General features: G+C 47.0%; 1 long non-coding RNA gene across 1 annotated transcript; it reads right to left on the minus strand.

Moving 5' to 3' along the window:
- Window positions 1-22,556: 22,556 nt before the first annotated feature.
- Window positions 22,557-25,678, minus strand: LOC147985449 (uncharacterized). The gene is made up of 2 exons (XR_015616711.1): window positions 25,310-25,678; window positions 22,557-22,871 (listed from the first exon to the last, which is right to left on the minus strand). It is a non-coding gene; the product is annotated as an uncharacterized LOC147985449 (long non-coding RNA).
- Between the last annotated feature and the right edge of the window lie 46,411 nt (window positions 25,679-72,089).

Raw genomic sequence — 72,089 nt, forward strand, 5'->3', positions numbered from 1 at the left:
AGATCATCTCCCTTAAAAACAATATTATGAATTTTAAGCAACTTTATCATGAACATGTTGCACAAGCTTGGGAGAGGATGAAATTAATGTTACGTAATTGCCCTACTCATGGTTTGAATTTGTGGATGATTATACAAAAATTTTATGCTGGATTGAATTTTTCTTCTAGAAATCTTTTAGATTCGGCCGCGGGAGGCACTTTTATGGAAATCACTTTAGGAGAAGCTACTAAACTCCTAGATAATATTATGGTTAATTATTCTCAATGGCATACTGAAAGATCTACTAATAAAAAGGTGCATGCGGTACAAGAAATTAATGTTTTGAGTGGAAAGATGGATGAACTTATGAAATTATTTGCTAGCAAAAGTGTTTCTTCTGATCCTAATGATATGTCCTTGTCTACTTTGATTGAGAATAATAATGAATCTATGGATGTGAATTTTGTTGGTAGGAACAATTTTGGTAACAACGCGTATAGAGGAAATTTCAATCCTAGGCCTTATCCTAGTAATCCCTCTAATAATTATGGTAATTCCTACAACAATTCTTATGGAAATTATAATAAGATGCCCTCTGATTTTGAATCTAATATTAAAGAATTTATTACTTTGCAAAAGAATTTCAATGCTTTGATTGAAGAAAAATTGCTTAAGATTGATGAATTGGCTAGGAACGTTGATATAATTTCTCTTGATGTTGATTCTTTGAAACTTAGATCTATTCCACCTAACCATGATATCAATGAGTCTCTCAAAGGCATGATAATTTCCATTAATGAGTGCAAAGAAAGAACCGCTAGGATGCGTGCTAAGAAAGATGCCTTTATGAGAGCGTGTTCTTCTAGTTCCTATGAAAATAAAGATGAAGATCTAAAAGTTATTGATGTGTCCCCTAATATTTGTTTTGCAATATGAATCTTAATTATGATGGGACTGAATATGATCCACCTTTACCTAGACGGCGTTCCAAAAATTCGGAGTTTTTAGATCTTGATGCTAAAATTGATGAAAGTGGGATTGAAGAAATTAAAACCCTAAATGTTGCTAAACCCACTATTTTGGATTCCAAGGAATTTAATTATGAAAATTTCTCTTTGATTGATTGTATTTCCTTGTTGCAATCCGTGCTAAATTCTCCTGACGCTTATAGTCAAAATAAAGCATTCACTAAACATATCGTTGATGCCTTGATGCAATCTTATGAAGAAAAACTTGAATTGGAAGTCTCTATCCCTAGAAAACATTATGATGAGTGGGAACCAACTATTAAAATTAAGATTAAAGAACATGAGTTCTTTGCTTTAAGTGATTTGGGTGCTAGTGTTTCCACGATTCCAAAGACTTTGTGCGATTTGTTAGGTTTCCGTGATTTTGATGATTGCTCTCTAAACTTGCACCTTGCGGATTCCAGTATTAAGAAACCTATGGGAAGAATTAATGATGTTCTTATTGTTCCAAATAGGAATTATGTATCTATAGATTTTATTGTTCTTGACATAGATTGCAATCCTTCATGTCCTATTATTCTTGGTAGACCTTTCCTTAGAACGATTGGTGAAGTTATTGATATGAAGGAAGGAAATATTAGATTCCAATTTCCGTTAAGGAAAGGCATGGAACACTTTCCTAGAAAGAAAATTAAATTACCTTATGAATCTATTATGAGAGCCACTTATGGATTTCCTACCAAAGATGGCAATACCTAGATCTATCCTTGCTTCTTATGCCTAGCAGGGGCGTTAAACGATAGCGCTTGTTGGGAGGCAACCCAATTTTATTTTTATTCCTTGCTTTTTGCTCCTGTTTAGTAATAAATAATTTATCTAGCCTCTGTTTAGGTTGTTTTTTGTGTTTAATTAGTGTTTGTGTCAAGTAGAACCGTTGGGAAGACTTGGGGAAAGTCTTGTTAATCTTGCTGTAAAAAACAGAAACTTTAGCGCTCACGAGAACTGCTGCCATTTTTATTTGGAAAGTGATATTTAGTTAATTATTTTTGCATATGATTAATAGATAAATTCCTCACGTCCAGAAATTTATTTTAGAATTTTTGGGGTTCCAGATGTTGCGCTAGCTACAGATTACTACAGACTGTTCTGTTTTTGACAGATTCTGTTTTTCATGTGTTGTTTGCTTTTTTTGATGAATCTATGGCTAGTAAAATAGTTTATAAACCATAGAGAAGTTGGAATACAGTAGTTTTAACACCAATATAAATAAAAAAATGAGTTCATTACAGTACCTTGAAGTGGTCTTTTGTTTTCTTTCGCTAACGGAACTCACAAGATTTTCTACTTTAAGTTTTGTGTTGTGAAGTTTTCAAGTTTTGGGTAAAGATTTGATGGATTATGGAACAAGGAGTGGCAAGAGCCTAAGCTTGGGGGTGCCCATGGCACCCCCAAGATAATCTAAGGAGACCTAAAAGCCAAAGCTTGGGGATGCCCATGGCACCCCCAAGATAATCTAAGGACACCTAAAAACCAAAGCTTGGGGATGCCCCGGAAGACATCCCCTCTTTTCGTCTACTTCTATCGGTAACTTTACTTGGAGCTATATTTTTATTCACCACATGATATGTGTTTTGCTTGGAGTGTCTTGTATGATTTGAGTCTTTACTTTTTAGTTTACCACAATCATCCTTGCTGTACACACCTTTTGAGAGAGCCATACATGATTTGGAATTTGTTAGAATACTCTATGTGCTTCGCTTATATCATTTGAGTTATATAGTTTTGCTCTAGTACTTCACTTATATCTTTTAGAGCATGGTGGTGGATTTGTTTTATAGAAACTATTGATCTCTCATGCTTCACTTAGATTATTTTGAGAGTCTTAAATAGCATGGTAATTTGCTTAAATAATCCTAATATGCTTGGTATTCAAGAATAGTAAAAACTTTCTTATGAGTGTGTTGAATGCTATGAGAAGTTTGATGCTTGATAATTGTTTTGAGATATGAAGATGGTGATATTAAAGTTATGCTAGTTGAGTAGTTGTGAATTTGATAAATACTTGTGTTAAGGTTTGTGATTCCCGTAGCATTCATGTATGGTGAACCGTTATGTGATGAAGTCGGAGCATGATTTATTTTTTGATTGTATTCCTTATGAGTGGCGGTCGGGGACGAGCGATGGTCTTTTTCTACCAATCTATCCCCCTAGGAGCATCCGCGGAATACTTTGCTTTGATAACTTGTAGATTTTCGCAATAAGTATATGAGTTCTTTATGACTAATGTTGAGTCCATGGATTATACACACTTTCCTCCCTTCCACCATTGCTAGCCTCTCTAATACCGCGCACCTTTTGCCGGTATCATACACCCACCATATACCTTCCTCAAAACAGCCCCCATACCTACCTATTATGGCATTTCCATAGCCATTCCGAGATATATTGCCATGCAACTTTCCACCGTTCTATTTATTATGACACACTCCATCATTGTCATATTGCTTAGCATAATCATGTAGTTGACATCGTATTTGTGGCAAAGCCACCATTCATAATTCTTTCATACATGTCACTCTTGATTCATTGCATATCCCAATACATCGCCGGAGGCATTCATATAGAGTCATAATTTGTTCTAAGTATCGAGTTGTAATTATTGAGTTGTAAGAAAATAAAAGTGTGATGATCATCATTATTAGAGCATTGTCCCAGTGAGGAAAGGATGATGGAGACTATGATTCCCCCACAAGTCGGGATGAGACTCTGGACAAAAAATAAAAAAAGGAAAGAAAAGAAGCCATAAAAAAAGAAAAAAGAAAAGAAAAGGCCCAAATAAAAAAATGAAAGAAAAAGAGAGAAGGGACAATGCTACTATCCTTTTACCACACTTGTGCTTCAAAGTAGTACCATGATATTCATGATAGAGAGTCTCCTATGTTATCACTTTCATATACTAGTGGGAAATTTTCATTATAGAACTTGGCTTGTATATTCCAATGATGGGCTTCCTCAAAATGCCCTAGGTCTTCATGAGCAAGCAAGTTGGATGCACACCCACTTAGTTTCTTTTGTTGAGCTTTCATATACTTATAGCTCTAGTGCATCCGTTGCATGGCAATCCCTACTCACTCACATTGATATCTATTGATGGTCATCTCCATAGCCCGTTGATACGCCTAGTTGATGTGAGACTATCTTCTCCCTTTTTGTCTTCTCCATAACCACCATTCTATTCCACTTATAGTGCTATATCCATGGTTCACGCTCATGTATTGCATGAAGATTGAAAAAGTTTGAGAATGTCAAAAGTATGAAACAATTGCTTGGCTTGTCATCGGGGTTGTGCATGATTTAAATACTTTGTGTGATGAAGATAGAGCATAGCCAGACTATATGATTTTGTAGGTATAACTTTATTTGGCCATGTTATTTTGAGAAGACATGATTGCTTTGTTAGAATGCTTGAAGTATTATTATTTTTATGTCAATATTAAACTTTTAACTTGAATCTTTTGGATCTGAATATTCATACCACAATTAAGAAGAATTACAATAAAATTATGCCAAGTAGCACTCCGCATCAAAAAATCTGTTTTTATCATTTACCTACTCGAGGACGAGCAGGAATTAAGCTTGGGGATGCTTGATACGTCTCCAACATATCTATAATTTTTGATTGCTCCATGCTATATTATCTACTGTTTTGGACATTATTGGGCTTTATTATCCACTTTTATATTATTTTTGGGACTAACCTATTAACTGGACTAACCTATTATTGGCCTGTTCCGGAGCTCCGCCGGAGGGGGCATCGATCACGGAGGTCTTCTACATCATCACCATAGCCCCTCCGATGAAGTGTGAGTAGTTTACCTCAGACCTACGGGTCCATAGTTATTAGCTAGATGGCTTCTTCTCTCTTTTTGGATCTCAATACAATGTTCTCCCCCTCTCTTGTGGAGATCTATTCGATGTAATCTTCTTTTTGCGGTGTGTTTGTTGAGACCGATGAATTGTGGGTTTATGATCAAGTCTATCTATGAACAATATTTGAATCTTCTCTGAATTCTTTTATGTATGATTGGTTATCTTTGCAAGTCTCTTCGAATTATCAGTTTGGTTTGGCCTACTAGATTGATCTTTCTTGCAATGGGAGAAGTGCTTAGCTTTGGGTTCAATCTTGCGGTGTCCTTTCCCAGTGACAGTAGGGGCAGCAAGGCACGTATTGTATTGTTGCCATTGAGGATAACAAGATGGGGTTTTCATCATATTGCATGAGTTTATCCCTCTACATCATGTCATCTTTCTTAAGGCGTTACTCTGTTTTCATTAACTTAATACTCTAGATGCTTGCTGGATAGCGGTCGATGAGTGGAGTAATAGTAGTAGATGCAGGCAGGAGTCGGTCTACTTGTCTCGGACGTGATGCCTATATACATGATTGTACCTAGATATTCTCATAACTATGCTCAATTCTGTCAATTGCTCAACAGTAATTTGTTCACCCACCGTAGAATACCTATGCTCTTGAGAGAAGCCACTAGTGAAACCTATGGCCCCCGGGTCTATCTTCATCATATTAATCTTCCAATACTTACTAATTTCCTTTGCTTTTATTTTACTTTGCATCTTTATCATAAAAATACCAAAAATATTATCTTATCATATCTATCAGATCTCACTCTCGTAAGTGGCCGTGTAGGGATTGAGAACCCCTTATCACGTTGGTTGCGAGGATTTATTTGTTTTGTGCAGGTGCGAGGGACTCATGCGTAGCCTCCTACTGGATTGATACCTTGGTTCTCAAAAACTGAGGGAAATACTTACGCTACTTTGCTGCATCATCCCTTCCTCTTCGGGGAAAACCAACGCAGTGCTCAAGATGTAGCACTGGTGAAGATGTTGATGGATATTGACCCCCTCCCAATGGGAGGATCATTGGTGATGATGATGGTGATGATTTCCCCCTCCCGGTGGGAAGTTTCCCCGGCAGAACAGCTCCGCCAGAGCCCTAGATTGGTTCCTCCAAGGTTCCACCTCGTGGCAGCGGAGTCTCGTCCCGAAAGCTTGCTTATGATTTTTTCGTCGATGAAAGACTCCATATAGCAGAAGATGGGCATCAGAGGGCCACCAGGGGGCCCACGAGGCAGGGGGCGCATCCAGGGGGGTAGGGCGCGCCCCCACCCTCGTGGCCAGGGTGTGGCCCCCCTCTTGAACTTCTTGCACTCAGTAATTTTTATATATTATGGAAATAGCTTCCATGAAGTTTCAGGACTTTTGGAGCTGTGCAGAATAGGTCTGTAATAATTGCTCCTTTTCCAGCCCAGAATCCCAGCTGCCGGCATTCTCCCTCTTCATGTAAACCTTGTAAAATAAGAGAGAATAGGCATAAGTATTGTGACATAATGTGTAATAATAGCCCATAATGCAATAAATATTGATATAAAAGCATGATTCAAAATGGACGTATCACACTCGAACAGGGTCTCGACGGAGCCAGTCGAACAGGCCGTAGAGAGATTCGTCGGGCTCAATTACCGCGACTTGAGGGGTGGCTGACTGGCGTGCCACTACGTGCTTCACCCACGCTGAAGCCGCGACCGATCGGATCGCTTGCAACAGCGAGCTACGGGGAGCGAAAGCATTGTGCACTACAAAAAAGACACATCCGTGACATTTTGGGCCGAACGAAATTTTTTCTGTCATACTTATGACACTTCTATGACAATAATTGTGAAAAAACACATTATCATCATAGATGTGGCGGGGTCCTACTTCTATGACAAAAAATCATGACAGAAAATGGGATTTTCGTCCTGGGCGGGCCAGAGACGCAGCTGCATGACATTCTTTGGGCCGTCCATGACGGAAAAAACCATGGTAGAAGCGAGGGCAAGGAAAATATCGGGGTGTTCGCGGTTACGGTGGGTGGTCGGGGTCGACCGATGCGTGTTTCTCTCGTACACGCACGCGCGTGGGTGCGAGGCGTTGGGCTCTAACTGAACCCAAGCGAGGCATTGGGATCTAACTGAACCCGAGCGATTGCACTGCAGGCTACGTGTTACTGAACCTGAGCGATCGATCGATTGCTGTTAACTGTACCCGAGCGATCGATCGATGGCTACTACTGCTAACTGAAGCCGATCGATGCTGCCTCTGGATGAACAGTGAGCGTCGCTGGGGGGGGAGGGTTTGGATGAACAGTTCCTAGTGGGGGTGGATGAACAGGACCCTGTGGTGTTGCCTCTGGATGAACAGTGAGTGTTGCTGGGGGGATTTGGATGAACAGTTCCTAGTGGGGGTGGATGAACAGGACCCTGTGGTGTTGCCTCTGGATGAACAAGAGCCAGATTGATCGAGCTGGTTGGGGCTGGATGAACAAGACCCCGTGGAGGGATGGATGAACAGGACCGCCCTGTGGAGGGAAGGATGAACAATAGACGGTGGAGGGCTGGATGAACAGTACCCCGTGGAGGGGTGGTTGAACAGGAGCCCGTGGAGAGGGCCAGTTGAACAGTAGTCGGTGGAGTAGCGCGCGGTGGAGGCTGAATGAATAGGAGCCCGTGGATGAACAATCGCAGGTGGAGGCTGGAGGAGATCGACGGTGGATGAACAGTAGCTCGTGGAGGCTGGAGGGGGTCGACGGTGGAGATGAACAGTATCCTGTGGAGCCCGTTTTGCGGTACGCCACACCCCTCCCGATGAACAGGACCCCCATTTCGACCGTAGCGCTCCAACACAAGTCCATTTCCTCCGTTTTACTGTACGCCACACCCCTCCCGATCAACAGGACCCGCGCTTCGACCGTAGGAGGTCCATTTCCTCTGTTTTGCGGTACACCAGACCCCTCTCGATGAATAGGATCCCGTTTCGAACGTGGCCGGTCATACACAAGGCCGTTTCCTCCGTTCTGCGGTACGCCAGGCCTCGTTTCCATCGGCTGTTCCATCCAAGCCCTCCCAATGAACACGACGACGCATTCTATTCCGACCCAGCCGGTTGGCTCCCCATGAACACGACGACGACGCTGTTTCTCCATTCCGACCAGCCATGTACACGAGCCCTGGCCGTACGTATGCGCGAGTAGGCGTTCGAGACCCTGCACGTATGTACGTACATGGCCGTATTTTCTTTCTTGCACACTAGCCACTGTACGTACGTGTACATGCTACGTGCGCGCCTCTACTACGACACATGCGCGCCTCTACATCGACCAGTATGTACGCACATGTTCACGACCAGAATGACAATGCTACGTACGCTTCGACCAGGTGGGTCTCGACTGTCAGGCACTTACTTGCGTGCGAAGATGTAGCTGGAGGGTCCCAACAGTCAGGGGGCAAATCATTTTTTTTTGCTCGGACGCACTTGCGTGCGAAGATGTAGCTGGTGGGTCCCAACAGTCAGGGGAAACATTTTTTTGCAAAATACGGTGGCCCGTCCGGTGGGTCCCTGCTGTCAGGTGGAGGAATAATTATTTTGCGCGTAATAAGGAGGCACTTCCTTGCCGCGACCGTGGACCCAGCTGTCAGCCTCTCCACGTACAGTCCACGCCCGATGGAAGCCGTTCCTTGACCATGTTGACCACACCGCGCCGAGAGCATCAGGGCGGTGGATGATGGCGAGGCCTAGGAAGGGGCGATGCGGAGCCGGGGAAGACGCGATAGTGGATGCCCACGCGTAGAGGAGTATGATGGTTCACTGGTTCGCTGCGGTGTGAGGCTGCCGTCGCTGCAGAATAACAGGGGGTGTGGGTGAGTAGAGGGATGGCCTGGCCAGCGGTGGGAGTAGTAGGGGGCGGTGAGGCCTCCGCCGCATCGCAGCCGGCCACGGGAGGCAGGAGCACGAGGCACGACCGACGCTGGTTTGGGCGGCTGGAGCAATAAGACCAGAGGTTGAAGAAGCACTACGGCCGTTGGATGGACATCGTACGGTCACTGGAGCTAGAATCGTGCATATTGACTAAGTTGACAAAGCCCTCCGTCCCCGTCAACTTAGTAGGCCCACAAGTCAGCATGCAACTATATTGGGTCCCAGCTAGCAGGGGGAGTATTCATTTTTTGTGCGTAATAAGGAGGCACTTCCGTGCGTGCGAAGATATAGCTGGTGGGTCCAAGCTGTCAGCGGCGGTAACATTTTTTTCATGAAATACATAGGCCCTTTTGGTGGGTCCTAGATGTCAGGTGGAGGAATCATTATTTTGTGCATAATAAGGAGGCATTTCCTTGCGTGCGGCCGTAGACCCAGCTGTCAGCCTCTCCACGTACAGTCCACTTCAGATGCATGTCGGTCGTTGACCACGTTGACTAGGCCGCGCCGAGAGCACCAGGGCGGTGGACGACGGTGAGGCCTAGGAAGGGAACGACATGGAGGCAGGGAAGACTCGGCAGTTGTTTCCCACGCGGAGGGGAGTACGACTGTACGAGGGTTTACCGGTTCGTCTGCCATCGTCGGAGAATAACAGCAGGTGTGGGTGAGTAGAGGGATGGCTAGGCCAGTGATGGGAGTACGGTGGGGCGGTGAGGCCTGCGCGGCAGCACAGCCGGCCACGGGGAGGAGGGAGCAGCCAGTCCCGCCGGCGCTTGTTTGAGCGGCTGGAGCAGGAAGAGTAGAGATTGAAGAAGCACGACGGACGTTGGATGGACATCCAACAGTCACTGCTTGTGCGTCAACCTTTTTTTAGGAAAGCCTCAAATCTATGGAAAACATCATACAACCCATCTGCCATTATTTCTAATAATTTACAACCCATTTGCTAATTCTTAAGGTTTTTTTGGAGCCCACATTCTTTTTATTAGCATTATAGCCCATATTGTGGCCACCGTTAAAAAATTATACAATTTTTTGCATATTTTGGTGCGATCCGAACTGTTTTTCATCCCGAAATTTCGAGTCACATTCAAAATGATTTTAAAAGTAAATGTATATCAATATAAAATCCAACAAATTGTCTACGCATAAAAATCAATGCAATTTAAAATCTCGAAATAAAAAAAGATATTTGAAACTAATTGCCGGTTTGATGTGTTTTAAAAATGTACAACCCATTTCTCATTACTGATAGGCCATTTTCCCGGCCAGCCGAATGAAGCTCTCCTCGTCTTGAAAGATTTGCAGCCCAATAGGCGTGACAAAGCGACTTACTTGGCAAATCACAAAAAAACTGGGTTGTGGCCGTGGACCCAGCTGTCAGCCTCTCCACGTACACTACTCTTCTGATGGAAGTCGGTCGTTGACCACATTGACCACGCCGCGCCGAGAGCACCAAGGCGGTGGACGACGGCGAGGCCTAGGAAGGGGACGGCGCTAAGCCGGGGAAGACGCGACAGTGGATGCCCACGCGGAGAGGAGTACGAAGGTTCACTAGTTCGGTTGTGGTGTGAGGCTGCCGTCGCCGCAGAATAACAGGGGGTGTGGGTGAGTGGAGGGATGGCCTGGCCAGCGGTGGGAGTAGTATGGGGGCTGTGAGGCCTCCGCGGCAGCACAGCCAGCCACGGGAGGCAGGAGTAGGCGGCACGACCGGCGCTGCTTTGGGCGGCTGGAGCAAGAAGACCAAAGGTTGAAGAAGCACTAAGGCCGTTGGATGGACATCGTACGGTCACTGGAGCTACAATCGTTCATATTGACTAAGTTGACAAAGCCCTCCCTCCCCCTCAACTTAGTAGGCCCACAAGTTAGCCTCCCACTTTGGTGGGTCCTAGCTGGCAGGGGGGTATTCATTTTTTTGTGCGCAATAAGGAGGCACTTCCTTGCTTGCGAAGATATAGTTGGTGGGTCCGACCTGTCAGCGGAGGGAACGTTTTTTTCGCGAAATACAGAGGCCCTTCCAGCGGGCCCCAGATGTCAGGTGGAGGAATCATTATTTTGCGCGTAATAAGGAGGCATTTCCTTGTGTGCGACCGTGGACCCAGCTGTCAGCCTCTCCATGTACAGTCCACTTTTGATGGATGTCGTTCGTTGACCATGTTGACCACGTCGCATCGAGAGCGCCAGGGCGGTGGACGACGGCGAGGCCTACGAAGGGAACGACACGGAGCCGGGGAAGACACGACAGTGGCTACCCACGCGGTGGAGAGTACGAGGGTTGACTGGTTTGGTTGTCGTTGCCGAAAAATAATAAGAGGTGTGGGTGAGTAGAGGGATAGACAGGCCAGGGATGTGAGTATATGATGGGGCCGTGAGGCCTGCCCGGCAGCACAGCCGGCCACGAGAGGCGGGAGCAGATGGTTCCGACGGCGCTGGTTTGGGCGGCTGGGGCAGGAAGATCACAGACTGAAGAAGCACGATTGCCGTTAGATTAACATCTAACGGTCTGACGCTGGTAGAGTCGATTGTTGACTAAGATTCTTTTTTGATAAACCTTGTATACGCATGAACTTAGTAGGCCCACAAGTCAGCCTCCAAATCCGTGGCAGACAACATAGAGCCCATTTGCTATTTTTTTTAATAATTTGCAGCCCATTTTCTAATTCTTAAGTAATTTATTACAACCCATTTTCTGCCCAGGACCACGGTCAAAAAGTTCAACTTTATTTTTCATATTTCGGTGGAGTACAAACTTTTGTAATCCCGAAATGATAAACATTTTTAATAATTTATTGATTTTCCAAAAAAATCGTTTTGTTTTTGTAAGTAAATAAGACGTGGGACAATTGAGTTGGTTTAAGGGAAAACCAGTGGTAAAAAAATCAGTGCTGGGAGGGAAGACAACAACAAAAATAAGGATGTAAATATGAAAACATTATGTATTTTCGATATAATGATATGTGTATATGAATTAGTAAAACTACAGGTAGAGATTAGAAAACGGATGTAGGACATGCGTTTCAACAGGAAAATAGAACTAGACTGTGTGTTTGATTCAGTAAAAAAAGTGCCTGCGGATGTTGTAAGAAAAAATATAACTAACGCTGGCGGGCCAGAGGCCAGTAGATACCTGCTGGATCTTTGTGCCCCGTTGTCGTCATGGGCTGGGCCTGTTAAAAACAAAACCAAGCCTGGATAGTCTACAACCCAGTTGAAACTTGCTCGACCTGAAAAAACAATATACGTGCTCAATAAACGAGAGAATTCTGCAAGTACAAACTGATAACTGGGATGCAGCATGGATATTGTTTTTTCATCGTGATAATAAGAGCATGCGCTTGTTTCGAAAAATTTGGAGAACTGGGAATTCGAATGGCAGGTGCTTATGCTACCCATCAAATAAAAATCAGGTGCCTGAAAATTCGTTTCAAAACAAATGATTCAGCTTTATATCCACGTCGACCCTTGGCATGACGGTTGGAAGCAAATGCCAAGTTCATACCAAAAGATCGTTAACAACAATACCAACTTGCAGACGACAAGGTAGTACAAGTACGAATACCAAACTAACTTATAATCTTTTTACTCCTGGCCCTAGTGTTCGTCTGGTAGAAAATCTTGCAGAGGACCAGCTCCCGCTCCTTCTCTTGCTCCAGGTCCCCGAGGTGGTACTGGTGCATCACCCAGTTGGTCCTCTGCTGGTCGAAGTTCTTGTTGGTGTGCAGCACCAGAACCTTTTTGCTGCCCGTCTGTCGGCCGTTGACCATCACCGGCAAGGTATTGCTGGTGTTGTGCCACATCGCAAGCATGCCGCACTCCGACTGTATCTTGCGACGCGTCCACGTGCCCCTTTTGAACGCCCTGGAATTGCACTGGAAGAAATGCTTGCTTAGGCCACTCACTGTGATACCTGCAGTATTATCAAATACAGGTTTTAGTGTACATAGTTGGCATTTTCATAACATCTTTGGCATGTTGCAGTCACTTGTTTCACTTTTTATTAACTGGCAAATTGTAATTGCTTCACCAGGTCTGCGTCTAAAAAGAAAAATAGAGCTAGAAACAAAGGAGTATGTTTGTGCAAGTAGACGACTGATCGGTGTCTTACCTGGAAGTTTCCCAGCATGGGTGTAGCATATAGCGTGCTCGCTGTCGATTGTTGGTATGAACAAATCGATGAGAGGGTGAGATCTCGCACTGTCAGCACTCACTTTGGCCTCAAGGTGCTCGATCAGCTCCTGATCCGTGGGATCGAACTTGACGCTAGCCGGCAGCACCGGCCAATCTTTCTTTGACTTGCATGGTTAATTCCAGTTATATGGTACTCAATGTATGATCAATCGACTGTTTTAAGTGAATGGTGAAACATTTCGACAGATAAGTGGTACTCCAAATCTGAAGTCCAGAATACCCGAACACGCCGCCGGGATTCTTATGTCACCTCACGCGCAGCGTGTTGTCACGTCAATTCAATGTGTGGGCATGATGAATAATTTGACTGACGTATACTAGTACTACTACTGTACTACTTACTAGTCGTATTTAGTGTCACATTTTAACCATATGTTTAACTAACAAGTACACATTTGAAGCCTAAGTGATATATATGTATACACATATATATATATATACTACACAACATCTCCATCATCATTATTAGTACATCATGCGCAGGTGAGTTAGGATGCACTTGATCCCAGAAAGGTATCTATCCTTCAAACCAGAGGAGTGCTTCAAACTAACAACAATACATAATATCCAACAAAAGAGGGTCGTGCTACAGCAGCAGAATACATGGCTCAGTCTACATATCAGTACGAATCAAGTTGTGCATATTTGCTGTTGGCATGAACCACATCGCCGGATGTCGGGTTTGCAAAAGCCATCCATCGCATGGAAGCTTGATGCCTTTCACACACTGAAGATTATCTAGCAACAAGTTGTGTCGATGAATCTCTGGATATGGTGATTCATGAAACCCATGGTATGATGTGTAAACACAGCCCCCTGGCAAATGGAAGTTGCATAGCACGGTAATCATCGCCAGTGATATGATCGATGATTGGTTGGATGATCGAATAATTGAGCCCGAGGAACATGTAGTGGTTGCTGACGCTGTAAACCTGCCTCCAGTTGAATACGCCTGGCCCAACGGAGCTGGGATCTTTCTCGAACACGAAGCAGCCATAGCCATCAATGTCACGAATGCCCTAGGCATTGTACTGCATGTGGTTTGATGAAATGGTTTGGTCAATTTGGTACATGCAAATGAGCATCAAATGACCACCGTCAGCTGAACGAGCGATAAACCACCACCCATCGACCGGTATGATTCCAGGCCCTGGAGTCATGAAGGCCAACGCATTTGCGTCTGCTGCAACAATTCAAATTGGAGACCAGAAGGACAAAAATAAACAATCATGTTCAGAGTATGTGTGGAATTAAGATTATTATAACAGTGACACATATCATAGACAGAGAATTGCAATGTCGTGGTCATAATCATACCCCAAGTTAAAAAAATAAGCCAATGGCTTTCATATTCTAGCAATATATCATGGTTCAAACATCATGTAACAATGAGAGGAAAATAGATATGACAGGGCCTACTCATATTCTACCATAACACTTACTACAGTTATCATATCAACTCTAAGCAAAAACATGCATTGTTATAAAAATCCTGGAAATGAGAGTAACATATAGCAATCATGAGGTTATACTCATAATATCTATTCTAACAATCATTAGATACCGATTGTTCTCATATCAACTCTAACAATAACATGTGTGGTCATAAAAATCTAGGAAATGAGAGGAACATATAGCAATGATGTGGTTATAGACATACTATATATTCTAAATTTGTAACAATGAACATGCAGTCGTATTCTTAAGGTAAAGATGAGATGAGATAGAACAATTACACAACGATAGATTCCACCAATATAGGCAGCCAATCTGTGCGTCGACCGCATAAACGGTGCCATCATGCACTATAGCATCAGACATAAGTGTTGGGTAAAGAGGATCGACGATGAGCCATAACCATGTATGGCGACCGGATTCTAGATAGACTAATCCCATGTTGAACACGGCAATGAGCTTGTAATCCATGTAGTCTTCTGATGGTGTGGGCACTTCGCAGATTACAACCTTCAGCAAACAGAGGTCAGGCCAAAAGCTCGACGTGTCTCGTGCATAGTAGGCAGGAGTGTCCGGCGGGCCGCGAGGCTCGATGGCGGCGGTATCCACAGATGGAAGGGTGATCTCTCGCTGGGTGTAGATATCCATGAGATGCCACGGACTACCAGATTGGTGGATGAGGACGATCCAGTTGGCCTTCATGCCCGCCCAGTAGTGGCCGTGCATGAACGACATGTGGACGGGTACTGGTAGCATGTCGAGGGGCACCATGGCAACCTCCGTAGGATCGTCAAGTCGGTGTCTGGGCCACCTGCGAGGATCGAGCATCAGCAAGTAGGGTGTCTTGAAAAGAGCCGGCCAGTTGTAGACGAGTAGACAGTACAAAGACACCGAGCATGCAGCCAGACGAACGGTGCTGAGTATGTCCCTAGATCACAGATCGGCTCCAAGAGAACATCGGGGAGGGAATTCCAATCGCGGCTCTGCGTGTCAGTCGGTTCTGCCATTGGGGTTTTCGGTGCCTGCTAGCCAGCGGGGAAGTGGATTCGGGCGGGCGGGCGAAGAAGCTTCTCCTCGTGTGGCCGAGCAGTGAGCGGGGAGATATGGTACGCGCGAGTTACCAAGGAAGATAGCGCGGGCGGGCGAGCAGAGAGCAGGGGGAAATGGTATGCGGCCGATGATGGGGAAGAGAGGAGGAAGAAGAAGAGAGGAAGAAGAAGAGTGGAAGACGGGGAAGAAAGTGCATTAAATCTCAATTCTACTACTACTACCAGGATATACCGTCCTTCGGAGTGTAAATAGTTACACCGATGACATATGTGTCTACCACAAGAGGGCCCATATGTCAGTTAATGGAGGACAGAAGCGTGCTCTACTGGCAAACATGATGGAAGTACTGGGTAAGGCTGATTTAGTAACACCAACACGCTGGTTCAGCTTATTAATTAAGTGTCCCATCTGCTGCAGCGTGTATTGTCACTTCACTGCGAAGACTAGTTGAATAGTTCTCTCTGACCGAGATGGGGAATAATGGATCACGAAGACTTCCTTTCTACATTATCCCTATGCCTCTACGCTCACTTCACTCATTTTGCTCCGTATGTAGTCACTTGTTGAAATCTCTAGAAAGACAAATACTCTGTATTTGGGAACAGAGGGAGGATTTTACTTTGTATTTGGGAACAGAGGGAGGATTTTACTCCGTATTTGGGAACAGAGGGAGTATCACCATATGGAGGGAACAGAGGAAGCTTGAAATATGAACATGTCAATGGGAGGGAGTAAGCCCCATGCATGCATGCAACATGCAACACTCACACGTACACATGGGCACACGCAACACTCAGCACCCATGCGGCACACATCACACGACGCAACACACACGCTCACGCTCAAGTGCTCAACCTACTCCCTACGTCCGTGAAAGACTATACATTTAGAGATTTACACATTGACTAGGGCATAATTAACGCCCAAAAGTAGCAGACTTATGTGTGCATGCGACCATTGAGAGAATAAGATTAAATGAAGGTCGTTGCATGCTCTAATTAAGGATAGACATGTAGCCTATACCTAGAGCACAAGTTGGTGCATTAGTCAATCAATATCGATTTAGATTAAAGGCTAAATGCATTGGAAGTGTAGATGTACTACACTCTTTGTTGTTTAGCTAATTTCTTTGCTCTGCCAACTGACAGGTGGGACCCAGAAACCAGGTGACAATTTAACCAGTCAACAAAGTGCCACATCGACTATGTGGCCGGTCAGTAGGGTGCAATACGGTGCTCTACGATGTGCTAGTGATCGTATAATCATCGCAAAACTATATATAGTGACCATAAAGAGCATATTGTTACATACATTGACCGCCAGTGTATTTTTCTCGTTTCAAATTAAGCCTATTAACCGGAAAGGACGCAGTATGGACTAGTACTAGTACTGCTTTGATGTGTCCCGTCAACTCGCCAAATGAGGAGAAGCTTGCTTACTACGCCTCTCCCTCGCCCACGCGCGCGGTGGTTCACAGGACGAGGAGAGGGTTTTGACTACAGCGCCCTCTCCCTCGCCCTCGCCCTCGCGGTGGACGTGCAGCAGTTCAATCGGTGTCAGATTGCCAGAAGCATAATGTGTATTGTAGTATCATCATTGTTGGACCTTCCGAAGAGGCGAAGAGCCAATTGCAAGGTTCACACGAGTACGAACTGTTGAACCTCCCGAAGAGGCAAAGAGCCAAGCGCAAGGTTTTATAGGAGTTGTCGTCCTAGTAGGAGCGTACTACAACTATAGCGAACGATGCTACTGTATGATGCCGCCATGTCACGTATATCCAAAGCTGTGCCACCTTTTTTTCTCAAAGAGCATGTTGGAGCCCGTGCAACAACCACACAAGTTGCACGTACGCATAACACATTTACTAGTAATAAATTCTAAAGGACAAGTGCTTGTATGCCACACAAGTTCATCTCCAATTCATGTGATAAATTTGTGCATGACTAGTCTACATATATTCACAGCGCTACCGTTCACAATTTACCGTACTCCACTTACACGTTATAGATGGGCTACATGTCCTCCTCCAGGTTCCAGTCCCAGGTGTTCTTCATGGATGGCACGATTCATAGCGATGGGCAACGGGAATCATTGTCGCAACTTTCTAGTCCGGTTCCACACGATGGAGACTCATCCAAGCTGAAGCGACATAAATCAGGGATAGCGCGTCCCAGCATGTCGTTCATCCGGCTGTGCACACTGAAGACACAACCATGCTTCATGAACGGCAAGCCTTCCGTGTCGTGCACGGAAGGTGGCATCCGCTTCACAATGGGGTAGCTGTCCCCAATGAAAAGCGAGTACTCTCCAATAGTGTTCCTCGGCGCCCACGTAGCATCACGGGGGTCGAACTCGGCGTCGTTCATCTGGTACACGCGGCATCTCAGATCTGGACACATGGTGACGTACATAGTCAAGGTCCATGCATAATAATGTTGTGCTCAAATATGGCGATCAGTAATACTATGCAGCAAATAGTACTACTCCGGTATAGAGGAAGTAAAATAACCGGCTTATTATATATAGCCACTCTTGGCTACATGGATGAGATAGTAAGACATGGAAAAACAAAAATGGTGGCAGCTAGTGGGTTCAAGTCTTCAAGGGCCTAGCTAGCTATACGCGTCCTCCAAGGTAAAAGTACTCCTACTAGTACGTAAGTAGAGTACTAGTACAACAATGAAAGAGAAGGCGAGAGGGTTAAAAATGGAATACCTGGGTAGATGGTGACAGTCCGATCGTGGTAGATTGTGTGACCATGTTGCACATCAGTGGTACCATGTGTAACGACTGCTAAGATAGTTGATCCCAATATGCCAAAGTCAGCTACAAGGTTCCAGGTTCGACCGAATTGCGGATGCAAATGCACATCCAGGATCGATGATCTTATTTTGATCGCGGGATGACTGGTCCCTGCAAAATAATGGAGTACCGTTAGGGATGCAAATGATGGTTTGTGCATTCCGTTTGTAATCTCCCGTACCATAGGATGGCAACCAGATGAAACAAGTCCCCTAGCTTGTCACCGCGGAGATGCGGCCTAGATGGCGCACGACGTCTTCGAACGTGTAGGGGTACAAATCCGCTGCCGCCAACATGCGCTGGCCTTTGTCGTTACTGCCTCTTGCATTGATGGCAATCCTTATGTCAAACACGGCAATGAGATAGTAATCGTCGTAGCCGCGTCGCTTTGTCGGCGGGTCCGCAACTGCTATCTTCTTCAATCTCATGTAGGCATCATCATATGTATTCAAGTCCATCCAGTCCAGAAGGCTGGTCCCAATGGTGGAGAAGGGGTCTACCCGAACGGCCGCACTGCTGTGGATGTTGTGCAAAATGATGGTGGTATCCGGCCGGAGGTATGCAAGCCAATCTTCGTTGGCACCGACCTAGACATATATATAAGACGGTGGGCAGCAGAGAAATTACGGGATGGAAATGGAATAACTAAGTACTACATGATCAAACTCCATTACTGACCTGCTCATCGGACAAAATCCGACTACCTCTCAACGTCGACAACTCTAGCGGAGTCAACGTGCAACCATGGCCAGGGAGCGGTGGACTGTTCGAAGGATTGTCCCATAGAAGAACCTTCTCCTCGAGGACGCATGGAAGACAAACAAGCATGGCCTTTTCCCAAGCCTTTTTAAGCACCGTCTTGAAAAAGTTGGTGCAGGAAGCACCGAGTCTTGCGGCGGTGAGGACGTCGGAGCAGCGTGCAATTTCTCCCAGAGGATCGTCGTCCAAGGTCTCCCAGCCCCGACGAGGAGGAGAACCGCCTGGCGAATCCATGGGAGCAGCGACGAACTGCCTTCTCTTCGGGGGGAGGGGAACTGGCGAGGAGGAGATAAGAGCGTAGTAACCGCAGGGCCTCGTCCCTTCCAACTTTAGATCATTCCTTAGTGAAGGGGTGAGGCTATTATTTACTACTAGTACTAGCATTATGGGATGTTATGGGATTGTATTATACTGTAAATAATAGCACTGGTAAGAAATTTTTGGCACTAGCTAGTAGTTTTTGGCGTGGATTAAGAAATTTTGGGTATGTTTTTGCTATTTTTTGTACACGCCAACTAGTGTCAAAAAACGTCTTACATTATGTGACGGAGAAGTACGTACTCGTACTGTAGCAGTACTAGTACTACTTTCTCAACTAGTAGTGCGATGTACTGTACTTCTAGTATAGTGCACCAGTTTTGAACTCTTGAATCTCAGGGCCAAGGAGTTATAGTTGGAAGTGGAGGGTACTACGTACTGTTCTCTAGAACCATCTTTGTACAATCAATGCAGGAAAAGTACACCTGCGTAGTGGCCTAGTGGGTACTCTCGGTGCTCTATTCAGCCGCTCCTCTCACGTAGCTGGCCTACTCAGCCGCTCCTCTCACGCACACACTAGCAGCCTGTTTATTAGCGACGGTTACCGCGGGGGCAGAACATTTGAGTTATTTGATACAGGGAGACTAGGCTTTTCACTTCCATTTGTGGAGGTGTAATGGATCTCATCGAACTTTGTTAGTAGTTCCTTCTTTATGAATGAGATGAAGCAAAGCTTTTGCCTCCGTTTCAAAAAAAAACATGTCAAGAGGAATTTCTTTTATAGTAGAGCTGATAATGGCGTGAAGTCCATGCGTGCAACGCAACAAGCTACAGAGTAGTAGTAGAGCACTTTACGTACAGAGCCATATTGCACAGTTCCCAATGCCCCGTCAGGCTTTTCCGGCTCCTCAGGCTTAATTGGGAGGCGCTAGTTTAAATATGCTACTAGCTGATGAGGAAGCTACAAGTGAGGTGTGGCTAGGGTGAGCACGCGAGCCACGAGATGCTGGGAAGGAAAACCCGTTCATGTGGCTAGGCTATCAAGTGCACCCAGATTGTGGTGCCGTTTGACTTCAAAACTCAAACTACCCATGTAAAATATTGGCTCGCAACGAAGTTACTATTTAAAAAAAGGCCGCCGTGCGTTCGGCCGGGATCAAACCCACAGAACGAGGTATACACTCCCGCGACCACTAGTAGTACTCGTTGGAGTACAACGCAACCTAGAATTGCCTTTTGTCGCTAGTAGTACGTTGTTCCTTACAAGAAACCCCTAATAATGCAAGAAACCACTAATAACACCAAGAAACCACTACCACTTGCATACGTGGTAGACTTAAGATAAGACTTCCTTATCAACCATGGTACATGCACTTACCAACCAGCCCTACCAAGAAACGACTACTCTACAAAGTGCCGTTGTAGGCACGTTTCAACCCATGGCCCTGTTTGGATACATTTGTTGTCAATCTAACCCTGCCATCCAAACACCACTTTGGTTAGAGTTAGTTCAGGGTTAGAATCTAACCTCTAACTTAGGGTATCCAAACAGGGCCCATGTCGCCCATTAAGTCAACGCCTTCTATTCGCCCGGGCGTTATGACTTGTGAGACCTACATGTCATTCTGCACAAAAAATCCCCGAGTGACCTCCTACCTCCGGCCTGTCCACCTAGTCATCCTCGGCCATGGGACGCAGCTACCGCCGCTGACATAAGGTGAGGTCAAAACCGCCGGCGGTGCGGAGCCCATCTTGTGGCAGCCCGGATGCCAGCACCGTCTGGTGCTCGCAGCCGCTAGCTACCAAGATAGCTCCGTCTAGCTGCTTGTCTGCAAGGTTTGCTAGCTAGATTGGCCTGGCGGCGCGGCGGCTTGCTCGCGCACGCCGTGCTAAGGCCAGCCATCTGGCTCGAGCGAAGGCGAGCGCGGCGGCTTGCTCGCTCGTAAGTCACGCTCGGGCCAGCCTGCCAACCCGTGCGCAGGCCAGCATGGTGTCCGGCCCGTCCGGTGGAGCGGCGGCCAACTCGCTCATCACCGGCGCCATCGGCGAACACGCATCAGTATTGTTTGAAATAATGTTCAGGAAAAATAATGATTTGAGGGGGAATAACAGGATAGAAGGTCAGATGTGGGTCCCTTGTGTCAACGGTCAAACAAAATGTGTTGGTTTAAGCTGCCTTGTCAGCACAGACGTGTGGGCCAACCCTGTCATAAATGGGTTTAAACTAACTTAATCGGTAGGTAGTATTTTTTGGCGTGGATTAAGAAATTTTGGGTATGTTTTTGCTATTTTTTGTACAATAGATTCTTCCTAGGGCTGGTTGTATCGCCGTCGAGAATCAGGTACTATTATCCAACGGCCGGCGCCTACGTTCACTTTCTTAGCATAAGCACCGCACCTTTGAATTTCTTCAGGGCATCATTCAGTTTTTCATGAGACGCGTTATTCTACTTGCACCTGTAGAGCCATACTTCTGGCAGTGAACATGTTACATGTGCTAAATTACATACCATTGCACATATAGTTAATATGCTTTAGTTTTGTCCTAAGTATTACTGTACTTCCTAGATATCACTGCCTACTATTTTACTTCTTGCATGCTATATTTATGATAATGGTGTTGTTCTGATGCCACATGTTGGTTCCATCAGACTGCTTCATGTTCTCTATGCTTAATTACACATCAACAAACTAGCATGTGGTTCCGCTGGTTTTTGTTTTTTTACCCTACATTTTCTGATGCTAGCTATTACATCACTGCTACGAGCCTCTGTTCATTACTTTTTTGTGTGTTCTTGATCTTCCCAAGTTGCATGACTAATTTGATGCTTTTATTAATTATGGAGCTGCCCACCCCATCAAGCAAAATATTTGTTCTTTTGGGGCTGGCGCCTCGAACAAGCATAAAAATAGAGGGAAGCAGATATATTGTCGTGTATGCACACACCCTTCTTTCATTAGTTTAGATGAACCATTGATGATCAATTCGAACCAGTGCATGCAATTAAAATTAATTTTACCTAAATAGAGGGTGCAGAATAAACTACAACAAGTAGATTTGCAACCACGGGATGCTGACGATATCTTCAAAGAACATTGCAACAGCAGCGAGGCTTCACAACAACATATGGTAAGCCAGTGTGTTTTAGTACATGTGAAATGTAATGCGTGTGGGTTGCTTTCTTGACTTGTGCCCTTGTGACGCCCCCAATTTGATCGTACACTAATCATACATGCAAACCTGTGCGATCAAGATCAGGGACTCACTGGAAGATATCACAACACAACTCTACCAATAAAAATAAGTCATACAAGCATCATATTACAAGCCAGGGGCCTCGAAGGCTCAAATACAAGAGCTCGATCATACACGAGTCAGCGGAAGCAACAATATCTGAGTACAGACATAAGTTAAACAAGTTTGCCTTAAGAAGGCTAGCACAAACTGGGATACAGATCGAAAGAGGCGCAGGCCTCCTGCCTGGGATCCTCCTAAACGACTCCTGGTCGCCGTTAGCGGCCTGCACGTAGTAGTAGGCACCTCCCGAGTAGTAGCAGTCGTCATCGACAGTGGCATCTGGCTCCTGGACTCCAACGTCTAGTCACAACAAACGGGTATAGAAAGGGGAAAAAGGGGGAGCAAAGCAACCGTGAGTACTCATGCAAAGTACTCGCAAGCAAGGAGCTACACTACATATGTATGCATTGGTATCAAATGGAAAAGGGTAGCATATGTGGACTGAACTGCAGAATGCCGGAATAAGAGGGGGATAGCTAGTCCTATCGAAGACTATGCTTATGGTAACCTCCATCTTGCAGCAGAAGAAGAGAGTAGATGGTAAGTTCACCAAGTAACATCGTATAGTATAATCCTACCCGATGATCCTTCCCTCGTCGCCCTGTGAGAGAGCGATCATCGGTTGTATCTGGCACTTGGAAGGATGGGTTTTATTAAGTATCCGGTTCTAGTTGTCATAAGGTCAAGGTACAACTCCAAGTCGTCCTGTTACCGAAGATCACGACTACTCGAATAGATTAACTTCCCTGTAGGGGTGCACCACATTTCCCAACACGCTCGATCCCCTTTGTCCGGACACACTTGTCGGGGTCATGCCCGGCCTCGGAAGATCAACACGTCGCAGCCCTACCTAGGCACAACAGAGAGGTCAGCACGCCGGTCTAAATCCTATGGCGCAGGGGTCTGTGCCCATCGCCCATTGCACACCTGCACGTTGCGTACGCGGCCGGTGAGCAGACCTAGCCTCCCTTATACAAGAGCAGGCGTTCCAGTCCAACCCAGCACGCGCCGCTCAGTCGTTGACATCACGAAGGCTTCGGCTGATACCACGACGTCGAGTGTCCATAACTGTTCCCGCGTAGTTGGTTAGTGTGTATAGGCCAGTAGCCAGACTCAGATCAAAAACCCAGATCTCGTTAACCGTGTTATTTTGAAGTAACCGCGAACGCCGACCAGGGCCAGGCCCACCTCTCTCCTAGGTGGTCTCCACCTACCCTATCGCCCCGCCACAAAGTAACAGTCGGGGGCCGTCGGGAACCCAGGCACACTACTACCTCGGTGGAACCACCTGCCCCTTCAGCCCCCAACATCGGAATCACTTGCGGGTACTCGACAAGCCGGCCCGAGTTTAGTCACAACATGTATTATGTGTAATATGTAGTATATACCCGTGATCAACACCCGCCGTGATCACGACCCGATAGTATAGCATGGCAGACTGACAAGAATGTAGGGCCACTGATGATAAACTAGCATCCTATACTAAGCATTTAGAATTGCAGGTAAGGTATCAATAGCTGTAGCAACAATGACAGGCTATGCATCAGAATAGTATTAACGGAAAGTAGTAACATGCTACACTACTCTAATGCAAGCAGTAGAGAGAGAATAGGCGATATCTGGTGATCAAGGGGGGGCTGCCTGGTTGCTCTGGCAAGAAGGGTCGTCAACACCGTAGTCGACAACAGGGGTACCAGCAACGGTCTCGGGGTCTACCGGAAAGAAGTAACAGAGGGGAACACAATAAATAACAGTGCAATCAAAGCATCACAAGGCATAACATGACAATACGCGGTGCTAGGGGTGACCTAACACGGTAGGAGATGATACCGGCGAAGGGGGGAAACATCCGGGAATGTATTCCTGGTGTTCCGCTTTTTCGGACAAATGAACCAGAGGTGGATTGTTGCATGATCGCTATGCTAGGGACGTGTGGCGGACGAACGGACTACATATTCGGATTCGTCTCGTCGTTCTGAGCAACTTTAATGTACAAAGTATTTTCATCCAAGCTACGGATATTTTTCTATGATTTTGCAAACTTTTCACAATTTTCTGAATTTTTGTATCTAGTATAAAAATCCGAATTGACCAAGTCAAATTTGACTAGTCAAAGGGGCAGGTGTGGCCCACATGTAAGTGTTACATGGGCAATTTAATTAGTCTAAACAAATTTAAACTAGTGGGGCCACATGTCATCTATACATTAGTCTATTTATACCACTAATCTAATCTTAAACTAATCTATCCCTAATTACTTAAGCCGGCCAGAGGCACAGCCGGCTGTGCACATTGTGCATGCGTGCACAGCCATGGCCAAGCAGCCGCAACGGCCAGCGGTAGCAGCAGGCAGCACTAAGCGGCAGGAGCAGAGGAGCAGGTAGCGGCAAAGCAGCAACGGGTAGCAGGCAGGGCAAGAAGCAGCAACAGGCAGCCGCCGGGGCGAGCGGCTGCAGGCAACATCAGTACGCAGCAACAGAAGCAAGCGGCGGGAAGCAGCGGCTAGAGCGCAGCAGCGGGGAAGGAGGGGTTGGGCGCGGCCCGCGGGCGCGCGCACAGGCAAGGGCTCGCGGGCAGGGGAGCGGCGGAGGTCGCGGCCAGGAGTAGCACACGAGCAGCAGCAGAGTACGTACACAGGAGCTCGGGCTCCAGTCATGGTGGCCATGGACGAGAACAGGGGCGGCGCCTAACGGGGTGGATTGAAGTTGGGAACGAGGGGAATCGGTCGGGGACCTCACCGCGAACCTGTAGAGGTGCAAAGCAAGCTCGGGGAAGGCTTGGAGGTGACAAATCAAAGCGGCGATGAGCGGCGGCCGGAGGTGGAAGATCACTCGATGCAGGCGATGTAGTGGCTCCGAGCTCCAACGGGTGGCAGTAGAGGAAGTAGCGGGCGACGGCGGAGTCCAGGGGCACGACCTCAGGCTTCGAGGATGACAGGGAGCGCGCGAATGACGACGACCATGGCGGTGGTGGTTCGGGTGTGTGCGGGGAGGAAGAGAACGGTGCGAGGGGGAAGGGGTGCGGGGGAATGAGGGCTAGGTCAAGCCGAGGGGAAGCGGGGGTGCCTTGTATACTGACGGGGGTGCGGCGGATGGCCGACATGTGGAGGGGCGCCATGGGGATGGCCTCCACGCAGCATCCAGTCCCTGTAGCGAGAGGTAGGAGACGCTTGGGAGGTTGGGCTGGGCCTCTAGTTTTCCTCTACATAGTGGGCCAAAAGTGCACGTAGCATTTTCAGTTTTACCTTTCTTTAGGAAAAAAACATAGCTACTGTTTTCTATTTATCACGGTCATGAGATGCGTTTAGTTCCAAAATAAAATTTTCACATAATTACTATGTAATATTTTGAAGTACCTCACCAAGTGTCATGCCATCTTGAAATGTTGTTTTTAAATTAGGTTTCAATTTAATTGATCCACTTAAGTGGTGTTGGTCCATTTTAAAAAATAGATAAGGGCATTTTGTTGGGTTCGACATGACATTTGTATAAATGGATTTTTTTAACATTAATACGGACATTTTATTCTAGTGTTCGTGAAATTATTTATAGACTTTAAATTTTATATTTGATTTTGAACCAATTGAGAGTGGCATTATTTTTCTAAATGCAACTTAATAACAATGACCATTATGACACCGCGGGTTAATTAGCATAACATGCTATTAGGGTCTGGGGGTGTCACAGCCCTCAACCTGTAATCCTACAGAATAACAAATAGGTTAGTTGTCTGCTTTGCTGTATTGCTTGATTCGAATGCTTGTTTGTTACTCCCTTCGTTCCAAATTACTCGTCGTAGAAATGAATGTATCTAGAACTAAAATACATCTAGATACATCCATACCCGCGACAAGTAATTCGGAACGGAGGGAGTACTTGTTACGCTATACTTGAGTTGGCCAATATGCCAGTGGTGCCTGCTGTACTATCGTAAAGAAATGCATGCCTAGTTCATTTGAGTCCTTAAATTTTCCTCTGAACTTCATCACAAGACTGTCTTCGTAGTTTATATGAGGCCACACTATTAAGTGCTTTCTCAGATTATTTCAACTGCTTAGATGCCTTGGCAACTTAAATATAGCGGTGGTACACTCCCTTTCAACTAGGGATGTCAATTGGGTCCCGTTTAATCCCGATTAAAGTCCACTAGTGGTATGATAGTTCAAAAGAGTTTTTTTGTTTTTTTGAGGAAAATGAACCAGGGATCTAGCAAAAACTAACTAGATGGGACTGGCGGATGTCATTTATTTGCCACTTACATCCCTAGTTTCATCTTACCATTTTAATTTCTTTTCGGCCGATGCTGCTTCGAACCATTTAAATATAGCTTGCCATGCTCGGCAATAATTCGTATGTCGTTTACCATGTAAGCTTACTGCCTGGATCATGCGACAACTATCTCTTACTTATGTCCACCAGAAACCTTTCAGGATGCCGTTCACACTAGGACACAATGTACAACCCCGGAATCTATTTGTGGAAGCAGTGCGCCATCCATGTTACCAGATGGTAGCAGTTCATAGGCAACACCGCCGGAGAGCAATCTGAGCACAGATATTATAGTTCTTGAGGCTCTACTAGAGGCAGAAAGAGATAGTGTGGCTTCCATGAATGAGGTAATCTTGATCTTGAAGCTGGAAATTATGCAATTAGCTGCATGCATTATGCAAGCAACCCAAGAATTGGAGGAAGTAAGAATGTTGCATTTGAAGACGGAGGACGTCCTGCTGCTTCTGCTATCTAAAGCCCAGGGTAATCCCAGTTCTTCTTTAGATAGCAGTTGAAATTGTCATTAGATTATTGTACTTGCATGTTGTGTCATGTCTCTAAATGGATTATGTTGTAAGACCCCATATGTTGTCCATGTGTTGTAAAGATCCGAATTTTTTAGGTGAGGTAATCCTTAGTACTTGTATGATTGACATAAGGTGAATTGTTTTTCGTGTGAGCATATTGTATTGGATGAAATAACTGTTTAACTCAAAGTGTATCCAACTTACTGAATTCGAAGATCACGGCATTTTTAAATCATAATCATATATAAAGGTGGAATAAATCTTTGTTGTGGTTTTGAAGAAATAAATAACAAAACGTAGAATTATCTGTGGATATTCGTAATCGAATAAAAATTGGATTTGGACTTAGTTGTCAGGGCCCAGGGCAAACGTGAATGCTAATTCTCCCAAGTTTTGAACGAAGTGGCTAAACACCCACTATCTTTTGTGGGCTGCCCGAAGCAAGTGTTTGCGAGATGGAAATTACTGTCTACCCCTGACACTTGACATCCTTATCGACCGGATTTACACTGTTGTCGATAGGGGTGGACTAGTGACTTCAATCAGACGTGACACGACGGCCTCTGAGCCCAATCAGACACGGTGGGCGCCAAACGTGGGCAGCAAAACACATTTGATTCAAGCTCGTCCGAAAGACATGTGTCTCTCCCTCCATTTCCCCATTCATCCACGGTGGGCGGCAAAACAAACTCTCCTCGTCCGAAATCGATGCATGCTAATATTTAAAATTGGGGTAGATGTGTAACTTCCCTCAGACATGACACAACTGCCCTACTTGTCAGCCCCGTTCATACACTGTGAGCGCCAACCATGGGCGGCAAAACACCCTCTCCTCGCCCGAAATTGTTACCGGCAAATATTTGGGAGATACGAGATTACCGTCCTATCCCCAACCGACGTGATGTCCGAAATTTTAAACGGGGGATAAGTTTATAACTTTCCCACATTTCAGACAAGCGCGTCCCAAAGTTTGAGATCCCCCCTCCCCCTCCATTTCCCCATTCATACACCGTCGGCGCCACGACAACCTCCCCACTACGGCCAACCTCCTCCGTCCGCCACCCCATCCTCCACCTTGCCAGAGCCGCTACCCCTACCCCGTCGTCCACTGCAAGAGATGGACGTCTCTCATCCATGGCGCCGGACCAGGATCCTTTCATCACGTCGTCTTGCTTCATCGGCGCCGTCGTCCACTTTGCCGTTGCCGCTCCTACGATCGCCTCGTCCACGGCAACAAGATTTATCCCCCAACCCAGCCGTCTTCCATCTAAAATCTTCTTCCCCGCCGTCGACAACCATCGCACCCGCAGCACCCTCAACGTATCAGCAGGGGCCTACACGGCGTCGCAAGAGAGGTGGTACTCTTCCATATGTGATGAAGTTATTGATCTCACCCAGAAAATAGATCTTAAATTGTTTATTGTACTTTTCTTGTCCGTACCAAATTGTAGTGGCTAGTTGAATGCAAACATTGGTTGCGAAGTAGCTTTGTCCGGTTTGCACCTTCAGATCCGCCATGTCATGGTCATTATACTCGTAATGCTTATGGTTTCCCCCTTTACATTCACTACCATCATCGTAGGTGCTTCACTACTTCGTGTCATGCTAGCACTGCTCCTCAAGACCTCAACCCATCAAGCGAAACAACATGCCACTCATAATTCCAAAGCTTACGTGTTGAAATACGAATCTGATATGATGCTCATATTACTAAAACAGAGAACGTTTAATTGGTCACCTAATGTTCCTATATTCGTTTCGAAAAGCATGTGCGCCATCCACTGGTCCAGTTAGTTCCACTTTCCTAATTTTACTCTTGATGCTTAGGGTTTTCCCCTTTTATCTACTCTACTATGATCTGCGTAGGTGCTTTCTATCATACTAGCATTACTCCACCCTTCAAGCTAAACAACACAACACTCAAAATTCCAAAGCTTAGTTGTTCAAATATGATTGTGATATGATACTGATATTAGTTAACAGACACATTTAATTGGTTAGCTAAATGTCCCACTTGAGTTTCCAAATGCATGTCGCGACATATAGAGAGACAGCAGAATTGCATTTGTTTGTCACTTGTTGACTGTACTTTCTTGTCCATACCAAATCTTAGTTGTTATTTCAAAGCAATTATCGGCTGCTAACTACCCTTTGCGCGGTTTGCAGCTTTAGATCTGCCATCCCACTGCCACGGTCAACACTATACTCATCATGCTTACGGTTTCCCCATTTTATGATGACCACGATCAGCCTACGTGGTTCGTGTCATAATAGCACTGCTCCACCCATCGAGCTAAACAAGCTTAGTTGTACAAATTCAAATATGCTATTATGTTGATATTAGTAAAACTGAGAGATGTTTAATTGGTCAGCTAAATGTTCCTACTTTAGTTTCGAAATGCATGTGAGCCACATATGGAGAGACCGGAAGGAATAGTATTTCTCTGTGTGCTCTGGTTCATCATGGGTGGCCAACCGACATTGTATAGGAAGACTTGTAATATCTTCAATCTGCTTGCTCTTCTGCTCTTCTTTAAGATGATCCTCTTCTCTTGCGGTCGACAGGTCAGGTCGAGTTATTTTCCCTTAGTATATTTTGAATCTGTCAGGTTAGGTCGACTTGTTCTTCTTTACTATATGTTGAAGCTGTCATCTGCGAAGTATCATCACTTCTGGAGCTCTCATATTTTGAGCAGTAGGCCACATTATATTAATGCACACACCAAATTACATCATGCATGGCACCTCTTAGAAGGATTGCAGAGATAGCACAAAGGGGTTTACAGGGAGGAAGTATTGGATTAGAATCACTTCTGCATTACAAAGATAATCTCACTTGTTTTTATGTTTCCATGCATGTCAGGTATTGAACATTATCAAAATGAATATGAGAATGGGCGCACGAGAGGAATATTGCAGAACAATCCACTGGCTAACAAACTTGGCATGGTGGAGGATGGCCTATCTTATTCACCCATCAAGGTGCATGCTCTAACTTGGCAAGGTTGTATTGGTCGCACATATTTTGCATCTGACCTCTTGCATTACTTCTACTTTGTTACACCATCTGCTTAGTTTAAGCATCATATATGAGTATATGCCATACCTATCCATTTTCTATACATATTCCATGTGTCGTTGTCGGTGTCAAAACCGGCGGATCTCGGGTAGGGGGTCCCGAACTGTGCGTCTAAGGCGGATGGTAACAGGAGGTAGGGGACACGATGTTTTACCCAGGTTCGGGCCCTCTTGATGGAGGTAAAACCCTACGTCCTGCTTGATTATTCTTGATAATATGTGTAGTACAAGAGTTGATCTACCATGAGATCGGAGAGGCTAAACCCTAGAAGCTAGCCTATGGTATGATTGTATGTTGTCCTACGGACTAAAACCCTCCGGTTTATATAGACACCGGAGGGGGCTAGGGTTACACAAGGTCGGTTACAAAGGAGGAGATATACATATTTGTATTGCCTAGCTTGCCTTCCACGCCAAGTAGAGTCCCATCCGGATATGGGACGAAGTCTTCAATCTTGTATCTTCATAGTCCAACAGTCCGGCCAAAGGATATAATCCGGCTGTCCGGAGACCCCCTAATCCAGGACTCCCTCAGTCGTCATACTATGTTTTTTCAGTCAAATGTTGTTCTTTCGTAATAGATGTCCAAAAGGAAGAGGGTGATTGCATATCCTCAAGGAGTACAAACTAGGTATTTGGAAAAAGGTAGTGATACATGTTAAATCAGATAGATCAGCAGCCATAGAAAACACAGGCCCAACTGTAGTAGACTTTACCCTACTCCAGTGGCCAAACCCCTATTAGAACTGCTGACAGCCCAGTGTCAGGTACTGTCTATGATATCAATTCAAAATTTGAACTCCTAAATTTCTGCATGTACCTTACCTTCTCTCTTGTATGAAAACTAATTTCAGATGAATCTCCTTGCTCAAAGGATCATAGGATCTCACGACAATACTAGGCTCTGCATTGCTCTTGCCAGTACCTCTTGCCCTTTGTCAACATACTTACACTCATTGTTGTTTGATTATGTAGCATCATTGTAAATGTTCGCTTCTTTATCCTCCCTTTGCTTGAAATTATAAGATCTATATTTACTCTTAGATAAATGTAGAATTAACACAATGGTTATGAAGGTTTGGATTGCTCATGTAAGTACCTGTTGTCATGTACTCCCTCTGCATCGAATTAATTGTTTATCAATTGGATGTATTTAGAACTTAATAGTGCTAGATACATACATTTGAGCGACAACTAATAACGGACGATGGTGGTATTACTGTACATGCATCGCGAGATAGTTGATTGTCTAGCATTACTCTACATCTTATCTGCCCTGCCCTCCACTTTCTCCAAATTATCATATCTACATTTACTCTTACCAAAATGTTGAATAATGCCAATGCCACTGCACACGTTGACGTGTGCATTCCTTTTGTCAGTACCTTTTGCCTTGTAACACTGTACTTAATTAATTGCTATTTGATTATGTATCATCAGTCTGCACCTGAGCTTCATTATCCTCTATTTCTTCCAATATTATTTGATCTATATTTACTCTTTGCAAAATGTAGAATAATGGCAATGCTTATAAAGAATTTTCTTTGGGGAATTTATTGAATTATCTTTCCATCAACATGGAGAAGGGCTTTGTCCAGCCCGTGTTAACATGTAATGTAAGTTCATCCTTCTTAAGCCTTCAAACTTTGTTCTAGTATAGATTTGGATAGGCATCATTTCCTCCATTGCTGTTTACATCTGATTGGATGTTTGCAACAACTACCTGTTTTAAATTGTAGTTGTAAAAACATGTTCCTTATGCAGAATAGATCAATTTATTTGCTTATATAATTGTGAAACCTGTTACGTGTCTCCTTGTTTCTCTTTCAGAGTCGTATCTCTTATGCCAGGCAAAACTTTAGGAAAGATAGTGAGCCAGACCATCTTGAGGATAGCGAGATGACCCCAAGGTCCTGTCTTGATGAAGACAGTGAGTTGAAGCTACTCACCAGCAGGTGTGAGACAACCTCTGTGCAGTCGCTGCCTCAATCAGTTCGACTTCTTCAGTCTTAACTTAAAGCGGAAAGTCTTGCGTCAGCTTAGCTCCGACTTGAAGTCAAAGATGTAATGAAGATGTCAGGGGACTGCCTTGCGCACTATGGTACCATACAGCTAGGGATGAAGCATCTATCGTTGACACAACTGAGGTCTCATAAGCTTGTTTGGCTGCTTGCGGGGCCGAGCTTGCCAGGTCTAGTGCCTTCTGAAGTGCTCTTAGTTTTGTATATTCTTTTGTCGGCGCGTTTATATGCACTGGTGGCGACCTTTGATGCCCAGTGTATGTAATCCATGGTCATGTTGCGCTTTACTATCACCGGTAGGGAACTTTGATTCCCAGTGGATGTAATATGCCGTAATTTCTTTGTTGTATAGTCTAGATTTATTCTTTGGTCGGTATGCTGTAATTTAGGCCGGAAGGTTCAGTGGATCTCAGTTTTGTCGGTCTTCAGGCCGGCCCGTTACTCATATGGGCCAAAATGTGGGCCTATAATCATCTTGGGCCATTAGCAGGTCTAAACCTATAGTAGTTTCCCGCCTTTAACAGGCCATGGGCCACATATTTACTGTAGTGAGGTTGTGCACGCTAAATGTATGAGTTCAGGCCCTTCGCGGAGGAAGTAACAACCCTACGTCTCGGTGGCCGGAGGCTCGGTTGATTGGAATATGCGTGAAGTTACAGGGGGTGCGAACTCTTGTGCCGGAGGAGGGGGTGGCTTATATAGAGTGCGCCAGGACCCCAGCCATCCCACATTACAAGGGTTCAATGTACATAAAGAGAGGGCATTACTGGTAACGCCAGTATTAAAGTGATATAAATGATCCTTAAATCTACGGAGTGAATTCCTGTCCGTTGCCGTTCAGGATGACTTTAGGCCTTCTATGCTCTGAGTGGTTTCTTGTATGGTCGAGTGATGATATGCTTGTCGAATGGAATTGGGGTGTCCGAGTGGAGGTGTTGGTCGAGTGGGTATGCACTCAATTAATTCCAGTCGGTAGAATTTACTGTCCTTTGATTGTCCTTTGACTGTAGGTCTGCGTCCTTGGGAGGGGTGCTTAGATCAGGTCTATTCCCCTACCCTAGGTGCATGGTGTCGTCAGCAGGTATGCCCGAGGATGTTATCAAGAAGAAGGTCTTCCCTTGTAACATCCAAAATTTTCTATTTGGAATGTTATACATAGGTCATTCATGCATATCATATTTTATTGCATTTTCGTTACGCAATCCTCGAAACCCTAAGCAACTCAAGGACCCTCGGAGAGAGTTGGGGATTTCCCGGTTTTCATATTTGATTTTTAACAAATAATGAAATGAGGATTTTGATTTAAATTATTTCTCTCCAAAAAATATTTCATATTAAAAATATATGAGAGGAGATAATACGACTTCTCCAACATAATTGAAATATTAGAGGAAAAATATTAAAATCATTTATTTGATTTTATTTGGATTTTATTTGCATTAGAAAAATTGCACGTTTTCAAAAATTGCATTTTAGGGCCAAGAAAATGTTCATCTCGTCCTAAAATTTTTATTTAGGCGGTGAAAATTTGTTTTGGAATTTTTAGATTTTTATTTTATTTTCTAAGATTTTATTTCCGTGGACGAAATTGTTTTTTTTAAGTTCCAGCCGACTGGGCTGAAACCTAGCCGGGTCGCCGGCCCAACCGCCCGCGCCGCTGCCTTCCTCGCGCACGCGCACGCCGCCGCCGACTCGGACGAGGAGTTTGAGCCGGACTCCACCGCCGCCGCCTTAGCCCCTCCCCCAAGCCGCCCGCCCCGCCCCCTTTATATATGCGCCGCCCGAGCCCCCACCACCACAACCACCGCCGCCCCAAGCCGCCACGAGCCGCGCCGCCTCCCACCATCCGCGCCTCGCCGTCGCCGCTTGCCGCCCGCGCCGCCATCGAGCCCCGCAGCCCCGCGAGCTGCCGCCCGACCCCGCCTCGCCGGAGCCACCTCGTCGAGGTACCGCGCCGATCCGCCACCGGTTTTTTTGTTAAAATCGTTTGTTTTTTTAGAAACCCTAGTTCGTTTTTTTAGATCGGTTCACCGGTTTTTTTCTCGGTTCTTCTAATTAGCGGATGTTCGTCAGTACGTTCATTTAAACGAACGGTTTTCGCCCGTTAGTTACAGCTAACGAACGCTCGTTCGTTAGTCCGTTCGTCAGTTTTCTTTTATCGGATTTATCTATGATTATTTTCGATCGTGATTTCTGATCCAATCTTAGTTTCTGTTTATCTTTTCGCTCGTTAGTCGGAATCAGGCGATTCAAGCGCCTAGATCTTCATCTCGAGACCCTCTTTCCGTTTAATCAACTTAAACAATATTTTGGTACTGTAAAATTTGACCTTAGTTCAGATTAGTAAATGGATCTTGTTTCTTTCGCCGTTTGAGTTTCGTTGCTCCGTTTGATTTGATTCTTTTTGCAGACCGGAGTTCTTAAGTTGAACTTTCTGGTCAACCTCTCTTATTTGAGTTTTGCTTGTGCATTCTTGCTTGTTGCTTATGTATTCTATTGTTTGTTTGTGATAGAATTCCCGGAGTGCGAAGCGTGTTACTACGAGTCCCTAGGTTTCGCGGATCGTCAGCAAGGCAAGTAACACATTGATCATACTCTTTTCATACCCGGTTTTTATGCATTAGTTCCAATCCTCAAACATTGCATGATTAGGATGTCATTAACTTGTGGGTTGGGAAGTAGTTATTGAGGTAGAACCTATTGCCCTGTTACTATCAAACCCTTGGGAGTTACTTCTACGCGTTGCTTATATTGCTATGCTATGCTATGCTCGTAGACGTGGTTTGGGTTTGAGTGAAATCCATGAAATATGTGAGATTGTTAATTAATGGTTCAACTTAAGGTGGCAACTTAAATAAACATCTGGGTGGATTGAGGCACCTAGGGAACCCAGTGTTGTCTGTTTTTTTGGAAATCCCGGGGTACCCGTGTGATCTTCCTAAGGACCGCCACCCAGGCTCAAAGGGAACTGAGATGATTGATGCTAGAAACTTCCGTGTGCAGCCACAAGCTATTATGGGCTCTAGCATAGTTGAGTAAGTTACGTGAAGCTCTTGAAGAGGTGGATCAGCAGGTAGTGGGTTTTGTAGGTTTGGTATGGTCTACCTGGAGTAGAGAGTTAATGTTTCTGAAAGACTGTGTCTCGGTCATCTGTTTCTCAAACACCATGTAGTGCGAGAAATCCAACAGAGGCAATCGAGTCTTGTGGGGAAAAGTGCGCAAACCTCTGCAGAGTGTACAATCTAATCATGGTTAGCCATGTCCCCGGTTATGGACAATCTTGAGTATCTAGTACTTGGGTTATCACATGTATCTCATCACTTTTAATTAATATTGTTTGGTTGTTAACTACTTTAATTGGGATTGAGATGGGGTACCTTCTCAATGTTTCAACCACCATGATAGTTAAATTAAAATATATTCCTTTGTTGTAGGGAAAAATTTGCTTTTCGCAAAAACTATAACCATAGAGCTTTCCACCAGCCAAATATGCATATAGTGATAGCATTATTTCTGTTCATGCTCTACTGTGTTATATTGCCAGCATATTCCATGTGCTGACCCGTTTTCGGGCTGCAACGTATTATGTTCCAGACTTTTCAGACGAGGAGTAAGGTTCGTTAGGTCGTTGCCGTGCAGCTCAGCTATGTCGTTGGAGTTGATGGACTCACTTTATCTTCCAAGCCTTCCGCTATTATCGTATTAGATGGCCTTAAGCCATATTATTGTAATAAGTTCTCTCTTGAGACATTCGATGTAATAAGTGTGTGATTGCTACTCTGTTATAAATCCTTCGAGTACTGTGTGTGTCAGCATTACCAATCCAGGGATGACACTGAAGCACAGATACTTGACCGTTTGAGGTCGGGTCGCTACAAGATGGTATCAGAGCACACGTTGAGTGTAGGACACGACCACTAAGATAAACCGTAGGTCACTCTTCTCTACTCATTTCTGACTCCTCTCCATTTTCTACTCTTTAGGATGACGGAGATGAAGAACAAGTTTGCACAACCGGATGAAGACACACCTTTTGGACGCCACTTGAAGGAAGTCACTAGGTACTTGAACATAGGAATACCAAGCTTCACCGGGACGTATAACGCCACCTTACCAGAAGAGGAGCGCTGGATGATTCAAGTACAAGTTCCAGGAAGGACGTTCTCGCCAACTTCTAAACCCATAGAATTTTCTTTCGAAGCACCCACCTGTAGTCTAGGCAAGAGCATGGCAGCCCACATTACTATGGGACGCATTAGAGAAGTCTACAACAGGGAACTCAAGGACACTATCTACCAGATATGTGGGTGCCGAGACGAGCAATGGGAAGTAATCAACACCAAGAAGGATAGATCCATTGCAGCTTTCATCCAGGAGTTAAACCAGCACATTCGACGTCAGGAGAACCAGATGTGCGCAGACATGATGGACTTGAAGAAGGCGAAGACTAGGATCATCGAGCTGGAGGAAGAACTCAAGTTTACACGCGATGGATGTGAGGAGGAAATCAAGACACTACTGGAGAACAATGATGACCTAGTTAAGAAGATCGGAGTATTCATGGGAGGACCAGCACCAGGAGTAGAAGACGACGGTTCCACTTGCCCGGACAACTACATCATCATCGACGACATCGATTCTGATCCTAGTGATGATGACTTTGAAGACGAAGCTGGAGCAGACATCATGGAATCTTCCACCGATCAAAATTTCTAGAGGACCACCATATATTATTAGTATCCCCCCATGTATTTAGTAGTAGTTGAGCACTTTTGCGATAGTTCTGGACCGCTTGTATGCCCTTGCTTGATTGATTGAGTGAAATGATTGTGTTTGTCTCATGTGCATATGGGTAGTGCTTTCTCATTAGACCCCTTTTCTATTCTGATCTCTTCCATCTAAACCCATCAGATGCCTCTGAGACGTGACACCGGTTTTGCTTTCCCACCGGAGCTCACCTAGTTGATCCAGCAGCAGAATGCCTTGATGCAATTGCTAGTTTAGAACCAGGGCAACAACAACAACAACCCGCCGCCAGTGGACAACCTAGCCCGTTTTCTAAAGTTATAGCCGCCGGTGTATTCCAGTAGCACCGAGCCTATAGTTGCTGATGATTGGCTACGCCGTATTGGAAGGGAGTTGACCACCGCAGGTTGCACAGATGCTGAGAAGGTGCGCTTTGCCGCACATCAATTGGATGGACCAGCAACCTCATGGTGGGAGAATTACACGGCTACTTTTCCCATAGCCAATGTCACTTGGGACCAGTTCCAGCAAGCTTTCCGCACAGCCCATGTCTCAACTGGAGCTATGCAGTTGAAGAAGCAGGAGTTCCGCAACTTACGCCAACTATCGGTGTCAAAACCGGCGGATCTCGGGTAGGGGGTTTCGAACTGTGCGTCTAGGCGGATGGTAACAGGAGGCAGGGGACACAATGTTTTACCCAGGTTCGGGCCCTCTTGATGGAGGTAAAACCCTACATCCTGCTTAATTAATATTGATGATATGGGTAGTACAAGAGTAGATCTACCACGAGACCAAGGAGGCTAAACCCTAGAAGCTAGCCTATGGTATGATTGTTGTTCGTCCTACGGGCTAAAACCCTCCGGTTTATATAGACACCGGAGAGGGCTAGGGTTACACAGAGTCGGTTACAATGGTAGGAGATCTACATATCCGTATCGCCAAGCTTGCCTTCCACGCCAAGGAAAGTCCCTTCCGGACACGGGACGAAGTCTTCAATCTTGTATCTTCATAGTCCAGGAGTCCAGCCGAAGGTATAGTCCGGCTATCCGGACACCCCCTAATCCAGGACTCCCTCAGTAGCCCCTGAACCAGGCTTCAATGACGACGAGTCCGGCGCACAGATTGTCGCATTGCAAGGCGGGTTCCTCCTCCAAGTACTTCATAGAAGATTTTGAACTCAAAGGTAGTGTCCGGCTCTGCAAAATAAGTTTCCACATATTGCCATAGAGAGAATAATATTTACACAAATCTAATCTGCTGACGTATTCCATAGCGTGACATCACACCACGGCCAAGTCTTTATTCGAATCGTTTTACTGTTCTACCTCAGCGCGTTTAGCGAGGCGGTTTCCTTGGCACGTCTTGTCAAAGCAGAGATCGTGTCCCCTTATTCCGGGATTCTCATCAATACGGGTGTGGGTAACCCAACCGCGCCACTGATTACGGCGCTTGGGAGATAAGCGAGTTTTACCAGGCTGGTGGGGACGCATAGTCGCGTCCGCCCATATAAGGGGATAGGGATCCACCTTTTCATCCACGCCTTCTTCCTCCTTTGCCTATCCATTTCCACGCACTCGAGCTCTAGCTCCCAAGTCTGCACACCCCACCTCAACCTTCTCTAGCCATGTCCGGAGCGGGAGGCAAGTGGATGGTCTCCTCCGTTACGGAGCGACACATCAAAAAACTAAGGAAGGCCGGATACTTGTCTAACGACATTGCGCACTGGCTTCCCGAAGAGGGCAGCTCATCCCCACCCCTAGGCCCCATGAGAGGGTGGTGTTCCTCCCCCATTGCCTCCGCGGTCTGGGCTTCCCTCTCCACCCGTTTGTCCGGGGGCGCATGTTCTACTATGGCCTGGATTTCCACGATCTGGCCCCAAACTTTGTCCTCAACATCTCGGCATTTGTCGTCGTGTGTGAGGCTTTCTTCCGCATCCGCCCCCATTTCGGCCTATGGCTCAAGACTTTCAATGTAAAGTCGAAGGTGGTGCGCGGCACCCAAGCGGAGTACGGAGGCGCCATGGTGGGCAAGATGCCCAACGTCCTATGGCTCGAGGGCTCCTTCGTGGAGTCCCTAAAGGGGTGGCAGTCGGGGTGGTTTTAGATCACCGAGCCGCTCGACCCTGAATGGGTCGCAGTCCCCGAGTTCCGATCCGGACCCCCTACGTGGCTCGCCTCCTGGAAAGAGACGGGCCTGTCGTGGGGTAAAAAAGGAGAGCTGACCAGACTCCAAACATGCGTCCAAACCCTGGTGGACAAGAAGCTCAAACTTGTCAACGTAGTCCAGGTTATGCTCATCCGCCGGATCCTCCCGTGTCAACAACGGGCTTTCAACCTGTGGGAGTTCGACCCGGCGCGGCACCGAACTCTGAGCAGGCTCTTCGACACGATGTACGAAGATGCCTGGAAGGTGCTTTTCAAGGGTGCCGAGGCCCCCGCATCCGCTACCGAGGATCGCGGATTCAGCACGCAGCGTCATGCTCGTGCGGTAAGCTGTTTTTACCTTTTACAGGGTATTAGTTTTTCATAGTTTGACTCTATGCGGGATCTAAGCTCCCTTACCTTTGACAGGATTGGCAAGAGACGTCCGAATAGATCAACTATCCGGCTCCTTTGCCCGAAGGCCCAGCGGACGCTCGCTTGGCGAAGCTGCTGGTTTCGGCACCCTATGTGGTGCCGGAGAAGAAGGCCAAGAAGAAGGCCACGGGGACTCGAAAGAGTGCCTGACGCCAGGAGGTGTCGGATTCATCATCCGACGACTCCAAGGCGCACTCCTCCCATGAAGACGAGGAGGAGGAAGAAGAGACCTCTCCCCCTCCAGCGGGGGGAGGGAAGAAAAGGAAGGCCGCCCCAACTGGGGAGGCCGAAGGGTCCAAGAAGGGGAAGACCCCTCCTCCGGACTACTCCACCAACACCGACGACGGTGAAGAGGAGTGGCCGCACAGGGCCAAGCCCCTGGCGAGATCGTAAGTATCCGGATACCAGAGTGATTCATAGTATTCCCCCATTGCACAACTTTTCCTTACGTCGAACATGTTTATGCAGTCCACCCAAAGACCGGCTTGATGTGTCGTCGAGCGGTTCCCTGGATTCGTCGGATGTGAATTCGCTTCCGACGGCTACCTCCCCCCGTCCTACGGACGACACCGAGGCGGCGTCCCAACAGGTTCCAAGCCAGGAGGAGGTGGTCCTGGAGGCGCCGCAAGGCGACCTCCCCGACTCCAGGCGTGAAGGGGATAGAACCCCCAAGGGCTCCAAGTCCGGCTTTGAGCCGGACACCGCGCCGGAACCTTCAACGGTTCCGGACTCCGGTAGGCAGCCTCCTTCCAAGAGGAGCAAGCCTACCGAGCCGGTGACCTCCGTCCAACCGGAGGCACCGGACAATTTGCTGGAGGTGCTTAACGGCACCTCCATCGACGAGGAGCACCGCATTATTATGAGTGCGGTGATCCAGAAGGTTCAGTCCGCCAAGAGCGGACTGACTGAAGCCTGTGCCAGCCTTCTAACAGGCTTCGAGGTAAGTAAAGAATATGTAAAAATATTACCGCATAGACAGTAGCCCCTGATGCTCTGTTCGGCGTTCGAAAAGAAAAGCCGAATAGAGGATCTAATAACATTCACAGGGGTCTAACATAATCAAGTCAATATGCATATGCAGGCTTCGCTGCTAGCCTCCGCTGCACTGACTGCGGAGGTGGATACGCTGAAGCAAAACTTCGCGCGGTCCGAGAACAAGCTCGGCCATGCCAAGAGGCAACTCGAGGAGAAGGAAGGTAAGTAATACCTTACGCAAGTATATAGAGAAGATGTGGTTGCAAAAAATGACAGGATCAACGTGCTATTATAGGGGCCACGACCGAGGTGGAAACCCTTAAGAAAGCGCTGTCCGAGGCCGAAAACAGAGCGGCCGCGGAGCGCACAGAGAGAGGGAAGCAGGAGGCGCGGGTGGAGGAGGTGCAGAAAGAGCTCCAGGCTCTCGTGAAAAAACACGAGAGTTTGGAGCTTGACTCGAAGACGCAAGCGTCCGAGCTTGTGGCAGCCCTCGAAAGCGCGAAGTCTGCCAAGGCCAAAGCCCAGAAAGCCCTCCAAGAAATTGGAGATATGAAGAAGATAGCGGCAGGTAAGGCATTCATTATGCAAAGCAAGCACGTGAAAGTGAATTACTTGTTACTTACCCGAGTCCGGAGCTCTCCAGGAGCATTCGCAGATTTTCCCCGTAGTGCGTCTGATGCCGCCGCCTACTACCGAGCCGAGGAGGGGAGCTCGACGGAGAAGGTGTTCTGGTCTCAGTATGCTGAGGCCGGACACCTGGTGCCTTTGAGCGACCAGCTGAAGCAAATGGTCGAGCTCCACAAGGTGGCCGAACAGGCCATAAAGGGCCTCATAGTTCGGCTTTGGCCTGGAGAGGCTCTGCCTGGGAGCTACTTCGGGCTGGTGAGGCGGCTGGTGGATGCCTGTCCACGGCTTGAAGTAATCAAGCGCTCCGTCTGCATCGAAGGTACCCGTAGGGTGCTTGCCCGTGCTAAAGTGCACTGGGGCAAGATGGATGCGGAGAAGCTAGTGAAGGACGGGCCGCCGCCGGGCAAGGAGCATCGCGTCCCGGAAGCGTATTATGAGGGCGTCCTGAAGGGTGCCCGCCTTATAGCGGATGAATGCTCCAAAGATGTAATATTTGAGTAAACTCGCATTTGTGATCCTGTATGCTGAAAACTTGTTCATATGCGTTAAGCAACGCTTTTTGAATTTAAAATATTACCTTTTGTGCGGCTGTTTATCAAATTTGAGAGATGGCGAGTCGTCGGCTTCTGCCCCCATGGCACGAGTGCTGGGGTGTTCGGGATAAACATGAGCGCTCTTTTTCCCATTCTTGGGTCCTTCGAGGGAGGCGCTCAACACAGCGAACAAGGCAATCGGACTATAATGCTTGAACACTCTCACTTAGCCATAGAATTCTATAATTTTAAATTTTGGCGAAGCCCCTAGTGTTGGGAAGACCGAGTTCGGGGCACTATCCATGCCTAGGCCGGACAAAGCCGACTCCTCGCTCTAAGCGGCATAAGTCTTTAGGGACTCGAAAACCTCTTGAACAGCGACCGGTCTCGCCTCATCATGATGGTCAGTTTTAGCTTTCTCTACTGAGGTGCTTAGCCCAGCTCAACTGGGGCACAATCGCAGTAGTTCTCCTAGTGCTACCTTAGCCGATATAATGGAACGTAAGGTACCAAAACATAGGAGCCAGGCAAACCCAACTATTGACCCAAGACATGATTCGGAGCCGATGCATATAATGTTATAAGTTCGGGGTGCTGCACTTGTGAAAGTGTTCAGACTTCTCACACCGTATTGTGGGGTACTTAAGCCCCTGGCGTATTGGTCGTACCAAAGTGTACGGGTGCAACATGTCATTAATGAACATACATTCGTAAAAAGAGTAATGCAATAATAGACGGAAGCTATGCATTGTTTATTTAAAAAGGTTGCGATCAAAGAAGGACGATACAAATAGTGCGATAAGCAAAAGATGGGACTATCAAATATGTCCTTTCCAGGGGCGAGCTGTGGAATGTTATGTGAAACAGGTATACTGCTCGTTATAGAGACCACCTTAGAGTTCCGTAGTGCGGCGTAGTTTTCTGCTTCCCTGGTTGTATCGTTTGTGCGGCAATTGTACTGCCGGAGGAGCCTTCCGAAGAATGGAGTCCTGAAAATAAGAGAAAATTAAGAAATCGGCAGCCCCTAGTGTGGTTTAAGCCGCGTTTCGGGCATGCCGTGATGGTGCCCCTCCCCCTGTGCCCATGGTATTTCCAGAGCATAGTTATGTACGCGCAGCATTGGTTTCGCAAGTTCGCGAGGGCTGGGGTTGGGGACGCATTGCTATGCTTGCTCTGAACGTGCCGGGCGGTCTTGTTGTAGGTTAATCCGGGCGCGCTTGATGGTGTCCAGACATTTATTGGTCGGACTAGAGAATTGCCTTGAGAGGCTGCTTTGTACTTCCGCTGCGATAGCCGCCGTATGCTCCTCCGTTCGGAGAGAGCGTTCGGTGTTTCCATTAACCGTGATGACGCCTTGAGGGCCTGGCATCTTGAGCTTGATGTATGCGTTGTGCGGCACCACATTGAACTTGGCAAATGTGGTTCGCCCGAGCAGTGCGTGATAGCCACTGCGAAACGGGACTATGTCAAAGATTAACTCCTCGCTTCGGAAATTATCCGGAGATCCAAAGACCACTTCAAGTGTAACTGAGCCTGTACAGTTGGCCTCTATACCTGGTATGACGCCTTTAAAGGTCGTTTTAGTGGGTTTAATCCTCGAGGGATCGATGCCCATTTTCCGCACTGTATCCTGGTAAAGCAGGTTCAGGCTTCTGCCGCCGTCCATAAGGACTCTAGTGAGGTGAAATCCGTCAATAATTGGGTCTAGAACCAATTGGCGAATCCGCCATGACGGGTGCTAGTGGGGTGGTCCCTTCGATCAAAAGTGATCGGGCAGGAAGACCATGGGTTGAACTTTGGGGCGACTAGCTCCATCGCGTATACGTCCCTTAGCGCATGCTTCCGATCCCTCTTGTGGACGTGGGTTGCGTATATCATGTTCACCGTCCGCACTTGTGGGGGAAAACCTTTCTGTCCACTATTGTTCGGCAGTCGGGGCTCCTCCTCGTCATCGCTATGCAGCCCCTTGTCACTGCTTTCGGCATTTAACTTACCTGCCTGCTTGAACACCCAAAAATCCCTGTTGATGTGATTGGTTGGTTTTTCGGAGGTGCCATGTATCTGGCATGAGCGGTCGAGTATTCGGTCCAAACTGGACGGGCCCGGAGTATTTCTTTTGAATGGCTTTTTCCGCTGACCGAGTTTAGAGCCTCTGAATCCGGCATTAACTACCGTATCCTCAGCATTGTCGCCGTTAATGCGACGCTTTTGCTTGTTGTGACGCGACCTGCCACTGCTGTCCTTGGTATCTGAATTACCAGGGCTCTTGGTCATGTTGTTGCTGCGAGCTAGCCAGCTGTCTTCTCCCGTGCAAAAGCGGGTCATAAGTGTCGTGAGGGCTGCCATAGATTTCGGCTTTTCTTGTCCTAGGTGCCGTGCAAGCCACTCGTCATGGATGTTATGCTTGAAGGTTGCTAGGGCCTCTGCGTCTGGACAATCAACGATTTGATTTTTCTTGGTTAGGAACTGTGTCCAGAATTGTCTGGCCGATTCCTCTGGCTGCTGAATTATGTGGCTAAGGTCATCGGCGTCTGGTGGTCGCACATAAGTGACCTGGAAATTGTCGAGGAATGCGGCTTCCAGGTCCTCCCAATAACCAATTGATTCTGCTGGCAAGCTGTTAAGCCAATGCCGATCTGGTCCTTTAAGCTTGAGTGGGAGGTATTTGATGGTGTGTAGGTCATCACCGCGGGCCATGTGGATATGAAGGAGATACTCCTCGATCCATACCGCAGGATCTGTTGTGCCATCGTATGATTCGATGTTCACAGGTTTGAAACCCTCAGGGATTTGATGATCCATTACTTCATCTGTGAAGCATAGTGGGTGTGCGGTGCCTCTGTATTGGGCTATATCACGACGCAGCTCAAACGAGCTTCGTCTACTGTGTTCGGCAAGGCCGGATTGACTGTATCCGGAGTGACGATTACCGTCTCGTGCCGTGGGGCGCCCACGCGATCCGTAGATCAATCTTGTTTGCCTTGCCTTGTCCTCCAATATATCTCGCAGGTCTGGCGCATTTTCCCATGCCTTGGTATTTTTTGAGCGGCGCCGGGGTGCGGCTTGAGTGGAGGGCCGAGAGGCTTCTCTGTCGCGGCCACGGGGTGGCCGGTCGGCCGCATCATGCGCTGGTGATGTAGGTTTAGGTGCTTCCTCCTCTAGTCGGGGTAGCAACCTGCGCTTTGGGTAGCTCTTGGAGGGGCGTTCGAGTTCGTACTCTTCGGCCGCAAGGACTTCAGTCCATCTGCCGGCTAGCAAATCTTGATCAGCTCTAAGTTGTTGCTGTTTTTTCTTGAGGCTGCTCGCCGTGGCCATAAGCCTGCGTTTGAAACGCTCTTGTTCGATGGGATCCTTCGGCACGACAAATTCGTCGTCGTCGAGGCTTGCCTCATCTTCGGAGGGAGGCATATAATTATCGTCCTCGACCTCTCTATCTGCCGCTCTCTCATGAGGGCTGGCTTCTCCATCCTCCTGTGCTGAATCTTGCTGGAGGTGGTTGTCTTCAGCACTATCCGGGGTGTTATTATCTCCCGTGCCGGAATCACCGTTTTTGCTTTGGCGGGATTTAGAGCGGCGCCGCTGACGCCGGCGCTTAGGCTGCTTCTTGGAGGGGTCATCCTCCGCTGTTCCATCGCCATTGTCTTCTTTTGGGGTGTCCACCATCTATATATCATATGACGAGGTGGCTTTCCAGTGCCCTATAGGCGCTGGTTCTTGATCGTCTCCTGCATCGGCGTCCATTCCGTCGATGTCTTCGGAGTCGAAGTCGAGCATGTCGGTTAAATCATCGACAGTGGCTACGAAGTGGGTGGTGGGTGGGCTTTGAATTTCTTCATCATCTGCATCCCAACATCGCTGACCATAGTCCGGCCAGGGCTCTCCTGATAAAGAGAGAGACTTTAGTGAATTCAGAATATCGCCGAAGGGCGAGTGCTGGAAGATGTCCGCGGCGGTGAACTCCATGATCGGTGCCCAATCGGGTTCGATCGGTAGGGGCGCGGAGGGCTCGGTGTCTAGAGAGGAGTCCGGCTCCTTGGAGTCACGGGCTTCGCAGAGAATAGCGCTGGTGTTCGGCCCGATCACCATAGAGATTGCAGCCCCCGAGGCGGTGTCCAACCACCCATCCTCGATTGGCGCAGTTGGCTCCAAATTAAGGGTCGGAGCTGATGCGGGTGCGGCCTCCAGGGCACTGTTCGGCGGCAGAGCTAGATCATGCCCATCGTGACAGTGCGGCGCGCTCGGCTGCGGCTCAAACCCGTCGAAGATCAAGTCTCCTCGGAGGTCGACCGTGTAGTTCAAACTTCCAAATCTGACCTGATGGCCACGGGCGTAGCTTTCGATCTGCTCCAGATGGCCAAGCGAATTGGCCCGCAGTGCAAAGCCGCCAAATACGAAGATCTGTCCGGGGAGAAAGGTCTCACCCTGGATTGCATCGTCGTTGATGATCAGAGGAGCCATCGAGCCTAAAAGTGACGACACAGAGGAACTCTCAATGAAAGCACCAATGTCGGTGTCAAAACCGGCGGATCTCGGGTAGGGGGTCCCGAACTGTGCGTCTAGGCGGATGGTAACAGGAGGCAGGGGACACAATGTTTTACCCAGGTTTGGGCCCTCTTGATGGAGGTAAAACCCTATGTCCTGCTTGATTAATATTGATGATATGGATAGTACAAGAGTAGATCTACCATGAGATGAAGGAGGCTAAACCCTAGAAGCTAGCCTATGGTATGATTGTTGTTTGTCCTACGGACTAAAACCCTCCGGTTTATATAGACACCGAAGAGGGCTAGGGTTACACAGAGTCGGTTACAATGGTAGGAGATCTACATATCCATATCACCAAGCTTGCCTTCCACGCCAAGGAAAGTCCCTTCCGGACACGGGACGAAGTCTTCAATCTTGTATCTTTATAGTCCAGGAGTCCGGCCGAAGGTATAGTCCGGCTATCCGGACACCCCCTAATCCAGGACTCCCTCACCAAGGGAACCGTACTGTGGCTCAGTACGTGGATGAGTTTAGCAAGTTATCTCGCTATGCCCCTGATGATGTGGCCATAGATGCCGCGAAGCAGGAGAAGTTTATGGAAGGGCTGAATGATGAGATGAGCATGCAGTTGATGGTAGCAACCTTCAACAATTACCAGGAGTTGGTAGATAAGGCTCTTATGATTGAAGGGAAGCAGCAGCAGATTGAGAGCCATAAGAGGAAGTATGGACAAGGGAAGTATAACTCAGGAGCTCAGCAGAAGCCTCGCCTAACCCAGAACTCGCACTACAAAAAAAAGACACATCCGTGACATTTTGGGCCGAACGAAAATATTTTCTGTCATACATATGACACTTCTATGATGATAATTGTGACAAAACCCGGTATCATCATAGATGTGGTGGGCTCCTACTTCTATGACGAAAAATCGTGACAGAAAATGGGCTTTTCGTCCTGGGCGGGCCGGATACGCAGCTGCATGATATTCTTTGGGCCGTCCATGACGGAAAAAACCATGGTAGAAGCGAGGGGGAGGAAAATTTCGAGGAGTTCCCGGTTACGATGGGAGGTCAGGGCCGAGCGATGCGCGTTTCTCTCGTACACGTACGCGCGTGTGTGCGAGGCGTTGGCTCTAAATGAACCCGAGCGAGGCGTTGAGCTCTAACTGAACCCGAGCAATTGCACTGCAGGCTATGCATTACTGAACCCGAGCGATCGATCGATGGCTGTTAACTGAACCCGATCGAGCGATTCCTTCGCTACTGCTGCTAACTGAAGCCGATCGATGGGATGAACAGTGAGCATTGCGGGGGGGTTTGGATGAACAGTGAGCGGTGGCGTTGCCTCTAGATGAACAGGACCCCGTGGTGTGGTGGAGGGCTGGATGAACAGTAGACGGCGGAGGGGTGCCCGTGGAGGGGTGGATGAACAGGACCCCGTGGTGTGGAGGGCTGGATGAACAGTAGACGGTGGAGGGGTGGTTGAACAGGACCCCGTGGTGTGGAGGGCTGGATGAACAGTAGACGGTGGAGGGGTGCCTGTGGAGGGGTGGTTGAACAGGACCCCTTGGTGTGGAGGGCTGGATGAACAGTAGACGGTGGAGGGGTGGTTGAACAGTAGCCGGTGGAGTAGCGCGCGGTGGAGGCTGGATGAACAGGAGCCCGTGGAGGCTAGATGAACATGAGCCCGTGGAGGCTGGAGGAGGTTGACGGTGGAGATGAACAGTATCCCGTGGAGTCCCGTTTTGCGGTACGCCACACCCCTCCCGATGAACAGGACCCCCGTTTCGACCGTAGCGCTCCAACACAAGTCCGTTTCCTCCGTTTTGCAGTACGCCACACCCCTCCCGATCAACAAGACCCCCATTTCGACCGTAGGTGGTCCGTTTCCTTCGTTTTGCGATACGCCAGACCCCTCCCGATCAACAGGATCCCGTTTCGAACGTGGCCGGTCGAACACAAGGCCGTTTCCTCTGTTCTGTGGTACGCCAGGCCTCGTTTCCATCGCCTGTTCCATCCAAGCCCTCCCGATGAACACGACGCATTCCGTTGCCTCCCCATGAACATGACGCATTCCGTTGCCTCCCCATGAACACGATGACGACGCTGTTTCTCCGTTCTGACCCAGCCATGTACACGAGCCCTGGCCGTACGTATGCGTGAGTAGGCGTTCGAGACCCCGCCCGTATGTACACATATGTGGCCGTATTTTCTTTCTTGCACCCTGGCCCCTGTACGTACGTGTAAATGCTACGTGCTCGCCTCTACTACGACACGTGCGCGCCTCTACATCGACCAGTATGTACGTACACGTTCGCGACCAGAATGACAACGCTATGTATGCTTCGACCGGGTGGGTCCCGACTGTCAGGCACTTCCTTGCCTGCGAAGATGTAGCTGGTGGGTCCTAGCAGTTAGGGGGAAACGTTTTTTCGCGAAATACGGTGGCCTGTCCGGTGGGTCCCGCTGTCAAGTGGAGGAATAATTATTTTGCACATAATAAGGAGGCACTTCCTTGCTGCGGCCGTGGACCCAGCTGTCAGCCTCTCCACGTACAGTCCACGTCCGATGGAAGCCGTTCCTTGACCATGTTGACCACGCCGCGCCGAGAGCACCAGGGCGGTGGACGACGGCGACCCCTAGGAAGGGGACGGCGCGGAGCCGGGGAAGACGCGGCAGTGGATGCCCATGCGTAGAGGAGTACGAGGGTTCACTGGTTCGCTGCGGTGTGAGGCTGTCGTCGCCGCAGAATAACAGGGGGTGTGGGTGAGTAGAGGGATGGCTTGGCCAGCGGTGGGAGTAGTAGGGGCGGTGAGGCCTCCGCCGCATCGCAGCCGGCCACGGGAGGCAGGAGCACAAGGCAAGACCGGTGCTGGTTTGGGCGGCTGGAGCAAGAAGACCAGAGGTTGAAGAAGCACTACGGCCGTTGGATGGACACCGTACGGTCACTGGAGCTAGAATCGTGCACATTGACTACGTTGACAAAGCCCTCCGTCCCCGTCAACTTAGTAGGCCCCCAAGTCAGCCTCCCACCAATGTGGGTCCCAGCTAGCAGGGGGTATTCATTTTTTTGAGCGTAATAAGGAGGCACTTCCATGCGTGCGAAGATATAGCTGGTGGGTCCGAGCTGTCAGCGGCGGTAATGTTTTTTTCGCGAAATATAGAGGCCCTTTTGGTGGGTCCCTGATGTCAGGGGAGGAATCATTATTTTGCGCGTAATAAGGAGGCATTTCCTTGCGTGCGGCCATGGACCCAGCTGTCGGCCTCTCCGCGTACAGTCCACTTCAGATGCATGTCGGCCGTTGACCACGTTGACCACGACGCGCTGAGAGCACCAGGGCGGTGGACGACGGCGAGGCCTAGGAAGGGGACGACACGGAGGCAGGGAAGACTCGGCAGTTTTTTCCCAAGCGGAGGGGAGTACATCAAACCGGCGATGGGAGTACGGTCGGGCGGTGAGGCCTGCGTGGCAGCACAGCCGGCCGCGAGGAGGAGGGAGCAGGCAGTCCCGCCGGCGCTTGTTTGAGCAGCTGGAGCAGGAAGAGCAGAGATTGAAGAATCACGACGGCCGTTGGATGGACATCCAATAGTCAGTGCTTGTGCGTCAACCTTTTTTTAGGAAAGCCTCAAATCTATGGAAAACAGCATACAGCCCATCTGCCATTATTTCTAATAATTTACAGCCCATTTGCTAATTCTTAAGGTTTTTTTGGAGCCCATATTCTTTTTGTTAGCATTACAGCCCATATTGTGGCCACGTTAAAAAAGTAATGAAATTTTGCATATTTCGGTGCGGTTCGAACTGTTTTTAATCCTGAAATTTTGACTCACATTCAAACTGATTTTAAAAATAAATGTATATCAATATAAAATCCAACAAATTCTCCACGCATAAAAATTAATGTAATTTAAAATCTCGAAATGAAAAAAAGATATTTTAAACTAATTGCTGGTTTGATGTGTTTTAAAAATGTACAACCCATTTCTCATTACTGATGGGCCATTTTCTCGGCCAGCCGAATGAAGCTCTCCTCGTCTTGAAAGATTTGCAGCCCAATAGGCCTGACAAAGCGACTTACTTGGAAAATCACAAAAAAACTGGGCTGTGGCCGTGGACCCAGCTGTCAGCCTCTCCACGTACAGTACTCTTCCGATGGAAGTCGGTCGTTGACCACATTGACCACGCTGCGCCGAGAGCACCAAGGCGGTGGACGACGGCGAGGCCTAGGAAGGGGACGACGCAGAGCAGGGGAAGACGCGGCAGTGGATGCCCACGCGGAGAGGAGTACGAGGGTTCACTGGTTCGGCTGCGGCGTGAGGCTGCCGTCGCCGCAGAATAACAGGGGGTGTGGGTGAGTAGAGGGATAGCATGGGCCAGCAGTGGGAGTAGTAGGGGGCGGTGAGGCCTCTGCGGCATCACAGCCGGCCACGAGAGGCGGGAGCACGCGGCACGACCGGCGCAGCTTTGGGCGGCTGGAGCAAGAAGACCAGAGGTTGAAGAAGCACTACGGCCGTTGGATGGACATCGTACGGTCACTGGAGCTAGAATCGTTCATATTGACTAAGTTGACAAAGCCCTCCATCCTCGTCAACGTAGTAGGCCCACAAGTCAGCCTCCCACCAGGTTGGGTCCCAGCTAGCAGGGGGAGTATTCATTTTTCTGTGCATAATAAGGAGGCACTTCCGGTGGGTCCGAGCTGACAGCGGGGGGGGGGACGTTTTTTTCGTGAAATACTGTGGTCCGTCTGGTGGGTCCCAGCAGTCAGGGGCAAACCTTTTTTTCACGAAATACGGTGGCCCGTACGGTGGGTCCCAGCAGTCAGGGGGGAAACTTTTTTCCGCGAAATACTGATGGCCCGTCCGGTGGGTCCCTGCTGTCAGGTGGAGGAATAATTATTTTACGCGTAATAAGGAGGCACTTCCTTGCAGCTGCCATGGACCCAGCTGTCAGCCTCTCCACGTATAGTACTCTTTTGATGGAAGTCGGTCGTTGACCACATTGACCACGGCGCGCCGAGAGCACCACGGCGGTGGACGACGGCGAGGCCTAGGAAGGGGACGACGCGGAGCCGGGGAAGACGGGGCAGTGGATGCCCACGCGGAGAGGAGTACGAGGGTTCACTGGTTCGGCTGCGGTGTGAGGCTACCGTCGCCGCAGAATAACAGGGGGAGTGGGTGAGTGGAGGGATGGCCTGGCCAGCGGTGGGAGTAGTATGGGGACGGTGAGGCCTCCGCGGCAGCACAGCCAGCCACAGGAGTCAGGAGCATGCGGCACGACCGGCGCTGCTTTGGGCGGCTGGGGCAAGAAGACCAGAGGTTGAAGAAGCACTACGGCCGTTGGATGGACATCGTTGACCACGCCGCGCCAAGAGCACCAGGGCGGTGGACGACGGCGAGGCCTACGAAGGGAACGACACGGAGCCGGGGAAGACACGGCAGTGGCTGCCCACGCGGTGGAGAGTACAAGGGTTTACTGGTTCGACTGCCGTCGCCGGAAAATAACAGGAGGTGTGGGTGAGTAGAGGGATAGACATGCGAGGGATGCGAGTATTATGGGGCCGTGAGGCCTTCCCGGCAGCACTGCCGGCCACGGGAGGTGGGAGCAGGCGGTTCCGACGGTGCTGGTTTGGGCGGCTGGGGCAAGAAGATCAGAGACTGAAGAAGCATGATTGCCGTTAGATTGACATCTAACGTTCTGACGCTGGTAGAGTCGATTGTTGACTAAGTTTCTTTTTTGAGAAACCTTATGTACGCATGAACTTAGTAGGCCCACAAGTCAGCCTCCGAATCTGTAGCAGACAACATAAAGCCCATTTGCTATTTTTTATAATTTGCAGCCCATTTGCTAATTCTTAAGTAATTTATTACAGCCCATTTTCTGCCCAGGACCACGGTCAAAAAGTCCAACCTTATTTTGCATATTTCGGTGGAGTCCAAACTGTTGTAATCCCGAAATGATAAACATTTTTTAAGAACATATTGATTTGCCAAAAAAATCGTTTTGTTTTTGTAAGAAAATAAGACGTGGGACAATTTAGTTGGTTTAAGGGAAAACCAGTGGTAAAAAAAATCAGCGCTGGGTGGGAAAAAACAAAAAAAATAAGGATGTAAATATGAAAAGGGAATTTTATGTGTTTTCAATATAATGATACGTGTATATGAACTATTAAAACTATAGGTAGAGATTAGAAAACGGATGTAGGACATGCGTTTCAAGAGGAAAAAAGAACTGGGCTGTGTGTTTGATTCAGTAAAAAAACTGCCTGCGGATGTTGTAAGACAAAATATAACTAACGCTGGCGGGCCAGAGGCCAGTAGATACCTGCTGGATCTTTGTGCCCCATTGTCGTCATGGGCTGGGCCTGTTGAAAACAAAACAACCCTGGGCAATCTACAGCCCAGTTGAAACTTGCTCGACCTGAAAAAACAATATACGTGCTCAACAAATGAGAGAATTCTGCAAGTACAGATTGATAACTGGGATGCAGCACGGATATTGTTTTTTTATCGTGATAATAAGTGCATGCACTTGTTTCGAAAAAATCGGAGAACTGGGAATTCGAACGGCGGGTGCTTATGCTACCCATCAAATAAAAATCAGGTGCCTGAAAATTTGTTTCGAAACAAATGATTCAGCTTTATATCCACGTCGACCCTCGACATGATGGTTGGAAGCAAATGCAAGTTCATACCAAAAGATCGTTAACAACAATACCAACTTGCGGACGACAAGGTAGTACAACTACCAATACCAAACTAACTTATAATCTTTTTACTCCTGGCCCTAGTGTTCGTCTGGTAGAAAATCTTGCAGAGGACCAGCTCCCGCTCCTTCTCTTGCTCCAGGTCCCCGAGGTGGTACTGGTGCATCACCCAGTTGGTCCTCTGCTGGTCGAAGTTCTTGTTGGTGTGCAGCACCAGAACCTTTTTTGCTACTCGTCTGCCGGCCGTTGACCATCACCGACAAAGTATTGCCGGTCTTGTGCCACATCGCGTGCATGCCGCACTCGGACTGTATCTTGCGACGCATCCACGCGCCCCTTTTGAACGCCCTAGAATTGCGCTGGAAGAAATGCTTCCTTAGGCCACTCAGTGTGATACCTGCAATATTGTGAAATACAGGTTTTAGTGTACCTAGTTGGCATTTTCATAACATCTTTGGCATGTTGCAGTCACTTGCTTCACTTTTTATTAACTATCAAATTGTAATTGCTTCACCAGATCTGCGTCTAAAAAGAAAAATAGTGCTATAAACAAAGGAATATGTTTGTGCAAGTAGACGGCCGATCGGTGTCTTACCTGGAAGTTTCTCAGGTTGGGTGTAACATATGTCATGCTCGCTGTCGATGGTTGGTATGAACAAATCGATGAGAGACTGAAATCTCACGCTGTCATCACTCACTTTGGCCTCAAGGTGCTCGATCAGCTCCTAATCCATGGGATCGAACTTGACACCAGCCGGCAGCACAGGCCAATCCTTCTTCGACTTGCATCGGTAACTCCAGTTATATGGTACTCAATGTATGATCAATCGACTGTTTTAAGTGAATGATGAAAGATTTCGATAGATAAGTGGTACTCCAAATCTGAAGTCCAGAATACCCGAACAGGCCACCGGGATTCTTGTGTCACCTCACGCGCAGCGTGTTGTCACGTCAATTCAATGTGTGGACATGATGAATAATTTGACCGACGTATACCAGTACTACTACCGTACTACTTACTAGTCGTATTTAGTGTCACGATTTATACATAGGTTTAACTAACAAGTACGCACTTGAAACCTAACTGATATATATGGCTTCTGCACAACATCTCCATCATCATTATCAGTACATCCTACACAGGTGAGTTAGGATGCACTTGATTCCAGGAAGGTATGTATCCTTCAAACCAGAGGAGTGCTTCAAACTAACAACAATACATAATATCCAACAAAAGAGGGTCGTGCTACAGCAGCAGAATACATGGCTCAGTCTAGATATCAGCATGAATCAAGTTGTGCATATTTCCTGTTGGCATGAACCACATCGCCGCATGTCGGGTTTGCAAAAGCCATCCATCGCATGGAAGCTTGATGCCTTTCACATACTGAAGATTATCTGGCAACAAGCTGTGTCGACGAATCTTTGGATATGGTGATTCATGAAACCCATGGTATGATGTGTAAACACAGCCCCCCCTCGCGAATGGAAGTTGCATAGCAAAGTAATCATCGCCGGTGATATGATCGATGATTGGTTGGATGATCGGATAATTGAGCCCGAGGAACAAGGAGTGGTTGCCGAGGCTGTAAACCCGCCTCTAGTTGAATACGCCTGGCCCAACGGAGTTGGGATCTTTCTCGAACACGAAGCAGCCATAGCCATCAATTTCACGAATGCCCCACACATTGTACTGCATGTGGTTTGATGTAATGGTTTGGTTAATTTGGTACGTGCGAATGAGCATCAAATGACCGCCGTCAGCTGAACGAGTGATAAACCACCACCCATCGGCTGGTATGATTCCAGGTCCTGGAATCATGAAGGCCAGCGCATTTGCGTCTGTTGCAACAATTCAAATTGGAGACCAAAAGGACAAAAATAAACAATCATGTTCAGAGTATGTGTGGAATTAAGATTATTATAACAGTGACACATATCATAGATAGAGAATTGCAATGCCGTGGTCATAATCATACCCCAAGTTAAAAAAATAAGCCAATGGCTTTCATATTCTAGCAATATGTCATGGTTCAAACATCATGTAACAATGAGAAGAAAACAGCTATGACAGCGCCTACTCATATTCTACCATAGCACTTACTACTACTGTTCTCATATCAACTCTAAGCAATAACATGCGTTGTTATAAAAATCTTGTAAACGAGAGTAACATATAGCAATCATGATGTTATGCTCATAATATGTATTCTAACAATCATTAGATGCTAATTGTTCTCATATCAACTCTAACAATAACATGTGTGGTCATAAAAATCTAGGAAATGAGAGGAACATATAGCAATGATGTGGTTATAGACATGCTATGCATTCTAAATTTGTAACAAATGAACAGGCAGTCGTATTCATAAGGTAAAGATGAGGTGAGATAGAACAATTACACGATGATAGATTCCACCAATATAGGTAGCCAATCTGTGCGTCGACCGTGTAAACGATGCATGGCGATCGGATTCCAGATAGACTAATCCCTTGTTGAACAAGGCAATGAGCTTGTAATCCATGTAGCCTTCTGATGGTGTGGGCACTTCGCAGATTACAATTTTCTGCAAACAGAGGTCGAGCCAAAAGCTTGATGCATCTCGTGCATAGTAGGCAGGAGTGTCCGGCGGGCCGCGAGGCTCGATGTCGGCGGTATCCAACGATGGAAGGGTGATCTCTCGCTGGGTGTAGATATCCATGAGACGCCACGGACTACCGGTGTGCTGGATGAGGACGATCCAGTTGGTCTTCATGCCCGCCCAGTAGTGGCCGTGCATGAAGGACAGGTGGACGGGTAGTGGTAGCATGTCGAGGGGCACCACGACAACCTCCGTAGGATCGTCAAGTCGGTGTCTGGGCCACCTGTGAGGATCGGGCATCAGCAAGAAGGGTGTATTGAAAAGAGCCGGCCGGTTGCAGACGAGTAGAAGGTACAAAGACATCGAGCATGCGGCCAGACGGACGGTGCTGAGTAGGTCGATACGACTACAGATCTGCTCCAAGAGAACATCGGGGAGGGAATTCCAATCGCGGCTCTGCATGTCAGTCGGTTCTGCCATTGGGGTTTTCGGTGCCTGCGAGCCAGCGGGGAAGTGGATTCGGGCGGGCGAGCGAAGAAGCTTCTCCTCGTGTGGCCGAGCAGTGAGCGGGGGGATATGGTATGCGTGAGCTACCAAGGAAGATGGCGCGGGCGGGTGAGCGGTGAGCGGGGGTAAATGGTGTGCGGCCGACGATGGGGAAGAGAGGAGGAAGAAGAAGAGAGGAGGAAGAAGAGTGGAAGACAGGGAAGAAAGTGCATTCAATCTCAATTCTACTACTCCCTCCGTCTAGGTGTGTAAGTCACCTTAGACTACCCACAGTGGGAGTAACATAGGTAGTAACATCACACATATCTAGATAGAATAGATGATGTGGCAAGCAATAAATGAAGAAAGAGAGGCATGTGGTAACATAGCTAGTTACTACTAATATGATTAACATCACACATATCAAGGCAAGATGAGTCTATAGCCTAATAAATGAAGTGTTGCATGTTACCACACATATGTTACTCCCCACTATAGAGGTAGTAACATAGAGTAGTAACATGCCCATGTTACTACCCATTGTGGCTAGTCTTACGAAAACCAAATAATCCCAAAACACTTAGGCACCGTACATTAACTCCCTTCTCATTTTTTGTTTTGTGGCATATCAACCAATAAGATATGTGGGTTGTGCATGCTTTCAATGACTTGAGACTACCAAACATAACCGACTGATTTAGTAACACCAACACGCTGGTTTAGCTTATTAATTACGTGTCCCATCTGCTGCAGTGTGTATTGTCACTTCACTGCAAAGACTAGTTGAATAGTTCTCTTTGACCGAGATGGGAAATAAATGGATCGCGAGGACTTCCTTTCTACAGTATCCCTATGCCTCTACGCTCACTTCACTCATTTTTCTCCGTACCTAGTCACTTGTTGAAATCTACTCCCTCCTTTCCGGTTTATAGGGCTTATCTCAAAATTTTAGTTTTTCCATTTTCTAAGGCTCAATTTGGTTGTTCCCCATCACATGTCCAGACTTCAAGGTGCATTAAATCATTGCATGCAAGTATTAAGAGAAAACTGACCAATGCATGCACTTTATGCATGCATGCGTTGCAATTAATGCATTCGTAAACATAATTTTTTGAGGAAAACAAGAGCATTAATTGGGTGCTTTTGCAAACTACAAAAAATATTCCACCACTCATGATCTACCTTGGTTGGTGAGATTTTTGAATTGAGCCTTATAAACCGGAAAGGAGGGAGTATAGCCAAATGGACATGTCAATGGGAGGGAGTAAGCCCCATGCATGCATGCATGCATGCATGCAACATGAAACACTCACACGTACACATGGACGCACGCAACACTCACGCACCCATGCGGCACACAGCACACGACGCAACACACACGCTCACGCTCAAGTGCTCAACCTACTCCCTACGCCCGTGAAAGACTGTACATTTAGAGATTTACACATTGACCAGGGCATAATTAACGCCCAAAAGTAGCAGACTTATGTGTGCATGCGACCATTGAGATAAGAAGATTAAATGAAGGCCATTGCATGCTATAATTAAGGATAGACATGTAGCCTATACCTACAGCACAAGTTGGTGCATTAGTCAATCAATATCGATTTAGATTAAAGGCTAAACACATTGGAAGTGTAGATGTACATCATGTAGTACACTCTTTGTTGGAAGACCGAGGGAGGACACGTGCATGCACTCACATACACAGGCAGGGCGGTTTGCGCACAAGGGTTGGACTCGTGCTGCGCCTGCGTAAAGTTTTGTTTAACTGATTTCTTTGCTCTGCCAACTGGCAGGTGGGACCCAGAAACCAGGTGACAATTTAACCAGTCAACAAAGTGCCACGTCGACTATGTGGCCGGTCAGTAGGGTGCAATACGGTGCTCTACGATGAGCTAGTGATCGCATAATCACCGCAAAACTATATATAGTGACCGTAAAGAGCGTACTGTTACATACGTTGACCGCCAGTGTATTTTTCTCGTTTCAAATTAAGCCATATTAATCGGAAAGGACACAGTATGGACTACTACTACTATTACTAGTACTGCTTTGATGTGTCCCGTCAACTCGCCGAACAAGGAGAAGCTTGCTTACTACCCTCTCCCTCGCCCACGCGCGCGGTGGTTCGCAGGATGAGGAGAGGGTTTTGACTACAGCGCCCTCTCCCTCTCCCTCGCCCTCGCAGTGGACGTGCAGCAGTTCAATCGGTGTCAGATTGCCAGAAGCATATTGTACTGTAGTATCATCATTGTTGGACCTTCCGAAGAGGCGAAGAGCCAAGTGCAAGGTTCACACGAGTACGAACTATTGAACCTCCCGAAGAGGCAAAGAGCTAAGCACAAGGTTTTATAGGAGTTGTCGTCCTAGTAGGAGTGTACTAGTACAACTATAGCGAACGATGCTATTGTATGATGCCGCCACGTCACGTATATCCAAAGTTGTGCCACCTTTTTTCTCAAAGAGCGTGTTGGAGCCCGTGCAACAACCACACAAGTTGCACGTACACATAACACACTTACTAGTAATAAATTCTAAAGGACAAATGCCAGTATGCCACACAAGTTCATCTCCAACTCATGTGATAAATTTGTGCACGACTAGTCTACATATATTCACAGCGCTACCGTCCACAATTACTATACTCCACATACACATTATAGATGGGCTACATGTCCTCCTCCAGGTTCCAGTCCCAGGTGTTCTTCATGGATGGCACGATCCATAGCGGTGGGCAACGGGAATCATTGTCGCAGCTTTCTAGTCCGGTTCCACACGATGGAGACTCATCCAAGCTAAAGTGGCATAAATCAGGGATAGCGTGTCCCAGCATGTCGTTCATCCGGTAGTGCGCACTGAAGACACAACCATGCTTCATGAACGGTAGGCCTTCCGTGTCGTGCACGGAAGGTGGCATCCGCTTCACAATGGGGTAGCTGTCCCCGATGAAAAGCGAGTACTCTCCAAGAGTGTTCCTTGGCACCCACGTAGCATCACGGGGGTCGAACTCGGCGTCGTTCATCTGGTACATGCGGCATCTCAGATCTGGACACATGGTGACGTACATAGTCAAGGTCCATGCATAATAATGTTGTGCTCAAATATGGCGATCAGGAATACTATGCAGCAAATAGTACTACTCCGGTATAGAGGAAGTAAAATAACCGGCTTATTATATATAGCCACTCTTGGCTACATGGATGAGATAGTAAGACATGGAAAAACAAAAATGGTGGCAGCTAGTGGGTTCAAGTCTTCAAGGGACTAGCTAGCTATACGCGTCCTCCAAGGTAAAAAGTACTCCTACTAGTACTACAAAGTATACTACTAGTACATCAATGAAAGAGAAGGCGAGAGGGTTAAAAAATGGAATACCTGGGTAGATGGTGACGGTCCGATCGTGGTAGATTATGTGACCATGTTGCACATCAGTGGTACCATGGGTAACGACTGCTAAGATAGTTGATCCCAATATGCCAAATTCAGCTACAAGGTTCCAGGTTAGACCGAATCGCGGATGCAAATGCACATCCAGGATCGGCGATCTTATTTTGATCGGGGGATGACTGGTCCCTGCAAAATAATGGAGTACCGTTAGGGATGCAAATGATGGTTTGTGCATTCCGTTTGTAATCTCTCGTACCGTAGGATGTCAACCAGATGAAACAAGTCCCCTGGCTTGTCACCGCAAAGATGCGGCCTAGATGGCACACGGCGTCTTCAAACGTGTAGGGGTACAAATCTGCCGCCGCCAACATGCGCCAGCCTTTGCCGTTACTGCCTCCTGCATTGATGGCAATCCTTATGTCGAACACCGCGATGAGATAGTAATTGTCGTAGCCGCGTCGCTTTGTCGGCGGGTCCGCAATTGCTATCTTCTTCAATCTCATGTAGGCATCATCATACGTATTCTTGCCCAGCCAGTCCGGAAGGCCGATCCCAATGGTGGAGAAGGGGTCTACCAGAACGACCGCACTGCTGTGGATGTTGTGCAAAATGATGGTGGTATCCGGCCAGAGGTATGCAAGCCAATCTTCGTTGGCACCGACCCAGACCTATATATAAGACGGTGGGCAACGGAGAAATTACGGGATGGAAATGGAATAACTATGTACTACATGATCAAACTCCATTACTGACCTGCTCATCGGACAAAATCCGACTACCTCTCAACGTCGGCAACTCTAGCGGAGTCAACGTGCAACCATGGACAGGGAGCGGTGGACTGTTCGAAGGATTGTCCCATAGAAGAACCTTCTCCTCGAGGATGCATGGAAGACCAACAAGCATGGCTTGTTTAAGCAGTGTCTTGAAAAAGTTGGTGCAGGAAGCACCGAGTCTTGCGGCGGTGAGGACGTCGGAGCGGCGTGTGATTTCTCCCACAGGATTGTCGTCCAAGGTCTCCCAGCCCCGACGAGGAGGAGAACCGCCTAGCGAATCCATGGGAGCAGCGACGAACTGCCTTCTCTTCGGGGGAGGGGAACTGGCAAGGAGGAGATAAGAGCGTAGTAACCGCAGGGCCTCGTCCCTTCCAACTGTAGATCGTTCCTCAGCGAAGGGGTGAGGCTATTATTTACTACTAGTACTCCCTCCGATTCTTTTTACTCTGCGCATAAGAGCAGACCCGGATACCAAGGCAGGGGCTCGCTGCATGCTTTCTGGACGGAAATACCCCTGGCGCTTGGATGGGAGGAGTTAGCAGCTATAAATGCCCCATGCAGCCCATTGGCTATCCGCCCGCATTCTCCTCTCTCTGCATGCTGCATGGATGTCTCCCTCTCTCTCACATGACTGCATGCGGTGGCGCTGGCCTATGAGAAGCTCGCGTGGAGATAGCAATCTTCTCTCCAGAAGTGATTTTTTTGAAAGAAAGGGATTATGGAATGTTATGGGATTGCATTATACTGTAAATAATAGCACTAGTAAGAAATTTTTGGCACTAGGTAGTAGTTTTTTGCATGGATTAAGAAATTTTGGGTATGTTTTTGCCATTTTTTGTACACGCCAACTAGTGTCAAAAAACGTCTTACATTATGTGACGGAGGAGTACGTACTTGTACTGTAGCAGTACTAGTACTACTTTTCTCAACTAGTAGTGCGATGTACTGTACTTCTAGTCTAGTCTAGTATAGTGCACCAGTTTTGAACTCTTGAATCTTAGGGCCAAGGAGCTACAGTTGGAAGTGGAGGGTACTACTGTTCTCTAGAACCATCGCTGTACTATCAATGCAGGGGAAGTACACCTGCGTAGTGGCCTAGTGGGTACTCTCGGTGCTCTATTCAGCCGCTCGTCTCACGTAGCTGGCCTACTCAGTCGCTCCTCTCACGCACACACTAGCAGCCTGTTTATCAACGACGGTTACTGCGGGGGCAGAACATTTGAGTTATTTGATACAGCGAGACTAGGCTTTTCGCTTCCATTTGTGGAGGTGTAATGGATCTCATCGAACTTTGTTAGTAGTTCCTTCTTTATGAATGAGATGAAGCAAAGCTTTTGCCTCCGTTTCAAAAAAAACACGGCAAGAGGAATTTCCTTTATAGTAGAGCCGATAATGGAGTGAAGTCCATGCATGCAACGCCACAAGCTACAAAGTAGTAGTAGAGCACTTTACATACAGAGCCATATTGCACAGTTCCCAATGCCTCGCCAGGCTTTTCCGGCTCCTCGGGCTTACTTGGGAGGCGCTAGTTTAAATATGCTACTAGCTGGAAGCTGCAAGCAAGGTGCGGCTAGGGCGAGCACGCGAGCCATGGGATGCTGGGAAGGAAAACCCGTTCACGTGGCTAGGCTGTCCAGTGTACCCAGATTGTGGGGCCGCACATCCGTTTGACTTCAAAACTCAAACTACCCGTGTAAAATATTGGCTCACAGCAAAGTGTAGTAGTACTATTTTTTTAAAAAAGGCCGACGTGCGTTCGGCCGGGATCGAACCCACAAAACGAGGTATACACTCCTGCGACCACTAGTAGTACTCGTTGGAGTACAACGCAACCAGAATCGCCTTTTGTCGCTAGTAGTACGTACATTGTTCCTTACAAGAAACCCCTAAGAGCATGGTTAATAGTATAGCCAGTTGCTGGCTATAAGCCAGTGCCATGTCATCTACAGCCCATCTTATAGCCAACATGTAGTAGTAGTTTATTTCTTATAGCTCGCTGACTCAGCTCTATTGTACTTGCTCTAATAATGCAAGAAACCACTAAAATGCCAAGAAACTACTACCACTTGCATACGTGGCAGACTTAAGATAAGACTACCTTATCAACCATTGTACATGCAGTTACCAACAAAAATACTCGAGTGACCTCCTACCTCCGGCCCGTCCACCTAGTCATCCTCGGCCATGGGACGCAGCTAGGCAGAAGGCGAAGTCAAAACCGCCGGCGGTGCGGAGCCCATATTGCAGCAGCCCGGATGCCAGCTCCGTCCAGCGCTCACGGCCGCTAGCTAGCCAAGATAGCTCCGTCCAACTGCTTGTCTGCAAGGTTTGCTAGCTAGATTGGAAAGGCAGCACGGCGGCTTGCTCGCGCGTGCCGCGCTAAGGCCAGCCATCTGGCTCGAGCGAAGGCCAGCGCGGCGGCTTGCTCGCTCGTGAGTCACGCTCGGGCCAGCCTGCCAACCCGTGCGGAGGCCAGGGCGGCGTCCGGCCCGTCCGACGAAGCGGCGGCCAACTCGCTCATCACCGGCGCCACCGACGAACACGCATCAGTACTGTTTGAAGTAATGTTCAGGAAAAATAATGATTTGAGGGGGAATAATAGGATAGAAGGTCATATGTGGGTCCCTCGTGTCAACGGTCAAACAAAATGTGTTGGTTTAAGCTGCCTCGTCAGCACGGACATGTGGGCCAACCCTGTCATAAATGGGTTTAAACGAACCTAATCGGTAGGAGTACTAGGTAGTTTTTGGCGTGGATTAAGAAATTTTGGGTATGTTTTTGCTATTTTTTGTACAATAGATTCCTCCTAGGGCTGGTTGAAAGTGGTAGTTTTTTCTTCTTAAATACTTGACATATTGTAAGTAGGAGTGAAAGTTAAGCTTTGGAAGCCAATAAGCAAGGCTAGTTACATAGTGCATATGTGTACATGATTGAAAGTAAATATCAACCATGAGTGACTAATATCTTGATGGAAAACTCGAAACTATGGAATACTAGGAAAAGAAATGCATGGTTGGAAATACTAGCAATGTTCATGTCCGTTGCAACGAATCATAATTAGAATAATACTTATTCACAAACTTGGTACAAAACACTCTAATTTTGATATACATATGTCACTAGAGATATATTATGTTTCAATTAGAATATATTCCTTGGGCTGTTTTGGTGAGGTCAGGGAGGGATGTGGTTGGTTTTAAGATACTAATTATGAGTTTTTCTGCAAATTGGTAGACAAGTGGGATGTTCGTGAGAAAAGGCAACAACTTACCTCACAATCGTTAGATGTAGATCTAATGGTCAGAAACGACGGATGGCAGACACACCAGCATCACCAACTTAGTCTTGTGTAGGAGTACTAGCAAGATCCGTGCATTGCACGGAACATCAAGATGCATTTTTTTATAAAACACTTGTTGTGATTGACCCTTGCGGGAGTAATCCCATGTGTAAAAACTAATGATATCTCGAGAAATATGAGATAAGGTGAAGAGGAGTGGGGTGTGGTGGTGGTTGGTGGTCGAACTGAGCGGAGGCATGGGGATTGACGATGCCAGCAGAGGCCACCAGGCCAGTTTGTTCGAGAGGCTTCCTTTCTTAATTGCTCAACAATGAGGTTTGTTGGAGATAAGGATGAACGAGGAAGGCCTTGTCTGCAAATGTGGAGAGGGGTGCGGGTATCTTTTAGTTTAATTTCCATCCGTCAGATATAGATCGGACGGTCTATATTGCAAGATGGCACACGTACCATCATCACCAACTCGGTTTTTTTATAAGAGAAGAAATATAATTATGGAGATACAAACGTATTATCGATACTTGCTTCCGTAAACTAGCATCTACATTCTATTCAATGCCTCGTCATGTGGGCGCTTAGCACAATGACTTCTTGACTGTGTAAAACGAAGATTTTCCCGTCGCTGACAAGGAGGGGGTGATGGCAGCGCGCTTTTTGGCTTGCTCTAGTCCTAGTAGTCATACTAGGTGGTCTAAGAACGTGTAGATTTATTCTTTTTCATGTCTCGTGTTCGCTGTACTGCCACGACTGTTCATGAATAGATGGTAAGTTATTCACGGGGAAACCCTTGTTGACCGTGTTTGCGAGAGAGAGAGAGTGTGTGCATGTGTGATATGTTAGAGACTAAGGCAATGATAACCGATTCTTTGTGTCTGTGTGTGGAGGATAGAGAGAGACATGTACATGGGGCTTTGTGTTGTGTAACGTGGAGACACATATACATAATTAGAGAGTGAGTGTGTGAGATACACATGCAGACATGAGGAGAGATGAGGATCCAGGTAAATTAGTGTTTGTGCGTGTGTGTGTGTGTTTGTGCACGCATTTGTGTGTGAGAGGGAGCGAGTGTATGTGGAGTAGAGAGACCACTGATGATGTAAACCTAGTATAAGGGAAGGGGGAATGGTGTGACATGTGTAGTAGCGAGATAGCACGGGTGTGGGCGGGGGGAGCAGACTATTTGGAAGAGACATCGAGTGTGTGTGGGGGAGAGGGGTGTGAGAGCGAGAGAAAGATAGAGCTAGCGCCGGAGAGAGAGAGAGAGAGAGAGAGAGAGAGAGGAAGAGAGGGGCGAGAGGGGTCGTTTGTGTCCATAAATGGCGTATAGACAGGGAGACAATGTTGATGTTGTCCGAAATTGGCCTATGAATGGAGACGCAAGGGAAGCGAGTCATCGTGTGTGTGATAGGGACTTCATGAGAGAGCTAGAATAGATGGTGTAGAGAACAATGTGCGAAATCGAGAACGATTATACATTAGGGAGCTATGCAAAGAGTCACGACATATATGTATACAGGAAAGGAGCTGGGCGGGTCCGCATGTGGGAGAGATAGAAAGAGGAGAGTGGTGCACAAGGAGACAAAGTGTGCTTGTTTGCAGTGGGGGTGGTGTGTGAGGTGAGTGCACGAGAACCACATAACTAGGGAGATAGACGTTTGGGGGAAACGTTTTGTGTGTATGGGAAATATACACTCTACAAGTGTGTGTGCTTGGGTAAGAGAGATAGCGGGAGACCTAGAGAGTGAGGGAAGAGATGTGTGCATGCCCCAGAGACAAAGTGATAGAGACCTATGTTGGGTTCGGACTTTACAAGAGAGAGGAGTGTTAATGTGCTCGTGTGTTGGTGTTTGGGGGAGAGAATGACTTCTCTCTATGTGTGTGTGTGTGGTGGGGGGGGGTTGACTTCAGATAAAGAGTGAGGTGTCTATATTTGAGGGACTTTAGCATAATTGAGATATTGTGCACTCATGGTTGATCAATTTGTTTCACAGTTTGTACTATGAGATAACAATACTTTTGAACATGCGTGATATACCTTGATGTACCAGAATTACAAACCTAAGATTGGAATTTTGGAATTCGACTCCATCATTAGCTTCTGTAATTCATTTAAACGGAGGTACATTTTTTAAGCCGGGATTTCGTGATTTCAAATTCATATATCAAACCTAGAGATATACACATACGGGCATGTTCAAACTTTATAATCATCCACTTTATTCATACACATACACATTCTTGCTTTTGTCATCATATTTAGGATAAACACATTTGGAATTTCATTTGAATTGGACCGTATGATGGTATTTGCTTGTAGTAGCCCAATGATCCATATTTGAATTGAATGGACAATCTAAGTTTTGAGTTCGAGACATTGATTTTCAGAACTTGCACATTTTTTGCGTGCAAAACAAACAAATTGTCGGCCATGATATCACAGTCGGCTGTACGAGAGCAGAATACTTATAATTTTAGGTGCCAAAAGCTTTCAAACTTCCCGCTCACATCGAAATATCACGCGCCCGAAAGTTTAGCCATGCGATATTCCTGTTTTACCCCTGCCACATGAACGGAAAAGGGCTGCTTTGGTAACTCCATTGTTTTCCCCTCTTTGCCCCCAACATTCTTCCCTAGAGCCCCTCCCCTTCCCCTCCCCGACCCCCCCAACCATGGCAAGCCGCCGAATCTAGTCCTCCGCCGCAGCGATGGACCTCACACCCCGCCGGATCTACCTTCCGCACCTTGGAACCCCCAACTGCCAACTCACCACTTCACCGGAGCCGCTTCAGCGACTGGCTTGTCCACCGCTCCAGATCACCTTGACCGCCATCATGGTCCACCGCACCGGATCTGCTTTACCGGCACCCTCGTCCACCACAGCGTAGGCCCTTCGCTGACTCCCTCGTCCACCCCTTCGCTGGCCCTTCATACAAGCCCTCGTCCGCCGCAACAGATCCGCCTCACCGAAAGCACTGTACAACGCGCCCGCCGAAGCCTTCGTCCACTGCACCGGACCCACTCCACGGATGCCATGTTCAACTCCACCGGCCCTGCTTTACCGACGCCGCAGCCTCATCAGGTTATTTCAATTTGTACTCCTTCGGTTTTTCTCTTTATCATGCAACTATTCACTTACCACAGATGAGCTTTCTTGTATGTCGATAGGCGCCGCAACCGTAGCACTGGAGCCGCTTCAGCGACGGCGACAGCCGGCCCAAACTCAACCGCAACACGAGCACCATCGACGATCCTTAGCTATCAAGTATGACAACGATACCCATACGCCGCCGAGAATCAGGTACTATTATCCAATGGCCGGCGCCTACGTTCACTTTCCTAGCATAAGCACCGCACCTTTGAATTTCTTCAGGGCATCATTCAGTTTTTCATGAGATGCGTTATTCTGCTTGCACCTGTAGGCCATACTTCTGGCAGTGAACATGTTACATGTGCTAAATTACATACCAGTGCACATATAGTTAATATGCTTTAGTTTTGTTCTGATGCCACCTGTTGGTTCCATCAGACTGCTTAATGTTCTCTATGCTTAATTACACATCAGCAAACTAGCATGTGGTTCCGCTGCTTTTTGTTTGTTTTACCCTACATTTTCTGATGCTAGCTATTACATCACTTCTCCGAGCCTCTGTTCATTACTTGTTTGTTTGTTCTTGATCTTCCCAAGTTGCATGACTAATTTGATGCTTCTATTAATTATGGAGCTGCCAACCCCATCAAGCAAAATATTTGTTCTTTTGGGGATGGCACCTCGATCAAGCATAAAAATAGAGGGAAGCAGATATACTCCCTCCGATTCTATTTACTCTGCCCATAACTCTTGACCCGCATACCAAGGAGGGCACTGGTTTAATTTTTCTGGACTAATTTGCCAATTAATTAGGGCAGAGGCGGATGGGGCGGAGCACAAAAGGAAACCAGCGCTAGGAATCGGCAACGCGCAGACTAATACGAGAAAACTGAGAAAAAGTTATACGCAAAGTAAAAAGAATCAGAGGGAGTATTGTCGTGTATGCACACACCCTTCTTTCATTAGTTTAGATGAACCATTGATGATCAATTCGGACCCGTGCATGCGATTAAAATTGATTTTACCTAAATAGATGGTGCAGAATAAACTACAACAACTAGATTTGCAACCACGGGATGCTGACGATATCTTCAAAGAACATTGCAACAGCAGCTAGGCTTCACAGCAACATATGGTAAGCCAGTGTGTTTTAGTACATGTGAAATGTAATGCGAGTCGGCTGCTTTCTTGGCTTGTGTCCTCAACGTGTAATCCTACCGAATTACAAATAGTTCAGTTGTCTGCTTTGCTGTATTGCTTGATTCGAATGCTTATTTGTTGTTACGCTATACCTGATTGGCCAATATGTCAGCAGTGCCTGCTGTACTATCGTAAAGAAATGCATGCCTATTTCATTTGAGTCCTTAACTTTTCCTCTCAACTTCATCACATCACTGTCTTCGTAGTTTATATGAGGCCACACTATTAAGTGCATTCTCAGATTATTTCAACTGCTTAGATGCCTTGGCAACTTAAATATAGCGGTTGTACACTCCCTTTCAACTAGGTATGTCAACTGGGTCCGATTTAATCCCGATTAAAGTCCACTAGTGGTATGATAGTTCAAAAGAGTTTTGTTTTTTTGAGGAAAATGAACTAGGAAGGTAGCAAAAACTAACTAGATGGGACTGGCGGATTTCATTTATTTTCCACTTACATCCCTAGTTTCATCTTACCATTTTAATTTCTTTTCAGCTGATGCTGCTTCGAACCATTTAAATATAGTTTGCCATGCTCGGCAATAATTCGTCCGTCGTTTACCATGTAAGCTTACTGCCTGGATCATACGATAACTATCTCTTACTGATGTCCAGCGGAAACCTTTCAGGATGCCGTTCACACTAGGACACAATGTACAACCCCAGAATCTATTCGTGGAAGCAGTGCGCCATCCATGTTACCAGATGGTAGCAGTTCAGAGGCAACACCGCCGGAGAGCAGTCTGAGCACATATATTATAGTGCTTGAGGCTCTACTAGAGTCAGAAAGAGATGGTGTGGCTGCCATGAATGAGGTAATATTTATTTTGAGGCTGGAAATTACGGAATTAGCGACACGCATTATGCAAGCAACCCAAGAATTGGAGGAAGTAAGAATGTTGCATTTGAAGACGGAGGAGGTCCTGCTATTTCTGCTATCTGAAGCCCAAGATAATCCCGGTTCTTCTTTAGATACCAGTTCAAATTTTCATTAGATTATTGTACTTGCATGTTGTGTCATGTCTCTGAATGGATTATGTTGCAAGACCCCCTATGTTTTCCATGTGTTGTAATGATCCGAATTTTTTAGGCGAGGTAATCCTCAGAACTTGTATGATTGACATAAGGTGAACTGTTTGTCGTGTGAGCATATTGTATTGGATGAAATAACTGTTTGACTCAGAGTGTATCCAACCTACCGAATTCGAAGATCACGGCATTTCTAAATCATAATCATATATAAAGGTGGAATAAATCTTTGTTGTGGTTTTGAAGAAATAAATAACAAAACGTATAATTATTTGTGGATATTCGTAATCGAATACAAATTGGATTTGAATTTAGTTTGCCAGGTCCCAAGGCAAACGTGAATGCTAATTCTCCCAAGTTTTGAACGAAGCGGCTAAGCACCCACTATAATTTGTGGGCTGCTCGAAGCAAGTGTTTGCGAGATGGAAATTACTGTCTACCCCTGACACTTGACATCCTTATCGACAGGATTTACACTGCTGTCGATAGGGGTAGACTAGTAACTTCAATTAGACGTGACACGACGGCCTCTGAGCCCATTCAGACACGGTGGGCGCCAAACGTGGGCGGCAAAACACATTTGATTCAAGCTCGTCTGAAAGACATGTGTCTCTTCCTCCATTTCCCCATTCATACACGATGGGCGGCAAAACAAACTCTCCTCGTCCGAAATCGATGTAGGCTTATATTTTAAATAGGGACAGATGTGTAACTTCCATCAGACGTGACACAACCACCTACCTGTCAGCCCCGTTCATACACCGTGGGCGCCAACTGTGGGCGGCAAAACACCCTCTCCTCGCCCAAAATAGTTACCGGCAAATATTTGGGAGATGCGAGATTACCGTCCTATCCCCAACCGATGCGATGTCCGAAATTTTAAACGGGGGATAAGTTCGTAACTTTCCCCCATTTCAGAGAAGCGTGTCCCAAAGTTTGAGATCCCCCTCCCCTCCATTTCCCCATTCATACACCGTCGGCGGCACGACAACCTCCACACTGCGGCCAGCCTCCTCCGTCCGCCACCCCATCCTCCACCTTGCCGGAGCCGCTACCCCTACCCCGTCGTCCACTGCAAGAGATGGACGTCTCTCATCCACGGCGTTGGACCAGCATCCTTTCATCGCCTCCTCTCGCTTCATCGGCGCCGTCGTCCACCTTGCCGTTGCCGCTCCTACGACCGCCTCGTCCACGGCAACAGGATATATCCCCCGACCTGGCCGTCTGCCGTCTAAAGTCTTCTTCCCCACCACCAATAGCCATCGCACCCGCAGCACCCTCAACGTATCATCATAGGCCTACACGGCATCGCAAGAGAGGTGGTACTCTTCCATATGTGCTTAAGTTATTGATCTCACCCGGAAAATAGATCGTAATTTGTTTACTGTACTTTTCTTGTCCGTACCAAATCGTAGTGGCTAGTTGAAAGCAAACATTGGTTGCGAAGTAGCTTTGTCCGGTTTGCACCTTCAGATCCGCCATGGCACGGGCACTATACTCGTAAGGCTTATGGTTTTCCCCCTTTATATTCACTACCATCATCGTAGGTGCTTCGTGTCGTGCTAGCACTGCTCCTCAAGACCTCAACCCAAAGCTTACGTGTTGAAATACGAATCTGATATGATGCTCATATCACTAAAATAGAGAACGTTTAATTGGTCACCTAATGTTCCTATATTCGTTTTGAAAACCATGTGCGCCACCCACTGGTCCAGCTAGTTCCACTTTCCTGATTTTTCTCTTGATGCTTAGGGTTTTCCCCTTTTATCTACTCTACTATGATCTGCGTAGGTGCTTTCTGTCGTACTAGCATTACTCCACCCTTCAAGCTAAACAACACAACACTCATAATTCGAAAGCTTAGTTGTTCAAATATGATTGTGATATGATACTGATATTAGTTAACCGACACATTTAATTGGTTAGCTAAAGGTCCCACGTGAGTTTCCAAATGCATGTCGCCACATATAGAGAGACAACATAATTGCATTTCTTTGTCACTTGTTGACCATACTTTCTTGTCCATACCAAATCTTAGTTGTCATTTCAAAGCAAACATCGGTTGCTAACTACCCTTTGCACGGTTTGCAGCTTCAGATCTGCCATCCCACTGCCACGGTCAACATTTTACTCATCATGCTTATGTTTTCCCCATTTTATGATGACCACAATCAGCCTACGTCGTTCGTGTCGTAATAGCACTGCTCCACCCATCGAGCTAAACAAGCTTAGTTGTACAAATTCATATCTGATATTATTGCTGATATTAGTAAATTGAGAGATGTTTAATTGGTTAGCTAAATGTTCCTACTTTAGTTTCGGAATGCATGTGAGCCACATATGGAGAGACCAGAAAGAATAGTATTTCTCTGTGCGCTCTGGTTCATCATGGGTGGCCAACCGACATTGTATTAAAAGACTTGTAATATCTTCAATCTTCTTGCTCTTCTGCTCTTCTTTAAGATGATACTCTTCTCTTGTGGTCGACTGGTCAGTTCGAGTTGTTCTCCCTTAGTATATTTTGAATATGTCAGGTCAGATCGACTTGTTCTTCTTTACTATATGTTGAAGCTATCATCTGCGAAGTGTCATCACTTATGGAGCTCTCATATTTTGAGTAGTAGGCCACATTATATTAATGCACACAACAAATTACAACATGCATGGCATCTTTTAAAAGAATTGCAGAGATAGCACAAAGGGGTTTACAGGGAGGCAGTATTGGATTAGAATCACTTCTGCATTACAAAGAAAATCTCATTTGTTTTTATGTTTTCATGCATGTCAGATATTGAACATTATCAAAATGAATATGAGAATGGGCGCATGAGAGGAATATTGCGGAATGATCCACTGCCTAACAAACTTGGCATGGTGGAGGATGGCCTATCTTATTCACCCATCAAGGTGCTTGCTCTAACTTTGCAAAGTTGTATTGGTCGCACATATTTTGCTTCTGACCTCTTGCATTACTTCTACTTTGTTACACCATCTGCTTCGTTTAAGCATCATATATGAGTATATGCCATACCTATCCATTTTTTGTACCTATTCCATGTGTCGTCACACTATGTTTTTCCAGTCAAATGTTGTTCTTTCGTAATAGGTGTCCAAAAGGAAGAGGGTGAGTGCAG

This window comes from Triticum urartu, chromosome 2A (genome assembly GCF_056163025.1).
Source record: "Triticum urartu cultivar PI428250 chromosome 2A, HENAU_Tu73, whole genome shotgun sequence".
In the NCBI taxonomy this organism is placed as follows: Eukaryota; Viridiplantae; Streptophyta; class Magnoliopsida; order Poales; family Poaceae; genus Triticum; species Triticum urartu.